The sequence below is a fragment of the Amaranthus tricolor genome, chromosome 14 (genome assembly GCF_026212465.1).
Source record: "Amaranthus tricolor cultivar Red isolate AtriRed21 chromosome 14, ASM2621246v1, whole genome shotgun sequence".
Taxonomy (NCBI): Eukaryota; Viridiplantae; Streptophyta; class Magnoliopsida; order Caryophyllales; family Amaranthaceae; genus Amaranthus; species Amaranthus tricolor.
The window spans coordinates 19,373,137-19,445,225 of record NC_080060.1 but is presented as its reverse complement, the minus strand read 5'-3'; the positions used below and the strand labels follow the sequence as shown (position 1 = coordinate 19,445,225).

Genomic DNA, 72,089 nt, shown 5'->3' with positions numbered 1-72,089 from the left:
ATATCATATGCAAGCTTTCATGTTTTTGTAAATCTATCCTTATATGTTCTTCCTAAGGAATGTGAATAATACTACAATAGATCAAAGGATTTCGATTAAGTTTCACTCATATAAAAAGTACCAAAAAAACATGCTAATCTTTAAGACACACTAAGATTATCAAAATATAGAACTGTGAACAGTTTTAGAGCTTTATAATGTTTATTAAGCCTTTTAAGCCTCCACACGGCCCATAAATATGTGCACCACAAAACTAAAGACGAATATGTTAAAAGCATGAAATTATAATATGACGAAGAAAATAACGACTGAAATATAATTGTTGAGTAATCTTGTTTGATTATTGTAGTTTCTTTCAATAAATTGATTTTATATCATTTTTACTTGGAGATATGAGCGGTTGAAAATATGCATTGACAGCGTAATTTGAGAAGTATTGCAAGCAAAGAGAAACGGAAGATAATAATTGATTTCTGGTTTATCACCAAATTTTGGTGTGTTTTTGTATATTATTTCAGTATATCAAAGATGTGTGATGGTCACAACATTTATACATGAGTTTGTAAAGTAACTGTAAAAAAAAAAACTACCTACTATTTGATGGCTACAATCTTCCACTAACTGCTATACTCCTAAAAACTGCCATATGTAAGTAACCGCAAGCAACCGACTAAGTTTACAGTTTTAACACTCCCCCTCAAGTTGGGTAGTCGGGTCACCAACACCCAACTTGCGTAAGACCTCTTCAAAGAACTGAGTTCCAACCGCTTTCGTAAGAATGTCTGCTAGCTGATCCTCTGATTTTACATGTGGAAGCCTGATTATTTGGGCTTCTAACTTCTCCTTTATGAAATGTCTGTCCACTTCTACATGTTTAGTGCGATCATGCTGAACTGGATTTTCCGAGATGTTGATAGCCGCTTGATTGTCGCAGTATAACTCACAACTCTGTGTAGGGGCGAATCCTAGTTCACTTAATAATTTCCTAAGCCATAGGACCTCGGTGATTCCCTTTGCCACACCTCTGAATTCAGCTTCCGCACTAGACATAGCAACTACCTTTTGCTTCTTACTCCTCCACGTGACTAGATTTCCTCCGACTAAAGTGAAGTAGCCTGATGTTGACTTCCTATCGTCTCTAACTCCTGCCCAATCTGCATCTGTGTATGCCACTAGATCAAGGTGACCATTTTTCTGATAAAGTACTCCCTTACCGGGACACCCCTTGAGGTATCTGAGAATCCTATATACTGCATCCATATGCTGAACCTGAGGCTTGTGCATGAACCGGCTGACTACTCCTACTGCATATGCGATATTTGGCCTTGTGTGAGCTAAGTAGATCAACTTCCCTACCATGCGTTGATACTGCATACGATCAGCTAATTTTCCCCCTTCAATCATCTGTAGTCCATGGTTCAGCATCATTGGTGCCTCGATAGGCTTGCAATCCAACATCCCTGTTTCAGTTAGCAGGTCTAAAACATACTTCCTTTGGGATATGAAAATTCCTTTGTTCGATCTAAGAATTTCAATCCCTAGAAAATACTTTAGCCTGCCTAAATCTTTCATCTCAAATTCTTGAAACAGTTTCCTTCTTAGAATTTCAATTTCATCTTTATCATCCCCGGTAATGATCATGTCATCGACATAAATTATCAGGCACGTCGTTCTGCCTCCTCTTCGTTTAAGGAACAAGGTGTGGTTTGAATTACTTTGCTTGTAGCCAAATTTCTTCATTGCAGAGGTAAATCTACCAAACCACGCTCTAGGGGACTGTTTTAACCCATACAACGCCTTCTTTAATCTGCAACCCTCATTCTTTGAGAATCCTGATGTAAACCCTGGTGGGGCTTCCATGTATACTTCCTCCTGTAGTTCTCCATGTAAAAAGGCATTTTTAACATCAAATTGATGGAGAGGCCAGTTTAGGTTTGCTGCAATGCTGAACAGAACTCGGATTGTATCAAGTTTCGCAACCGGAGAGAAGGTTTCTGAGTAATCAACCCCATACGTCTGAGTGTATCCTTTAGCCAACAATCGAGCTTTATACATTTCAATCGTGCCATCTGACTTGTATTTGCTCGTGAACACCCATCTACATCCGACGGCTTTCTTTTTATCTGGTAAGATGCATTTTTCCCATGTGTCGTTCTTGTTAAGAGAGTTAATTTCTTCTTCCATCGCCTTTCTCCAGTGTGCAGACATTAGAGCTTCTTCGACTGTGGTTGGACTCGTAGTCGTATCTAAAGCTACCTTGAAGGCTAAGGCACTTTGTGACAAATTTCCTGATCCTGATAGCTTCTCAATCGGATATCTCGAACGTTGTGCTTCATACTCAGGATCATATCTTCTTGGAGGGACTCCTCGAGTGGACCGAGACGGTAACATATATGATGTATCATGACCCCTTGCTTAACCTGTATCTGTGGAAATTTTCTCACCTTTCTCAACTATGTCTGTATCAATATCTTCACTCAAAGTATCAACTATCACATTATCCCTGTTAGTGCTTGTTGAAATATCGATATCAGGAGATGTATGACTATCAAGAGCTATATAACTTACCTGATGGTCAGATAGGACTGGTGGTGGTGGAGGAGTGAACAGAATATCTTGGTGAGGTGACTCTGTAGCATTGTTAGGTCACTCTGTAGTATTGTCAACTTGTTCTTTTGGATCAAGGTTGGGCAACCACGGACTAACTAGCCAACTGAGACTGTCGTCGTCATGATAATTCTCCCCCTGACGGCGAAGATGATGATAGTAGAACTCGTGCTCAATGAACTCGCAATCCATGGTGGTGTAAGCTTTTCTGGTCGAAGGATCATAGCACCGGTAACCCTTTTGATTGCGACCATATCCAATAAAAACACATTTCAACGCTCGAGGTTCAAATTTACTGCGTACCTTTGCTGGACAATGAACAAAAACGGTGCATCCAAAAATACGAGGAGGTAGAATATGCGTGGAGGGTATAGGGAAATGGGTTTGGAGGGTGGCAAGAGGTGTATGGTATTGGAGACTCTTAGTGGGAAGTCTATTGGTAAGGTAATTGGCAGTGGCGATGGCTTCCGGCCAAAGATAAGTAGGAACACGAGAGTCAAGCATAGTAGCACGGGTCATCTCAAGGAGTGTACGATTTTTCCGTTCCGCCACGCCATTTTGCTGGGGTGTGTTAGGACAAGATGTTTGATGTATGCGGCCTTTTTGCTTAAAGAAAAGATCCATGTTAGAGTTGATATATTCTCTACCATTATCAGTTCGAAGCATGCGAGGTTGGGTCTGAAATTGGGTACAGATCATATTATAGAACTCAACGAACATATGAAAAACTTCAGATTTTTGTTTAAGAAAATAAACCCAACTCATGCGGGTACAATCATCAATAAAGGTAACAAAGTACGAAAAACCATGTAGTCCTACAACCGGGGCAGGGCCCCACACATCAGAATGAACAAGCATAAAGGGCACATCAACTTTATTCAAACTATTAGAATACGAATGTTTGTGACTCTTTGCAAGGATGCACGTTTCACATTTAAACACAGGTCTCAGCTCTACAAATTAGGAAAAAGTTTTTCTAAATACCCTATAGAAGGATGTCCCAGTCGTCGATGCCACAGTTGTCTTTCCTCTAGTCCGCGAACAAGTGCTGCTTTGCCTTTTTGAGTCTCCTCTTCCAAGTAATACAGTCCATCTCTCTCAACACCACGCGCAATGATGTTTCCTGTCTGAGCATCCTGCACAATACAACACCCGGGTTTCATCAGAACCGTACAGTTAAGATCTCGCGTAAGTTGGCTTACAGACAATAGCTTATGTGACAGGTCAGGTACAAATAAACAATTTTTTAAAGTGAGGTTTTTTGTAAATGAAATAGTTCCGTCTCCTCTCACTTTAATCCCTTCCCCATTCGCGGTTTTAATAATGTCTTTCCTAGGTACGTCATGAGTCAAAAAATCAATCGGGTCAAATGACATTGTATCAGTGGCACCACAATCGAAAATCCAACCCCCTTTAAAATAAGATGAAACATTAAAGGAGGAAGAGAAATTTTGAGTTGGGATGATGGCCACACGTGTACTGTCACGTGACCCTCTCCCCTCTCTCAACCCTAATGCTCCCTTATTTAAAGGGCTTTGAGGAGGCCCTTTCTCCTCACTCTCTTCTTCTAACGCCATTTTTGCGCCGTTGTCTTCTACTGCTCCCTTATTTTTGTGAGATTGGGAGAGCAATTCTTCCTCTTCTTCCTTTTCTAACCCTAAAATGGCGACGTTGTCTCTCCCTTTGGTACCTTGTTCATCTGCTATGCCGGATCTGAAGGAGAGAGAGACCCTTTCGTTGTTGCTTCTGGTACCTTCTTCATCTGGTTTACTGTTGGCTTCTCTGGTACGTTTCCCTTTTTCTTTTTCAGCTTCATCTATGGGTGTATGGCCTTCAGTACTCCACCCCATGGCCACCTGTCCGGTCCGATTTTGCTCCGGAAAACGTGCTGGCTTTCTTTCCCCCCTCCTCTTTGCATCCGGCCACCATTCTGGGTAGCCTACAAGCTTGAAACACTCATTCTTGGTATGTCTTGTGCCTCCACAGTGGGTGCATTTGAGGTGTGTTCTGTCATCTTCACGTCTGTAGCTCCTTCCCTTTGCTGAGAAAACCCCACCGGAGCCCGATGATTCCATATTTGATGAGGGCTCTTTTTTCATGATGCCACGCCTTAATATTTCTCTTCTTATAGTTGCATAAGCCTCCTCCACTGTTGGGAGTGGATCTAAAAGTAGGAGGTCGCGCCTATCTCTGTCGAATGTTTGATGGATTCCTGCCAAGAACTGGTATAATCGATCTTTCTGGATTAATTGGTTGTAAACAATGATGTCATCTGGGTCTTTCATTGGATTGGGTTGCCTCCTGTCGATTTCTTTCCACAACATTATTAGTTTGCTGTAATAAGTTTCAATTGTGTCAGTTCCCTGTTGCATTTTGTTGGCTTTGACTGTAAGGTCGAATATTTGCAGGCCGTCTCTCCCACTATTGTAGAGAGTTTCAATCCCTTGCCACAAAGCTTTGGCTGTTGGGAAATCAAGATACTGATTCACCAAATCAGCATCTACATTCTCTAAGATCAACGAAATAACAATCGAGTCACGTTTGGTCCACTGGCTGTAGGCTGGGTCATCTGTGGAAGGAGGATCGTCTATGATGTGATTGAGACGATCTCGTCCACTGATGGCTAAGTGCATCAGCCTGGACCATTTTGTGTAATTTTGATTCGTTAGTTTCTCAGAGACGTAGAGGGTGTGGGTGTTAGTCACAGTTTCAGGGGTTGGTTGATTGGAGTTTAACTGTTTGAACAGTTGCAACAATTGCCCCATTGTGACCGGTTGATCTGGTGCTATGACCGTTCTTGATTCGTCTGCCATTTTTGGGTTAAAGGTATGTTAATGGTAAATGATGAAGCTGCAAAAACGACCTAGAATCGTTGCTGCTCTGATACCATGATTTCTGGTTTATCACCAAATTTTGGTGTGTTTTTGTATATTATTTCAGTATATCAAAGATGTGTGATGGTCACAACATTTATACATGAGTTTGTAAAGTAACTGTAAAAAAAAAACTACCTACTATTGATGGCTACAATCTTCCACTAACTGCTATACTCCTAAAAACTGCCATATGTAAGTAACCGCAAGTAACCGACTAAGTTTACAGTTTTAACAATAATAATCATGAACATGAACCTTAATCCACAAATCTTCATTGCATTTAGCACTTCATTGACAGACATAAAAAAATGGTTTGTTCAACTTTGAACTGAATATCATCCAGCAGCAACAAACAAGCAACAGTCGCAGACCAACAGCCAAGTAGCAGCAGCAACATGAAACAAAAAATTATTACAGGGAACAGATGCGTGCCACGCCTGGCCACCAAGGTACACACATTCGTGCCCCGCGGGCGTCCATGGTAGTTTCCTTATCTTCATTAAATTTTTATTGTTGGTTTTGTGTTAAATTCTAGGTTATTTTGTAGCAGTTTTTTAAATAATGTCATTCTTTTTGCTTGTAATGTTGTTAATAGTAATTCTAAACTTCAAAAGATTTGTTTTTTTTGGAGGCTATTGGATAATGACAACCTCCTTGAAAGAGTTCCTCATCAAATCTACTGTGCTATGCTGATCTAGTTTTGGCTTTTGTCTTTTCTATAGTGGCTTACCTCTGACAATTAGATGGGTGATGCAAGGGACATTGGTCAGGTTATACTTTTATTTCAAGTCTTATATTAGATCACTAACATGGCTCTAAACATTTCCTATACATTTTTTGTTGAAGTAAATATGATTTTGCACTTGCTTCAAATGAATGAATGGAAAAGGAGAATTGTAATCAAGCAATCTTATGAATTTAAATTTTGCACTTGCATGAGTTTTGAGGAAATAATTGGATCATCTACCTGCATTTTAACTTCGAAAATATTTTCTTGACAATGATGGTTTACAATATAACTGTTACCACAAGATTGTGTAACTGTAAGGAAAAGAAACTAATAACGTCTTAGCCTCTTTCTCGTTGAACTTTGTACTTTCTTAAATAATGACTTCTGTGTGTATATTGATCATCATAATTGGAAGGGAGGATTTTTTCGTCTTACACGACAATAATCCTCTTTTGTTTTCTGACATCCAGCTAAACTACAAGATCAAGATACTGTGCATAAATTTCAGCTGTTTCTCAGCTGGTAGTACATAGTCAATGATGGTATAAACTAATGACCTAATCTGTAGACCTTGGTGATCGTGAACTTTTCCAGTACAACTTAAACCTAAAAGAAAGCGTTCCTACCAAAAGGTTAACTAAGCTCCCTTCAATGCCAAAGAAAAAGGCCATTTTCAGGTATGTTTGTCCTATCATTTCTACTGTTGCGGTTCTCACCCTTCCCCAGTGTTTTGTCCTGTGAATTTAATGTTCACTCATTGATGCAAGATACCAAATGCGCATAGATAGAGAAGCAAGAAAAAGTGTTGGGATAGAGAGATGTAGGATTTCTGATCAGAAACTTGAATAGAAAAGGTGAAGCTCATCACAGGACACACTAAAAACAGCAAGTGTGAAGTAAATTATGAGAAGAAAAGAAAGAAGAAATTGATTAAGGTGTTTAGATATAATATAGTTGAGCAAAAATGATGTAGGATCACCTACATCTAATTCTCATGAGCTAGCTAAGATGAATACAATGATACATCAAACGGAAGACGCTCAAAATTTAAAGTCCAAATGTCAAGCCCTTTAATTTCGTAGTCATGAACTACGTCTTCATTAATTTGAGTCTTTTATTTCATTTCAAATATTTGAGTTCTTTAGAAATGATTAAGTCAGGTTTAGGATCAAATTTAATCATGTCTCATGTTTAAAATTTGAGTTTTAATTTTCTTTTAAGTCTAGTATTTATTTTTGGCTCAAATGGGTTCAAAATTTATAAAACATGTGAAGCAGAATCGAAGCAAAACATTCGGCCATAAAATCAACAAAATGGCTGAAAATCATCTAGGATATATGAAGATTATTGAAGGACATTTGCAAATCAAGTCAAATCAAGCCAATCAATTTATTTCCAAATATCCTCTAGATTTCAAAATATAGCTGTTGGAAACTTGCTTTTGCGTAATATTCAGATTTTCTTGCAAGTTGTAATCTTTGGTAGCTGAATTCTTTAGTATAAATAGGCTACTTGCTCTATTGCAATTCATTCACTTCCATTACATTTTTAATACAAACAACCTTTGAGCATTTCTTGTTATTTCTTTGCAATTTAATTTTAACTTGGAGTAGTTGAAAGTAAGTTGAAGTTCCTTTACTTTTCATTCTTTTGGCTAAAAATTGAATGTGTTGTTAGGAGCCCATAACTTTAATTTCGTGGTGAATTCTGTATCAAAATTAAACCTTTGGTTAAGCCATTTTTAAGTTGTTCAATTAACATATCTTTCTTAATTTTTCTTGTTTCAAACCACAAAAATCACAAAACAATTCCATTACAATAGAAACTAATCAGCCTTATTTATTGAATTTAAAACTTCAAAATACAAACGTGTGTTTATAGTTTGGTTCTTGTTTAATATATAGCGAACCTATATCAATAAAGTAGCAATAAACATGAGTTCTACATACTTAAACCAATCACACACATCAGTATGTATTGAACATGAATTAATATAAACTTAGTTATATGCATTGAACTTGAACTAATATATATAGCAAGCAATATTGCTCAACTTTTGACACTGCACATAGTCGTAAGCTCAATATTGGTTGTGTCCATATATTGTTTGATTCTGAATTTATAATATTGTTGCAAGTTTAAGGGTCTCTCTCAAATTCGATTGAGATATGTTTTGTTGGATGTAATTGATATATCGTGTAATTTTACATCTGGTTTGATGGTTAATTTTTTTTATTTTGGTTCTTTAAATTGGTATTGTTTTGTATTTAGGGTTTTCAGGTTGGATTGATAAATTGATTCATCTATTCTATTTTTTTCCTTTTTCTCTTATCTTTTTTCTTGTTTTTCGTGAAGACAGACAGAGAACCAAAAGCAAAGGAGAAATAGCAGAGGAAGACTTCCAAATACATATCTATTCATATTTTTTCCCTCTTTTCTCATCTGAATTTGTTGATTATTCTGTAAGTTAATGAGCGGGTTTTATAAAAACTTGATTTCATTGTAATTCAGGTAAGAATCGTGAGAAAAAGACTTGAAAGAAAGACATTTGACATGATACAAGAATTGGCAGAGGGTGAAAACAAACTGATTAATTGTGTTTTCCGCCTCTCAACCTAAGATTTACTCATTGTTCAGTTATGAACTAGACTTCAAAAAATTGTGGGAGAACTTTCGAATGTTTTTAAATGTGGGAAGTATTGCGCACACTAGAAATCACAAATGCATCACTCCACTTTTGCGATTCTACTCTTCAAAAATTGTGGAAGACTTGCCATTCAGTAAGTATTGAGCCTATAGATGAGGTTGCCATTCAGATTAGGGATGACAATGGGTATTGGAACCGACCCGGATCCATGGATCCATATCCGTTTTCACGGATCTGGGTCCTAAAAAATTGGACCCGTCGGATGCGGATTCGTTTAAATTTCACGGGTCCGGATCCGGATCTGAAAAAAATACCCAGACCTGGACCCGCGGATATGGAGGACCCGTTTTTTTTATATATATATATATTAAATATATATTAAAATATATATATTTGGATGATCTGCGGCACCACAGCATGCATTATGCACATTCTGTCCATCAAAACCCAGTGCAACTGCATCCCTCAGAACCGAAGACAAAGCATTGTAGTAATCTCCATACACCACTTTACTTCTTGGATACTCCTCTTTTATCTCTTTAATTGCTTCTTGTAGCGCCTTATTATGAACCTTTGCGAACCCATTTAGACCCTTAATGAGTTTTTTTTGGTTTGTAGGATCTTGATGATGTTAGTGTTGAAGAATTTTGACTAATTGGGAAGATTGGATGACTATGAACATGAACGATTGACTTTTATTAATTATATTATGTTATTTTGAATAAAAGATTGTGTATCGGCTATATTTATTTACGTAACAAACAACTTTAATGTGTTTGTTGGATATTTTCAAGAGAATTTTAAGTTGTATAATGTTTTTTTGGGTGATTGATTGTGAAATTATATATATTATTAACATTAGTCTATAAATATCTCTTTATTGCAATCTCAACACATTAGAAAGTACAAAAAAAAAAGCAAAAACAAGTCAAACCCGTTTTGGACCCGGATCCGGTACTGGATCCGCAGTACCCGCGGATCCGGATCTGGGTCTTGCCATCCCTAGCTATGATATTTGATGAACAACAATAAACAAACTAATACAAAGTAAACCACAAAAACAGAGCACAACAATGGAAGAAGCACAACACACAATATAAGAGGTATCTAATGATACCTCCCCCTTAATATAAAGTATCTTATCATTAATATAAACAAGAATACATTAATGACTTACCTTACAAGCTTCAAGAACACACTCTCAAAGCAAAAGATTGAATCTTGATGTCAATCTCCCTCAAATGCCCTAATACAAGTAGAGAAAACTCTCTTAACTAAAATCCTAGTAATCTCTTAGTATTAGGCTCTCTCACTCTCACTCTCACTCTCACTCTCATTATTTCAAAATGATCAATTAAGATATTGAGCTAATTGTATACAACGAGTCAATATTATACAAAAATTGTTATTAATAACGACCTGCTGTGTAAGCTAGTGAATCTAATAGTAATGGTTCTTGTTTTTCAAAGGTTAAACCGCAATTGTGACCAACCGAGTACTTTTGAAGTTTAATGAAATGAAAAAGTTTGAGAGGTAAAAATAAGTAGACATTAATGCGTCATGAAACAAGGGCACATGAACTAATGTCCTGACATTTTATACCCCTTAGGTCTAATCTCTTCATCCTTGAGCAAGCCTGTATTTATAACGTTATAGCCTCAAAACCTGATAAGTCATGCTTCTGTTTTATTATACTAACTACTATATTTTACTATATTATGTAATTTATTATGTTGATTAGATAATTTATTTATTGACTTATACGTAACAAAATATTATACTTTTGATATCATGAGAACGCGCAATTAGACGATTTAAAAAAGATATCACTTGACTATATTATTTTTATAAATTAGCCGTAATATATAAAATAAGCTTAAATAATAAACAATGCCAAAAATACTTGTGTAGCAAGTAATTCAACGCAGCAGAAGTAATATTAGTATCTCAGGTTGTATTTCAGATTTTGATTTTATTGGCTTTGAGTTTTGTCGAATAACTTAACGATTTGATTTGAGTTTGTTCGATCATGTGAGTCAATACTAATCGGTTTTTAGATAATGTCATATTTTGTTTGGGTATATTGGGTCCAATTAATACACAATTTAGGTCAAATCGATTTTAGATAATGGGTCATTTCATTTTTGTTTTCAGATTAATTAAAAGTTGGGTTATTTGTGTTTACTTTAGTTCAATTATATCATGTTCGGATTAAATTTGAATGCGAAAATCTTAGCTTGTTTCTTGTCAATTTGAGTTTAGGTTAACTTTAGGCCAGTGAAACATTATATTAAGTAGAAGTAAAATGCACAATAGAGTGTTATATTTTTTATTTTAGAAATACCTTTATTTTTTATATTTAATTCTCATACACATATTTAATTTTATTTTTTCATTTCATCTATAAATTTCAAATATTTTATTATGTTATTTGTTCCATTTAAAATTCCAACAAAATCTTAAAAATATTCCTGTTGTAAGGAGAGAGTTTTTGTTATAAATTGTGACTTTACTTGGACCATTTCCGAAGGCGAAAAAATTGTCTATCAAATGATCAAAACCAAAAAATAATGATTTTGATTAATAATGGTTTTCAATATTTGGTCATGGGTTAGTTGCTCATCCCAGGGGTTAATAAGTCTCAAACCATGTGAAAAGATGTACCTCAAGAAATTTTCAAATCTCATTTCAATTTATTTAAACTAGAAAACAAACATTATACAAAAATTTATAGTTTTTATCTCTTTTATAATTGAGCATTCATTTTTAAATCAACATCTATAGTTATATTTTTTTAAGTAGTTTTTTCAACCACTAAATTGGGATGTTCTTTCAAAAGATTTTAAAGTTTTTAACTACTACCAACCACTATGGAAAAATGCAAGTCCTATACTCTTACTTTTTTCTCTCAGTTACTCCTTTAATCTATTATTCAGTCTAGTTAAGAGTAGTTGCATTGGGATATGGGCTACCGACACATAAATAGGGTAAATATAGAGGTGTCTAAAGTGCGATCAAGAAATTCGGATATCCGATTTTTTAAATAGTAAAAATCACTATTCTGTTACCGTCCGAAAAAATCAGATATCTAATTTTAAAATTCTTATTTTTTGCTTTTTTTTATATAATTTTATATATTTTTAAACATAAATATTTAAACTCACTTTGTTTTCTTTCTTTAATACAAATCGTTGTGGAAATATGGTTTGATTTTCTAAAATCTAAATCAATTAACAATAAATTAATTATGCAACTTAGCTATAGTTGAGAATGTACATATTAGTAAACTTAACAACCTATAAAAAAAATGTTTATTAAAAAATATTTATTTTTTTAAAAAAAAATTAGAAAACAACATATCTGGTTTTACCAAATCCGGTTTGAAAACCAGATATTCGATCCGAATAATCCGGAACCACATATTTGATCCATATTATCCAACTTTCAAAAAACGGATAATTTAACCGATTTTTGAACCGGATACCGAATATTTTGAATTCGGATCGATATTTTTGAACACTCCTAGTAACTACTACTCCTATAATCCAGCTTTCTACTATGAAACATTGGATCTCCCTATCAATTTGCACTATTTTTTATTTTGTTTTGTCTCATTTACTTTGAAGTTTTTATCTTTTTTGGCAGTGGTTTCACTTTCTTTCTTATAATGTAACTCACATGTAACTTTTAAAAAAACCAACTACTCCAGAAACCTTCAATCTCGCTACCCCACCGCCGGAAACTCGGCTATCCGGTGATCGTCCATCCTTTCGTCGATTCTCCTATGTGGTGAGCGTTTCTTTGTACCTTTTGAGTATGTATTAGTCTAGATTTAAATCTTAGAGTTTTGTGACAACTGTCATTTTGAATTCATACACACAAAATTTGTTAATAATTACTTTTAATTTGATGAACATTAGAGAATTACAGTAAAAGTGTAATTTTCTCTATAGTAACCTTGTGTATTTTTAAAGCTCCTCTTGAATTTTATTGCTGACGTAAAAGAAAAAACTTTATAAACCGTTTTGTCATCATTTTTATCGCTAAACAGCTTTAAGTATAAAAATACTTTGTCACTAATTTTTTTTTATTTTATAGTGGATTAAGTTAGTAATTTTCATTTATTATAAGAAATCACATAATCCAGTACGTGAAGATTGCACCATCATGTGGCACTTTCATCACAACTTGATTATTGCAGTCAATCTTTCATAATAAGCTGGTCTTTGAGCATGTAGAAGCTATTTGTACTTCTTTTCATAATTACACTGCATTAACTACAAGTCTATAACTCTTTCATTTCCTTTAATTACCGACTATCACCTTAATTATTTTGTTCGATTTTAACTCTGAAGTTACTTCATTTTCTTAAACGTTATTTGCAATCAAAATTTAAAGAAGAATAATTCAAAGGAATGTACAATTAGAGATTAGGTGTGATTTATAAATCTAAAAATTCCAAGTAATGGATAGATCTAAAATCCAAAAATATCGATAGTATCAAGTTGACTATCTAAAAAGAACGGTTACTATATCAGGTGAAATTACCATTTTTTAGTTATATAGAAAATATCTAAAATACTATTTCAAATAAGACAAAGATAATGGTCAATAAACAATGGATCTGGCATGACTGACAGCTCACTATTAAACCTAGGTTTGATAACACTCTGATGACCTAAATAGAATAGATAACGACATGAGTTAGGGAATTGGGAAGTTAAATATGAATTAAGATTGTTAGTGCCTTTGCATGCTAAGATAAATTTATTGTTTGTATGTAATCTATATAATGTGTTGTATGAAGTCTCTGACGTGTACTGGTTTATGTTTTTTAGAACATGCAATGATGTTGTCATTTGACAACTAGCAAGTTGATTGCGATGGGATTGGAAGAGTGAGAATTGGACATTTGAACATGTAATTGAGCAATTCGATACTCTGGATTATTGTTATATGTTTAATGAACATTAATTTATTTTTTTATTGTAAGCACTTTTGCCTTTTTAAGACTTCCGCTGAATTATTATTTTTGATGCCAATTATTATTTCTTTGTCACTAGAACGTTGTCGGTCCTAGAATCCCATTTAACTTAAATATCCGACGTGTAATCCGGAATTTATATTTACATGTGAATATCCGGTTCACTTTAACTCGGACTATTACACACTCAAGGAACTTCGCTCGAAGTTGGTCCATTCTTTCTTTAAATTCATTTTCCCCCTCATGTAACTTGTAGACTTCAAGGTCGCATAATCTATGGCTCTTCCTCTCAATGTCCATTTAGGGTTTGGGGTTCCATCGGAGCTTTGCCTTTTTCCATAGTCATCCTGGTCAACAACTACGATTAAACATAACCCTATTCGATACTTTAGACACCCTCATACATCATAGATAAATTAAAACGTTGTATGCTCACTTAATTTCACCTGAAACTGGTTTATATGTTGTTTTCTTTAATCAACCAATGTTCAGAATGCCTGCTGTGATACCAGTTGTAACAGTCTATGCTCACCGACCCGATTTCATACATTAAAAATGTTAGACCAAGACGGTTCGTCGTCTATTACCGAAAATTATGACTTAAAACAAAAGAAAAATTACGTCACTTGTAAGGCGAATTGCATTTTGACGATAAAGAAGTAAAGAAAAGAATTCACAGTCCAAAGTACTATCAACGAAAGAAACAAATAAGCGTTAAAATTATAATGATTTTATTCCAATTCGAGAACCCTTTAAAGAAGGCCTTTAATTAAAATTAAGTTTATAAACCAAGGAAAATGATAGGCTAATGTCAATAGACACCGTACTGGTTGTTAGTTAGATTGGTCAAATTAAAGTGTTGTCCAATATCGATAAATTCTAACCTAAAAAATATATTATATCAGTCGGAAATTTTTTAGTGATAATAGATGATAAGATAGGCCATATAGCAATCACTACATATAATACTTTCACAATCTTATCACCTAGCATTTAAAGGATCTATGTTTATTTCTTTTCTCTTTTAATTTACTGCTTGCAAGGAGTGAGCCTGTTATATAACAGGTAAGAAATCCTTTGCTATTTCATGCATATTCAATTATTGCATTTTCCCTTCTCTAAATACAATAATTTGCCAATATAGAATTTACTCTTTAATTAGTTTTTGTTTTTTCTTTTCTTATTGAAATGAGAAAAACACATCAAAATAAGCATCTATTTTCTCTATTTTTAAATACTTGTTACGTTACACTTATTGATTTCATTTATCGCTTAAACTTGTTTTATATATGGTGGCTAATCTATAAGATAAAACACAATTAAATAAAATTTTATTTAAATCGTCTAATCTTATTTAAATACTTACATAATATTAATTTTTAATAATTTTTAAATTTGTAATGTTTAATATATAAATAATAAATATATCAAATAAAATTAAAAAGAAAAGGTCAAATATAACTAATATAATAGCGGAGTAACACAAGGAGTATATCATTTTCGTTGGTACACTAATCAGTAATCATCATATTATTATAGAAATAATATTAATAAAACCTGTGTTTTCGTGAATTTATCGTCAATATAAATAAAAAGGAAATCTAAGAAAAGTGGGAAAGGGAGCTCAATTAAACACAATCAGTCTTTTATCTTTTCAGTGTGCAACCTGGCAACAACAATGCACTCTTTTACTTCTTCTGCTTCTTCTCTTCGCCACTACCATCTTTAATCCTCTTTTCTTTTTCTTCTGAAATTAAATCCCCAATATATTTTTTTATTCATCATCAATTAGATCTGGCCTCTGGATTTGTTTTTGATTATAGATTGATTCCTTCCGTCAGTCTTCTTTTGCGGTATGAAAGATCCTGATAAGCTGATTTGGGATCAAATGAGAAGCCCAAAGTCTGTTAATGGAGTCGGGTCAAATCATATCACTAAAGGTTTTTTTTCTAAACTTACGCTTTGGTTAATTCTCTCTGTTTCCGTCACTTACGTTGTCTACACTTTTAAACTCGTTTCCCATCCTCAAAATTGCGAATACCCTTCAGATTCTCATATACTTCTTCCTTCTTCATTCCAAACCCAAGAAAAAATGACACTCCCAAAACCCAAACCTATACCCGAATCCGAACATGCATCCGACCCAGGACCCACGAACATATCCCATTTATTATTCGGCATTGGTGGGTCAGCCTCTTTATGGGAAGGAAGGAAAAACTACATAAAGATTTGGTTTAAAAAACCAGAGATGAGAGGCATTGTATGGTTAGACGGTGACGTAAGCAAAGCTGATGATGACGAAGAAGATTCTCTACCTGACGTAAGAATCTCAGAGGATACTTCAAAGTTTAGGTATACGAACAAGCAAGGTCACCGATCGGCGATTAGAATATCGAGAATAGTATCGGAAACATTAAGATTAGGATTAAAAGATGTAAGGTGGTTCGTTTTAGGGGATGACGACACCGTTTTTGTGACAGAGAATTTAGTGAGAGTATTAAATAAGTATGATCATAGAGAGTATTATTATATAGGGAGTAATTCAGAGAGTCATTTGCAGAATATATATTTTTCATATGCAATGGCTTATGGTGGTGGTGGATTTGCAATTAGTTATCCTTTAGCTGTTGCTTTAGAGAAAATGCAAGATAGATGTATTCAAAGGTATCCTGTTCTTTATGGTAGTGATGATAGAATGCAAGCTTGTATGGCTGAACTCGGTGTTCCACTCACTAAAGAACTCGGTTTTCACCAGGTATCAATCCCATTTTAAATTGTTTTTGGTTTAATACTTTAATTAATTTAGTTGGTGATGTGTTGTTCAATTGAATTGATTGTATTCAATTATTATATGCTTGTTTGGTTGAAAATGTTGGGTGATTTGATATTATGCTCATTTAATACCTGATCCTTATTCCGTTACATTGCTATATTTTATTTGTACGCAATTTAATATCTAGTTTTGATCATTTATATATTAAAATAGACTTAGCTAAAAATTATAAAAGTTTGATATTAAGAAAGTATTCGATTAGACGATTCAAATAAAATTTCACTTGAAAATATATATATCTTCTTACAAATTAGCTCGTTATATATAAAATTAATTTAGGAGATGAATAGAATTTCAGAACGGAGGAGAAAGAAATAATAAATTTGTTTTTAGTTGAAGAAAAGGCAATTAAAAGAATTGATTTTGTTTAAAAAGAAAAATTAAAACCCAATTGAAAAACCATTTGACAAATGTGACCCCCATCCTATATTTGGTGCAAAATTGATTTGAGAAATGGTTGGAAATGTATTGGGGAAATTGTAATGATTGGGTAGTAAGTGTGATTTAAAAGATAATTGAGGGTTTAAGCCAATTAGTAGTAGACCAGTAGAAGTAAAAGTTAGTAAAAATCTCTAAAAAGTGTTAATATTTATATGCTTAATTTTGATTAATATGAACCGTGGGGCCCGCATCTTGGGTAAAGTCAGAAGGCTTATTCTGTGCGTGGTAGACACTTCTCATTGATTTTCTTAATAAAAGTTGGACGGCAAAACTGTAGGATTGTGTGATTTTGAATTTCGAGGTGTTTTTAATTGTAATTTGGTGAATGAATACAATTATTGCTGTTGATTATTGTCGGTGTGTAATACTATAAATTGGACTATTTATAGAAATTATTATTAGGACCGTCGGGGAAACTATTAATATAATGCCAAGCTGTAAATGGGAAATAACCGTTGCTTCATGATGTAGAAAAAGGTTGGTCAGCCTACATTGACCTCTTACCTGGGGAACAAAGATGCTTTTGTTTTAGTACTTTTTAGAATAGAATTTTCATTTGAGTTGAATAAAAATGCATGTTAGGTACTTTGAGATTTGTTAATATATTAATGAAAAACCTTTATGAACATAGTTTTAGTTGTTATTTGTTTAATTAGACTTTGCCTTTTGAACCTTCTTAAACCTTTACTACTCGTTTCTCCCTCTGAATTTGCAATCAAAGGGTTTTGACTCAAATGCGATGGAGTAGTTTGCTTCTTTTGAGAATACGATAAAAATTTAAACTGTGTGAATAATATTACAAGAGAAGAAATATATAGATGAGAATTAAGAAAATGATGGGTACAAATACATATAAAAAAATGTAGCAAACGAGGTGAGGGTTCAAAGATAGGAAGTAGCGAACTCAGGGGCCGAAGTGGGTATATCCTCGGTGTTCATTTGATTGAAAGTTGGATTGTTGACTTTCATGTTAATTTATTGGCTCTGATCTGAACTTAATTTCAAAATAACATGTCTTTTGAGATGCAAAGATGAAAGTTTTAGACTTGAGAGTTGTAAACCATTTTTTTTTCATGGCAAGGCTGAAAATACTTTTAACATATATATGAGCAAGATTCTTGTTGGGTCTCATCACGAACAAAGTTACTTAAGGACCAATTTTCATGCAATTTAACCTATTTGTTTAAGTTATTAACCTATATAGAAGTATTAAATTATCTAAGATTATGAGCTCTTATGTGAAGTGATTGATCCTAATTTGATCTTATCTTTACGAATTAGATATTGTGAGATCAATAGAAAAATTTTTAATAGCTGGACTCAAACATTTTGTTTTAAAGGAAAAGATAGAATAAGCAGTAGCCAGGAACATAGGTTTGCTGAAGTTTTTTGGTGTATTTGGAAATTCACTTGTGTGATTATCTGTTTGGATATAAGCTCTTTATCAATTCCTAACTACAAGCTTTTTTGGTGTTTGGGAAAAAAATACAGTATGATGTGTATGGCAACTTGTTTGGACTGTTAGCAGCACACCCCGTAACACCATTCGTCTCCCTGCATCACTTGGATGTGGTAGAGCCCATCTTCCCTAATGTCACTCAGGTTCAAGCCTTGCAACGGTTAACAATCCCAATGAAATTGGATTCTGCTGGGTTGATGCAGCAATCGGTATGCTACAACAAGGCCATGAAATGGACTATCTCAGTATCTTGGGGTTTTGCTGTTCAAATAATACGTGGTGTGTTGTCACCCCGTGAGATGGAAATGCCAACAAGGACATTCTTAAATTGGTACAGGAGAGCGGATTACACAGCTTATGCATTTAATACTCGTCCTGTGGCTCGAAACCCTTGCCAGAAACCCTTTGTTTATTACTTGTCAAAAGCTAGATTCGATAAGAACAGGAATCAGACAGTGAGCGAGTACTTGAGGCATCGCATGCAGCACCCACTGTGCCGATGGAGAATGACCGAGCCATCCACAATCGATAAAGTTATAGTCTACAAGGAACCGGATCCACAATTGTGGACTAGGGTAAGTTCTGCTACTGGTGTACAACATTTCATTTGTAGCCTTAAATTCATCATTACGCAAATTACTGATTGATACTTGCCAGTTTAAAGTGTCATGTGCCATCTGATCTGCATCTCATTTTGAAGTACACATTGGCTAAGTCTTGTGTTCAGATCTAGAAAATGAGCAAAGATTGCATTTCTCATAAATGTTATTCAGATTTGGTAATCACTGCTTACTAATGTCTGATTAGACAATATAGAAATACTTTCGACATGTGCAAGTTGAAGGTCTAAGAGGACATTTTTAATGTTTTGTATTTTGATCCAATGCATTACGATTAGAAAATCAATTAAGTACTTAGTACGGGTCATCTGTGCCCTTAGCTTTCCCATTTTTCTCATTTTGTGCGTCTTTGAATTTGATGTTTTATGAACACTTAACATGCCTATCTATGTCATCTTTAAGCCCAAGACATCTATTTCATATAAAGATAGACACATTGCAATAGCTGCTTATTTGTTGTACTTAGGTGGACATTGATTATAAATCACTTACAATGAATTCGATCAGAGTTTAATAGGATTTCTTTGGAATATTGATGTTTTTGTTAACTTTGTGTTCTTCCGTTAATGTTTTATGAACAGTCACCAAGGAGGAACTGCTGTAGAGTATTGAAGTCGAGGACAAATGGAACGATGCTTATAAACGTTGGCGTATGTAGGGGAGGAGAAGTTATTGAAGTATAAAAACATGTGAACGCACATAAGCATTTTAGTTAGTTGCACTTCTTGTCCTCTTTCAATTATATGTCTTCTTCTTAATTTAGTTTCATTTCGTTACCCACAATCATACACTTGGGTATCGGGTTATAATTTTAAATGTGACAAGTACCTGCTGCTGCTTTGCATATCTATTGAAAATATTAGCCCCACTAGTATTTCATTTATATGGATAATCATATCCTACAATCATTAAATGCTATAAAAAAAAAAATGGAATATTTTACTTACCATTTTATATACTTTTGTCAAGTGTAGCATTTTTATAGATTAAGATGTGATTGTGTGATACTCAAAAGATTTTATTGCATTAATTACGATTTTATAAACTTTGAAATTTATATTTATACGTATTTTCATAATTTATACTAACAAAAGTTTATTTACTAGTATATTTATAATTACAACATTCAACCTAACTTGGAAAACAAATAAAACATTAATGGTTACGAATATAATAACACATGATAAATATTTACATCGGAAGGTTTATATAAGTTGTGATTGATATGAAAATCAACTAAGAGAACTTCGCGAAGACTGTTAGTTAATATACTTGCAATTGAAATCAAGAGGGCACATGTAAAACAGGGACTTTCACCGCGTTGGACTTTATTACAGAGAAAAATAAGATATTCATTTCAATATGTGTTACTGCATTCATGACAAACTAGATAGATTCTCGTATAAAATACGGACATAATAAATATTTATTCATATGAATATATAAATATTAATTTATAAAATTAATTCATTTACAATATAAAACATAATTATTAAATCTTTGTATTTGTTATAATAATATAATTGACAACAGCGAAGAAATAATTTATTCAATTATATAAAACATAAATGTGAAAAAATAGACAAAAATAATTACTATCAATCAATAAAAATTTATCAAATTGATTATCGTCAAGATATATTATATTGATAAATAAATCACCCAAGTAAGTCAATGTTCGTCAATAGTTTTTACTAGATTTTAATTACTACAATTTTTACATGCAATAGCATACTTTGTTTATTATAAAAACTTATTCTTTTCTATGATTCCATCATTGAATGATTTTAGATTTTCCATCAATATATTATATAAATTAATCTAATTTATAGATTTTTATCATGTATGATTTAAGAGAATAATAAAATATAACATAAATTTTAAGCTTAAAATTTATGTATATGAAAATTGTGTATATGAAAATAGAAAATGAAATTATTTTATTTTTTTCTTTTTATATTTGGGTCACTTCTTAATGAAGCAAACTTTACTTTTATTTAAGATAATCTGAGATGAAAAAAATCATAGGTTTATATAAGCAAATATATTTATAGTCTATCAACAAATATTATATTTTCGAATTAATTGTGAATTACTGTCTTAATGTTTTGATGGTTTTGCGAATTACAAGCTCGATGATTTTTTTTTTTTGCGAATTACAGTCTCCAAAGTAGGTTTTTGACCACTATTGAAGCCAGGTGACTGAATCCACATAATTTTAACCGTTGACCACACTTTTTACGTTTAGAAACTTTAGAAAACGTTTTGATTGAAACTTTAGAATAGGTTTTGATTTAAACGTTTTGAGGTGTAAGATACTCAAATTTAAACCAGGCTACTTTTATGCAAGTTTTTAGAAAATGTTTCATCACAAGCAGAAATAATTTTATTAGGAAAAAATTTGTAACAAAACAAGCAAACTTTTTGGCCTACTTTTCAAGTATGAACGTGATCTATACAATCGATTCAGGTTCTCTTTAACAAAACAAGCAAAATGTTTCATCCGGGTTCGCTTTTGCAATGGTCATGGCGATTGGTGGTGCTAATTGGATGAGATGAAGTGGGCTGGTGCTAATTGAATGAGATGAATTTGGGTGTGCGGTTATGTTGGTGGTGATTTGGAATGAATGTGGGGTTGTTAATGGTGATGATAGGTGGCAGCGGCGGCGGCAAATGTTGACAATTGTTGTGATGGTGGAGGGTACGTCGTTAGCAGTAGATGGAGTTTGGGTAAGTGTTGAATAGAAGGGAGGTTAAGGATATAAATTATATTTATTTTGCTTTTTATTTTTGTTTACTTTATCTGCTATTGTAGGTTACCAAGTGATAGGGTATGCCACGAGCAAATTTATAGCAAAGTTGGGATTATTTGAAAATAATCAATAGTTGAAATTATTTCTAGTTAACAGGCGATAGTTAAGATTACTTAGAGCAAATTTTTCAAGATATTAAATAAAAAGATATGGGTGACCATAAGGATGAGAAAATATATGAACCAAATATAAATGGTTCAAAGGGATCATCAAAAGACTGATCAACAAAAGCTAGCCAAAATACTACAACTCAGAATACTGTGTAGACAAGCATAAAACCTGCAAACAAGCATGGCACTGCTAACTGTACTAGGAACATTGTGCAGATAGGAGCACAAACAACTGCAAGGTTGCCGGGGTTGGGGGGTGGGGTGGAAGAAGAAGGCTTAAACTTAGCCACTGTTATACATAGGCCAAGTAACCAGGGTCTTGGGACAGTACTAACACTATTGGAAAAAATCCTATCTGCTGCGTGATATTTGCTGCGGTTTTTTCACAACGCAGCATTAAATGGCATAAAAAACGAGGGGAAAAAATTACATTATATGCTGCGGTTCTTTGAAAACCGCAGCATATAAGGTATTTTTATTTTTTTTTAAAAAAACACGCCTAAGAATGTTGAAGACACTCTCAGGGATCAAAAGTGGAAAAAGGCGATGGAGGAAGAAATATCTGCTCTTGACAAAAATAAAATATGGGAAAAGTGTGAATTGCCCAAAGGGAAGAAGATAGTAGGATGCAAATGGGTATACTCGATCAAATATCTGGCTGACGATACTGTTGAGCGGTATAAAGCCAGACTGGTAACCCAAGGGTACACTCAAACCTATGGAGTAGATTACTCTAAAACTTTCTCTCCAGTGGCCAAAATTGATACCATCCGGGTCTTATACCACTACACCAGCTTGATATGAAGAATTCCTTCTTACATAGGAACATTGAAGCGGTGGTGTATGTAACAGGAGCGGCAATCTCGATACATAATTAACGTTTTATAATAATGTTTAATACAAAAAATATTGCGAAAGTCTCAAAATGCCGAACTGTTAAAAACTTTAAATCATAAAACTAAAACTGTTTAAAACAAAAGTAAAATATTATTACCTCTGATAAGAAATATTGTTTGCTCAAAAAGAAAAAAAATACATCATTATCAAGTCATCAATAAAGATACAAAAAGCAGCTAAGTTCTCGATAATTAGTATATGTTGTGGCTTGGATCGGAACTTGAACTAAATCCTGCAAAATGCTGCCATCCATGATACGGATGACAGCTGATTGAATCGGTCAGCGCTTAACGCCGAGCATAACTTCCTATCCAGCTCAAAATACGGAAATTATACGTTACATTTACAAAATAATAATTTAAGTACGAAATTATACTTAATTGACACCACTGTATACTTTTACCATGTTCTTTTTCTGTTACATACTTTTAAGTCATTAAGATACCATTCTCGATCCTGACAGAAGTACGTTACCGCCACTTATACAATTCGGTAATCTTAACACTTGAGTAAGTTCATTTGGTTAATACTCATAACCGTACAATGCATCATAGCATCAACACTAATCAAGTTTATCACTGATCAACAAGCATATCAATATGACACCTGATATTATGTAAGGATCTGGTTAGGTGAGGACCGTAGTGCTAAACCTTAACTGTGGTGGGAGTCGTCACCCCTCCAATACAATTTATGCTCGAGCTCTACAGAATAGGTAGCTAACCCCCTGTCTTACATCGCATTTTACGTGCCGACCAACACGAGCGCCGAGATTTTACATGCCGGTCCATGGTTCGACATTACCTTACTATCAGGGTCATTCAATTAATGTTTGATCAACTTAGGTGATAACCTCTTTTATTTAATAAAATTTTAAATCATAACGTAGAATTAACCTTTATGTCTTTATACATTCATTAATAAATTTTTACACATTAAATTTTATTTATAACTTTATTTTTAATAGTCTCCAAATTAATATTTTCCACAAGTAGCTACTAAAATCTATTTATCTTTAAATAAGTTCCCAAAATCAACATTTTAAACTTTACAATAAATAAAGCTTTATTCTCTTCATAAAAATCAAATATTCTAATTAAAATTCAAATTAAAACTGCATCATTTGGATAAGTTTCCAAAATTCTACAAATTCACCAAAAATCAATATTTCAAGTTTAGAAAAATAAGTAAACTTTTATAAGGTTTGCAAAAATCAACATTCTAGTTGTAAAACAAATAAAACTTATAATTTCACAAAAATTAATATTTCTGGTTTAAAAAACAAATCAAACTTATAATTTTCATAAAAGGCAATATTTCTAATTATAAATCAAGTAAAACTTGTAATTTCACAAAATCAGTATATCACATATAGTTTGAGCGGCAAGTTTACTTAAAATACTTTTACATCATTTTACATAAATTTTAGTCAAATAGTTAGCAAATAAAATATTTTATACTAAATAGTGATTAAAAGTTAATTTTATTATGAAATCTCATGTATTCAAGAAAAACACTTCAATATTTAATAACTTATAAAAAATTTCTCAAAAATATCTTTTTAAATTGTTATCTTATTATTATCACAAAAATAGTTGTAATAATTTAAAATAGTAAATTATACTCTTTTTTTTTATTATATGATAGTGGTCGAATGGCCTATGAGTGTTTTAGGCCCTTTTCACATAAAAAGAACGACTTAATTTAATTCATCATACTAAATCCTAGATTTAAATAATTAACATAACCACTTACAAAAATAAAAACTTCATGCAATAACATAGAAATTTAATATAACTTTAAGGATAAACTTAAATCTCAAAATAAATTATAATAACAATATTCTTAATATAATCATACTTAGTAAAATACGTTCATAAAATAACTTACTACTATATAAACTAGTTTGAAGGCTAACATAAACATATTAATAAAAATTCTAACATAAAAAAAATAATAACGTTCCTAATGTAACACTTAACTCATAAATATACTAGCACTAGTTTATAACATAAATCATACTTAATATCACTAGAATATAATTTTGCACCCAACTTCCTAAACTTGTTCAAAGATTATTAAATTAACATACTAAAAATACTTTTAGCATACACATACTTAATATAATCTTTATCATAATTTCATTGAACTAACTTCCTACTAAAACATATCAACATATTTCATACTTTTACATATTATAAAGTAAATATAATGTAAAATTCCAAAAACGAGTAGGGTAAGAAGTTATACCATACTAACACAAAGGATTAGTACTAAATACTAACACTAGTGGAAAAAAACGTATTTGCTGCTTATCATTTGCTACGGTTTTTGTATATTCGCAGCAATAAATAGGATATAAAAATTGAAAAAAAAACAATTAATTGCTGCGGTTTTTTTGGCTTGATCACAGCAAATACATAGCACCAACATTAATTGCTGCGGTTAGGCTATGGACCGCAGCAAATAATCCTAAAAATTACCGTTACACAGCAAAATTTTTAAAAAAAAACATTAATTGCTGCGGTTAGCTAGGGCCCGCAGCAAATAACCGTTGTAATATATATACTGTATAGTACACAGCACGCTTCATTCAGTTTACACAGTACACAGCAAATAACCCGCCATTCTTTTTTCACAAAACTCGACTACAACGTATCGTTCTTCATCTTCACAAACGTAAGATTAAGCATCAAGATTTGTGTTCGTTTCTTGTGTTCATCTTCATCTTCTCCATACTTCAAACTTCAAACTTCTACTGTTCTTGTTCATCATCAAACTTCATCATCTTCTCCATTGAAAAAAAACTTCACAAACGTAACGTACAACAGTTTCTTCAAAGTCGTTCTTCATCTTCATTTGCAAACTATCGAAAAACGCTATAGTGTTAACAGTTCTTTATCTTCTTGGTTCATAAACCCACGAAATTTAATACTTGGGTCTTGTTTCATCTTCAAAACCCACGACATTAAGGTATTTTTTTCTCCTTTTAATTTGTTAAGCATTTAAGTTTTGCAAGATATTCATGAAAAAACTCAAAAATTATGGCAACCGTTTGTATACTAATTTTGTTTCTTTGTTTTTTGTTGTAGATAACATAACCCACGCGAAATCAAGGTAATTATATTTATTTTACTAATTTGCAAGTTCATATCTTTATTTTTTAACATGTAATTTAGTAATGTAGTGAATTTTTGTTTGAATTGTTATTTGCAAATCTGGATACTATTTGAGCAAAATTTTACTATTTGTGAATTTCACATTATTCAAGTTTATGTGATTAGTTTGTTAAATATTTGTGTAATTGGTTAAAAATGTGGTTTGTTGTTATAGTTATGTCTTTAACTATTAGAATTAGAATATGATTTTATTTACAATGTAGTGCTTAATATTGAAGTATGAAGTATAGAATTAGAATATGAAGTATGTATATTTAGGGTTAAATAGATTTGGTATAAATAAGAGTATATTTTTTTAGGGTTAAATATGTTTGTTAGAATTAATTATATATGTTTAAAAGTTGTGTATTAATTTTGTTTTGAATCAATTAATCACACTAATTAGGATGACAAAAGATCGTTCTTGAATGTATGGAAGCATTGAATCGTCGGAATTTATTGATGGCGTATTAGAATTTTGTAGTATTGCGGTTGAACATCAAGTTAGGACGGGGGGATTTGGTTTTTATTGCCCATGTGTCAGTTGTGGCAATGTATCAAAGGTAGATAGTGTTGATATCCTTAGGGAGCACATACTTAAACGTAGGTTTAGGCCTCAATATCATGTTTGGGTTTGGCATGATGAGGAGGGAGTTTACAAAGAGAAAAGTGTTGTTGAGGACGTCAATGAGGATGTAGTAGATCATGTTGATGGGTATAAGACAGATGAAGAGAATGTCGATGAGGATGTGGATCGTGTTGATAAGATGATGGAGGGAGTCGAAGATGAGTTAGGAAAACGTCCTCGTGTTTTTGACTTGTTGACAGAGGCTTCTCAAAAGCCTTTGTACCCTGGATGTACAAAGTTCACCAAACTAACAGCAGTGTTGACAATTTTCAACATTAAGTAAAAGTTCAATTGGAGTGACGCTAGTTTCAGAATGTTATTAGAAGCGTTAGGTGAGATGCTTCCTGAGGGAAATGAACTTCCAAAGTCGACATATTATGCCAAAAAGCTCATGTGTCCTTTCGGCTTAGAGTACCAGAAGATTCATGCATGTCCAAATGATTGTGTGTTGTATCGAAATAAAAACGAGAACTTAGAAGAGTGTCCTAGGTGTGGGTTATCGCGCTACAAGCGTAAAGGGGCTCGGGATGCTAATGGGCAACCGACTAAGGTATAGTGGTATCTTCCAATAATACCTAGATTCAAGCGCTTGTTTTCTACAAAGAAAGATGCGTTAAATTTGAGGTGGCATGCAGATAGGGTGAAGAAAGGTCACTTGCTCACACATCCATCTGATTCTCCGGAGTGGAAGAGTATTGATAGGTTGCATAAGACTTTTGGGGATGAGGTTCGTAATTTAAGGCTCGGTCTGTTTACGGATGGAAAGAAACCATTCGGCAATCTTAGTTCTCAACATAGTACTTGGCCGGTACTTTTAGTGATCTATAATTTGCCACCTTGGTTGTGTATGAAGCGTAAGTACATTATGCTTTCGCTTCTTATCTCGGGTCCTAAACAACCTGGCAATGACATTGATGTGTATCTTGCACCTCTCGTTGAGGATTTGAGAAAGATAAGGGATGAAGGCGTTTCAGTGTTTGATGCATATGCTAATGAGGAGTTCACCTTGCGTGCAATGCTTTTATGCACCGTTAATGATTTTCCGGCATATGGCAACTTATCGGGATATAAGAACAAAGGGAAGAAAGCATGCCCAATATGTATCGATGACATGGAATCCACGTGAATTCCTAAGTGCAAACACGTATTCATGCACCATCGAAAGTTCCTTCCACGAGACCACCAATATCGTAAGAAGAAGAAGTTGTTCAACGGGGAGGTTGAGGACCGTGTAGCTCGTAGACCGTTGACCGTTTATGAGGTTTATGAACAGGTTAAGGGAGTTGAGACTATATTTGGTAAAACGGGGCAAGTGCAAGGGGGTGAAGACCGATTATGGAAAAAAGAATCAGTCTTTTGGAAGCTTCCATATTGGAGAGATCTACAGGTTAGGCATTGTCTTGACGTTATGCATATAGAGAAAAATGTATACGATGCCATACTCGGGACTCTCATGAACATTCCGGGTAAGACAAAGGATGTTAGGGTCGTGCGAGATTGGTTTGAATGTAAGGGTCTTCGTTCGGAGTTGTGGGCACATGTTAAGGTGAGTAAGAAAAGAAATAGAGCTGATGAAGTTGGTGGCAGTAAGAAGAAGATGAGTAATGACAAAATTTATTTGCCTCCATCTTGCTACACATTGTCCAAAGCAGAGAAGCGGACATTTTGTGAGTGTTTGTATGGCATTAAGGTTTCGTCTGGGTACTCATCCAACATGAAGAGATTTGTGAGCCTAAGTGTTCTTACCAATTGCAATCCGTGGAATACTGCCAAAACATGTGAGATATGCTATTACCGAGCTATGTTCGTTCTTCAACACAATTTGTAGTAAAGTTCTTAATCCCTTTAAACTTGATGCACTTCAACTCGACGTGATTGTAACTTTATGCAAGTTTGAGATGTATTTTCCACCTTCTTTCTTTGACATAATGGTTCATCTTATTGTCCATCTCGTTCGTGAGATCAAGCTTTTTGGTCCAGTTTTTTTAAGGTGGTGTTATCCTTTTGAAAGACACATGGGTGTTTTACAAAACAAGGTGAGGAATACAGCATAACCCGAGGGGAGTATGATTCAAGGCACTGTGAGCGATGAGATTAGTAACTTTATAACCGAGTATTTGGCCATGGCAAAGCCTATTGGACTTCCCACCTCTAGACATGAAGGAAGGCTTGAGGGAAAAGGAACAATTGGCTCCAAATCGGTCACACCTCCTCAAGAAAGCCTTCTACAAGCACACTAGTATGTGTTGCATCATATTCTGGAAGTTCATCCTTTTTTGAGTGAGCATTTTGATATATTGCGCGCAAAACATCCTTCTAAAGGAGATAGGGCATTGATGCAGTTTCATAACAAGACGTTTATTAATTGCTTTCATAATCGAGTAATATGCGAAGAACTCAAGGGTGTATCCGAAATTGTTAAGTGGTTAGCTTTTGGTTCGCATGATGATGTCAACAAATATGAGGGTTACGATGTCAATGGCTTCACATTTTGGACTCAGAGTCAAGACAAGAAGTCATCGTATCTACAGAATAATGGGGTTTCTATTTTGGCGTCATCTACATTTTACACGAGTGCGAAGGATCAAGCGCCGGTTGATGCTAAATTGGTATACTACGGGCGGGTATATGAAATATGGGAGCTTGACTACTCTACTTTAAATATTGGTCTTTTCAAATGTAAGTGGGTAGATAATAATCGACGATGCATAAAAAATGACGACCCTTTTGGATTCTCTCTTGTAGACTTAGCTCGTTTGCGTGATAGTGAGGAGTCATTCATACTAGACACACAAGCCAAGCAAGTATTCTACATTGTAGACCCGTCTGATAAAAAATGGTCTATTGTTGTACCGGAGAAAAGAAGCATCCTTGGTATAGGTGATGTTGAGGATGAGGAAGAATATGAAGCTTTTGAAGACTCCCCTCCCTTTCTCAATCCAAAATCAGTGGATCAAGATGATGTAGATGATATAGATGTTGGTTATATGCGTGTAGATCACACGGAAGGAATACATTTGAATTAAGTGATTCACAAGGTATGAATTTAAAGCTTTTTAAAGTTTTTTTGGCACTTGGTTTGTTTTGCATGAAACTTTGCACAAAACACTATTTGTTATATATTATTGTGTTTAACGTATTAGAATTGTAAATCATAGTCATATTCTTAATATTACTTAGCTTATGTTCTTATATATTTTTATTCATACTTTTTTAGGTACTGATATACAATGTATCTATTCAGAGACGAAATTGTCCCCGAGATTGAGACCTCGGATAATGAGCATCGTAGTTATGACAGTGAAGAGGACCAAATTGTGAGATACGAGCGTATGGCTGAAGACACTCCACTAATTGACAATGATTTTGAGACTGAAGACGCCCCACCTATGGATGCTCCCACTACCAGTAATTAAAGAAAAGGGCGAGGTCCTACGAAAAACCTCAAAGTCACAGACGCCATGCATTTGGAATACAATGCATTGGGTCAACCCTGCGGAAAATGGCGTAGGCAATATGGAAAACAAGTGGGCCTATGTATCCGCAAGATTTCCATATTGCACGCATGAAACGAGGTTCCAGAGGGTTTGAAGAACTCTCTATGGAATGATAATGTGGTAAGCAACTTTACTATTTTTACTCATTTAGTTTCATTTTAAAATTAATTTAATTGACAGTAATAAATATAAGTTTTTTTTTGTAGAATCTTTTCCACATTGAGAGCGATGAGGACAAGAAGAATGTGTTTCTTTTAGCTGTTGCTGAAAGATTTAGAGATTTCAAATCCAAGCTAATAGCTGGCTGGATTACGAAGAGGCGTGCCCGTACGAGCAAAAAGGTCAAAACGGGAAACGAAGGTGGAGAGCAATCACCTTCGAAGATGCCCTACGAAATGTGGGGTCACATATCGAAGAGGGATTGGGAGGCCTTTGTTGCCAAAAGAACAACTCCCATAGAAGTTGTAAGTATTTCATATTATATTACAGTTTACCAATTTGAATTTACTTCTTTTGATTCAGTCATTAAACTAATACATGACATTCGATTCCTATTGATTAATTAGGAAAAGCGTGGTAAAGTTTCTGATTCTGCAAGCAAAAGGAAGTTTTACCATCGCTTGGGCCAGAAAACGTACGATGAGCTCCGAAAAGAGTGGGTGGATGCGGGTTTATACCCCAATCTAAGTTAATCCACGCCCTCATCTACGACTACCTCCGCATCCGTGAATACTCCTGCTGGAGATCGGGTGTGTGATTGGTATTGCAAGCTGCATTCCCGAGATGCAAGTGGTAAATTTACCATTAATGATCCGGGAACGATGAAGGTTGCTGATGCTGTGGTGAGTTTTGAAATTATTAAGTATATTCTTGATTTGTTTTATATTTTTTGGCTTTGATGTACTTATACTAATTGCTATATATGTCACTTTTTATTTGAACAGATGGGCTAGAAGGAAAAAGAAGCTACGGGGGAGTTCACCCAAAGAGGCAATGTTGACGCATTGGATATGGTCTTAGGGAAAGACCACAGTGGGCGGGTAGTCGGAAAAGGAGGCGTCCGCGTGGGGTTACAGAAGGCATTCGGCAAAGAGTGTGTTGCTACTCAATCCCGAACGGCGTTGCGGGATGAAGTAGCAACCCTCCGAGTGGAGATTACGAAGGACGTTCTCGCCAAGCTGGCCGCCGTGTTGTAGAAGATGGGAGCACCCATTGTTGACTTGGCAAACCTGATTGTTGAGGATCAGGAAAGTCAACATGGGGATCCTAATGCTTTGGTCGAGCCAACACCCGAGCCCATTACCCCCCTAGCACCCTTGTCCATTACTTTCCCTGAAGGGGAAAACCCCACACCGGAGACCATAAACTCCGTTGCTCAAAATCCGGAGCCAACTCCGGAGCCAGTGCTACAGGTACATAGTTTTTAAATATATAAGCACTTATTAATTTAAATTGCAACGCTTTTTAATATTTTATTATGATGCTTATTATACTAAACGACACACTTTTCAGGAGGTGACTCCTTATTCTCATTTTCTGCCTCAGTTAGGTGTTACTAGTGATGGCAACTTAACTGAGGATGCATATGGTGTGGCCTAGCCAACCAAAGAGAGCCAAACAGTGCATTCGATGCCTGTTGCAAGTGGGCACATCAGTATGATCGTGGAAACTATTGCAAAGGGGTTTGAAGATTTCTCACTCCCGGTTCCAATGCCAAAATGAAGCCTTGAGAAACTATTAGACGCCCTAGGTAGTTACGTCACATGACCATATGCTTGGGTCCGATTCACTAACATGGTACGAATAATTTGTACCTTATTTATTTTTATTTTTTTAATTGCATGCTTACACTAATTTAATTATATAAATTGAAATAGCAAAAGAGTCCAAAGGGATCTTGGAGAGAGGTCGGTTCCTCAGCAAAGGTGTCGACTGGGTCAAAGTCGATGTCAAGCACTCCAATTTTGACTGATGAGGAGCTAAAAGATCTCTCTCAAGATTGCAAATGGCTGCACACTTGTGCATCTCGCATAAGTGAGGAGGACCCAATCATTCTGAACCTGTTGAAGGAGCAATACTGTTTTTTTGAGAGCCCGTTTGTAATTATTGGTCCTAGTGACATCGGGCAATTTTTGAGAGGAGAGATGCTGAACGTAGCTCTTTTCCATGTCTTCATGAGGTAATGTTCATTATCTTACAAGTTAGGCATTGTTTTTTAATTGTTTTAATAACCGAATTACTAACAAAATTTTCTTATTCGTGAGTTTAGTGCGGCTTACGAGAAGCTAAATTCTTGCGAACCTCTAATAAAAATTGGATGGTTTTGTCCTGAGACGATTTCGGGTTCTAAATGTGTAAATGTTCCAAATGAAGTCAGAGCATACATTAAGACTGCTTTGACTAATTCCCTTGCATCTAAACACACGTTCATTCTGGCTCCATATGTGAAAGGGTAAGTTTGCGAACCTCTAATTTGTTGATTTTAAATTTGCGTTTGTAGTTTGCATTGGATACTTTTGGTCATATGTCCTTTAACGAACACTGTGCACGTCTTCGACTCATTACAAAAACCTCAAAAGCCACCTCGCAACACAAAATTCAAAGCGTTGTTGAATGCGTACGTAATATTAATTATTTTACAAATTTGATTTAATTAAGTGTTATATATATATATATATATATATATATATATATATATATATATATATATATATATATATATATATATATATATATATATATATATAAATAATATATATATATATATATATATATATATATATATATATATATATATATAAATATATATATATATATATATATATATATATATATATATATATATATATATATATATATATATATATATATGTATATATATATATAATTAGTATTACTTTTCCCATTCGTTTCAACACAATAAAAAAAGTGCGTGGACAAATGGGATTTACATCCAGAGCCACATTTTCAAAATGGACAGCAATAAAGGTACACAAATTCGATTTTATGCGTTTTTAAGCGTTTTTGGCACCTTTGTGCATAAAGTAGCTCAAACTTGGTTTGTTTTGCACGAAACTTGGCACACAACACTATTTGGTATATATTATTGTGTTGAAGTGGTTAGAATTGGAAACATAGTCATATGCTAGAAATTACATGTTAAGTTGCGATTTTATGCGTTTTTAAGCGTTTTTGCCACTTTTGCGCATAAAGTAGCTCAAACTTGGTTTGTTTTGCACGAAACTTGGCACACAACACTATTTCGTATATATTATTGTGTGGAAGTGGTTAGAATTGAAAATAATAGTCATATGCTAGAAATTACGTGTTAAGTTGCGATTTTAAGGGTTCTTAACCGTTTTTGGCACTTTTGCGCATAAAATAGCTCAAACTTGGTTTGTTTTGCACGAAACTTGGCACACAACACTCTTTGGTATATATTATTGTGTTGAAGTGGTTAGAATTGAAAATCATAATCATATGCTAGAAATTACGTGTTAAGTTGCGATTTTATAGGTTTTTATGTGTTTTTGGCACTTTCGCGCGTGAATTTGAGAAATGAAACTGAATTAATCAATGTTGGATACATTCACACGATGCCTAGAGTCTTATTTATAGATTTCTATACTCTAACGGCTAAAAACAACCATGTGCAAAACATTTGCACACTTAAAAACATATCATACAACTAAAATACTCTACAATGCCTTCAAACTAAAACTGGCGACTGGGTGACCTTGGGCTCACTTTTTGAATGACTTCCCATGCTTGGAAATGGACACTTAGAGTCTTGATGGAAAGATCCTTGTATGAAGATTCCATTTCTACCCTTGGTGGTCCCATAGGTCAAGAGATACGATCTGGACATGACTCACAAGGTATGCTGGTCAGAAGATCAATGCTGTTTTGTTTGAACCAGCTGTTGAGTGGGTGACCTTCATCCACTTGTCTAGGGTTCTTCCAATGGTTTTTAATTGTAACCTTGAATCATGGTAGGTAGATCCAAGTGTAAAGATTCCAAATCTACCCTTAGAGTCCCCCAAGGAGTCAAGGCTCATTCTAGCACAAGTCCTCAACTTAGCTGGTCAGTGCGGAAGTAAGCAGTTGTCCTCTGTTCTGTTCCAGACTAGCTGTTGACTGGCTGACCTTCATCATTGATTTCCATGGGTTTTTAATGATGTATAGTAATGTCCTTGGACCAAGGTGCGAAGTCCCAAGTACCAAGATTCCAAATCCACCTTGCATGGCTACTGAATCTTTCTTGGTTGATCTGGAAGAGGGCTGCAAGGTCAGCTGTTTGCGAGTTTCTGTCTGACTTTGTTTTGCTGAAGTTTCTGAATCTTCTTTTTTTATTGTTGAATCTGCTTCATTTCTTAAATATGACTCATTGCCTTGCTTTGCATCCTTGCTTCTTGTACTAGTCATCCTTGAACCATCCCAATATGGTTCAATAGAGCTCTCAACTAACATAACGGCTATATTAACACACACCTAATTAAAACGCACGTGCTATTACATGCAGCTGCTATCTCCTTATATAGAGCTCTCAAATTCGATTTTATGCATTTTTAAGTGTTTTTGGCACTTTTGCGCATAAACTTGATTTGTTTTGCACGAAACTTGGCACACAACACTATTTGGTATATATTATTGTGTTGAAGTGGTTAGAATTGAAAATCGTAGTCATATGCTAGAAATTACGTGTTTAGTTCCGATTTTATGGGTTTTTAAGCGTTTTTGGCACTTTTGCGCATAAAGTAGCTCAAACTTGGTTTGTTTTGCACGAAACTTGGCACACAACACTATTTGGTATATTATTGTGTTGAAGTGGTTAGAATTGAAAATCGTAGTCATATGCTAGAAATTACGTGTTAAGTTTCGATTTTAAGGGTTTTTGAGCGTTTTTGGCACTTTTGCGCATAAAGTAGCTCAAACTTGGTTTGTTTTGCACGAAACTTGGCACACAACACTATTCGGTATATATTATTGTGTTGAAGTGATTAGAATTGAAAATCATAGTCATATGCTAGAAATTACGTGCTAAGTTGCGTTTTGATGCGTTTTTAAGCGTTTTTAGCACTTTTGCGCATAAAGTAGCTCAAACTTGGTTTGTTTTGCACAAAACTTGGCACACAACACTATTTGGTATATATAATTGTGTTGAAGTGGTTAGAATTGAAAATCATAGTCATATGCTAGAAATTACGTGTTAAGTTGTGATTTTATGCGTTTTTAAGCTTTTTTTGGCACTAACATTTATTTTCTCTTAGTACTTTCAAAAACCTTCTGGGTCCGTTGATTGCGGCTACTACGCGCTGAAGTACATAGACGATATTATAAAATCCGTGAAGAAGTTTGGAGTCGAAAATATAGAAGCCATAAGTATTTGTTACGTTCTTAAATTATTATTATTGGTAAAATCTATAAGTTTATATAAATATTTTAATTTTATATTATATTATAGGTTTTATACGACATTCCGAGGGAAACACGCCCTCTGAGAAGTAGAGAGATGCGCGAATTAAAAGACAAGATTACCGCGTATCTTGCTAATTTTTGTAATTAGTATAGATTTTTTAGGACTTTAATTAATGTATATAATATTATATATATGTACGTACATAATATTATATTATTTATACGATCGAGTGAGAGTTTATTATTACAAAGAGATTAATGGTGATTTATTAAGAATTACTCGGATTATTGGATTAATCATTGTTATTATATTGTACATTATTATTGGATTATTATTAGTATAAAACGAAAAAGGAAAAAAAAAACCCAAGTATTTGCTGCGGTCAGCCTCAAAAGCGCAGCAAATAAAGAGGATTATTTGCTGCGGTTATGAGGCTGACCGCAGCAAATAGTCCTCTTTATTTGCTGCGGTTTTGAGGCTGACCGCAGCAAATGATGCTCCTTTTTGCTGCGGTTTTTAACCGCAACTTTTAAAACATGCCATTTACTGCTATCACTATTGCTTGGGGCCAAAACCGCAGCAAATAATGGCCAAAAAACCGCAGCAAATGAGGTTTTTTCCACTAGTGTAATTAGGAAAATAATAATAAATAAGACCCTCCAAGATAGATAATAATGCTCCAAAGATAATTAATCCAAGCTCCGAAATAATGATGATGATTTAAGCTAAATAAAGAGTGTTCTAAGCTCCATGTTCTTGAATTTCTTCAATTAATAAAGGTATTAATGTAGTAAGATTTTAATGAAGTGAAAATATAAGAAAGAATGTTAGAAAGATTTGATGATGGTGGTGTAAGTGATCTCATGACTAAGGAGGGTATTTATAATGGGTTTGGGCAACTTTATAATTCATTAGATTGTATGAAAAAGAACGTTAGGAGTATAGAAGAAGATTAATTTGTGTAAGTGATTTAGAGTGTATAAGTTAATGTGTAAGAGTTAGAGTGTGTAAGTGAATGTGTAAGAGGTTGGAGTGTAGAATAAGGTTAGCTTGTGTAAGGAAATGGTGATAGCTTGTGTAAATGATGAACATCATGGGTTACCAAAGAAGGATTTTTGTTCATCAAATTTTTGTTTTAATATGTACAAGTGAATATACTTTAAAATAATGGGTAAATTTGATCATGAAAATATGTAGTTTATTTAAAATTTTGCTTGAACTATACTTAATGTTAATAATAAAAATACGACTCATTTTTATGTATAAAATAATTAAATCAAAATTATAAGGTTAAAATAATAAGTAGTAATGTTAGTTTAAGGAAGAAAGTTATAACGTAACGTTTTACAAAACCGTGAATATAATAATAAAATTTTACTTTTTATACTATAAAATAATAAAATAATATTTTAGTGCTTATAAAAAGATTTTAAACAAATATTTTAAAGTTTAATATTTGAAAGAAATTATAAAATCGGAAAAGATTTAGGAATTAAAGATGGTTTGAAATGGATAATCAAAGGATTAGAGATTTGAATTGAAAATTCGGAATAATTAATCGGAAGATTAAAGTTAAGAATTTTGAGTCTGTTACAGTGTATATGAAGGCTCCCCCGGGTTTCTCTAGTAACTATAATCGAGGGGAAGGATGCAAGTTGAACAAAGTTCTTTATGGTCTAAAACAGTCTCCAAGGGCATGGTTTAGGAGATTTACTACAGCAATGACAAAATTTGGCTATAACAAAGCAATTCTGACCATACTTTGTTTCTTAAAAGGCAGAATGATAATATCACGTGTTTGATTATCTATGTGGATGATATGATCATAACCAGAGATAATAAGGAGGAACAAAAGATTAGCTGGCACATATTCTGACAAAGGTAGTTACCTCAGAAGCTTTGGAACAAACATTATGCAAGTTAGGTATTAGTGACCCGAAGACCTAACTTGAGGGGGAGTGTAGGAAAGTATATAATTAGGGAATATTATTTATTTAGGGTATATTATTGATTTGTAATTATTTTTGGTACTAATTTTGTTTCTTATAAGTGTCCATTTAATCTTGTATAAATAGGAGTATTATTTCTTTGATTAAGTAATACAAAATCGGTATTTACTGGCCATAACTCTTATTTTCCGCATTATTATTAATTTCTTTATACGAATCAAACAGGATACCACTTAATTATATTTTAACTTATAGATTAAAAATAAAATGTATATTAAGAGTGATAAGTATATAGTAATCCAAAAGTAAATAGGACTAATAGGAAGAATAGAAGGGTGTATATTATTATTTGGGTAAAGCACTGTGTTTTAATAGACATTACTGTTACGTACCATGAAGTACTATTGTAAAAAGGATTTTTTTTAATTTTGTTTTTTAACATGGAGGACCGGAAACTCATCCCGAATGGAAGTTGAAGTTGAAAAAATTTTGATTACTTAATTTTGTTTTTTTTTTAATTGGAGGACAGAAAGTCCAATTCCGAATGAGAGTCGAAGCCGAAGGTGAAAGAAAATTTGATTGCTTTTGGAGTACATAAATGATATTTGACTCATTGTCATCTGAAAAACTGTTAACAGTTTTCAAATTGGATATTCTATTTTGTATAGAAAAATTTTGATTAAAATTTTATATAAGAACTTTTTAGATTTATTTTAATGTATACTTTTATATTACATATTTTTTAAATTTTTTATGATAGATATTAATATGCAAACTTATTGAAAAAATTGTTCAAAAAGTAAACCAAAAAAAAAAAACAAAACAAAGAGAGAAGCTGGATATTTTGGATTACCGAATGGCAGGATTGTAGCGAAATTAATGTTTTAAAAGAGTCGGTGACACGAGTTAGTGTACCGCATTAGAGTGACACGAGGTGTAGCGGTGCATAGAGCTATTCAAATGTGATCCAATCTGAAAATTCGACCCGAAAATGCATTCTTTTAAGGCTTACTGAACCAACATTACCCTAACCGAAGTTGCACCCGAACAGATTGACAATCGAAAATGAGAAACTGAACTCGAATTGCAACTGGTTTTTATAACCGACATTTAACTGTTAACCGAGAATACCCGATCCTAATAGTGACTCAACCGAGTCGTATCCGACCCGTATCATGCTCGTAACCGAACTCGACCCGGCTAAAATCGACTTAACTTGAACCAATTTTAACCAATTTCTATCATAGAAATATCAGCAACTATCATCTTATTCGTTAATCTAATCAAGTGATAGATATTTTCACAAATTAAATTTTAAAATACATGGTTATAATTAGAGTTAATAATCAATGGTCAATGTTTATTAAACTATTTAATTCAAATTTGATGAAAAATGATAGAATTTTAATTTTAATTTACAAGTAAAAGTAACAAAGTAATAATTACTAATGATTTGCATTTTAACTATTGCCCTTAAGTAAAGACAATCTTGTCATGAATGACTAGCAACTTAATGTGACAATGACTCAATCGATAGTAATTAGTAACTCGTAGCCGAACTCTACTAGAAAAAAATATCCGGATTCGATTTGTACTCGATAAAAACGAACCAATTATTAACCGATAACAACCCGAGACTGATTGACACTCGACTCGAACTTCAACCGATACTAAACCGATGCAAACTCGATAGCTCGAATAATTGATTTTCAACCGACCCGATCCGAATGTGACCCGCCATAACACGCATTTGAAAAATAACTGATATGAAATTCAATCGAACCGAATGACACCCATTCGAAACCAATCCGATCACCTGAATGAACACCTCTAACGGTGCAGCGTGTGGTTCTGCTGACACATGCGGTCATTCATACTGGGACCCTCGTGAAAGATTTCACACTTTTCCATATTAAGAGAATCTTTAATTAGGGGTGTAAATTCGGTTACTCGGTCGGGTTATATCGGGTTCGGGTATTCTCGAGTTCGGGTTTTCAGGTAATATGCCACTTTGAATCGGGTCGGTTTAGGTAGGGGTTTAATCGAGTACGGGCCTATGTCGGTTTCGGTTTCGGAACAGGTCAATTCTAATTCGGATTTATATCGGATTAGATTAATGCAGTTCGGATCTAAATCGGTTATACTGCAGGTTGAATCGAGTTCGGCTAAACAACGAGTTAGGTCATTTTTCAATTTAGGTTAACGTCGAATCGGGTTATCTTGGGTTCGGGTTGACTTCGAATCGATTATATCATTTTTATAGTTGTGCATTTGGTTCTTCTTCGGATATGGGTCGGTTAAAATAAAGATGACTAAACTTGATTTAGCCAAATCAAATTTATTTTACCTAAACTAAATTGACTCAGCGATTTCAAACTTATTTTAAAATAACTATACTTAATGCCATAGAATTAAACTATTTTTAGATGAGTAAATTTTGATTCAACTGAATCAAATTTAGCTTATGTGATTCAACTAAATCAAACATCTATTTTAGCTAAATTAAACTTTATTCAACTAAATCACACTTATTTTTACCAAAAATAAACTTAATTCAGTTATATCAAAGTTATGTTTGGATAATAAATACTTGATGTTGATAAATTAAACTATTTTTTAGATGAATAAAACTTGAAGCAGCTAAATCAAACTTAATTTTAGCTAAAAAAATTTTATTCATTTGAATCGAACATTTATTTTTTCTAAACTGAACTTGATTAAGCTAATTAACAAGCTTACACAATATAAATTAGCAATTCTGTTACTTTATGATCTCAATAATTTTGATTTTATATATTCTCTTTTATTTATAAATATCCCCCTATTTAAATTCACTATGCTTTTATTATTAGTCTTTGTGTTAAAAGCTAATAAAACTAAATGTCTAAAAGTCTGGAACAAATTCTACAATAATAATAATAATAATAATAATAAGAGTAACACAATTGTCAGAAATAAAATAAAATAAAATAAGTAGGACAAATTAAAATAAAAAGTATTGTAAGATAAAAAAAATAAAAGACAAATTACATGGCAAAACCGTTACCGTCCACTTTTCATTCTCATTATTCCTGACCTTCATGCCTAAAAACCACCACTAAAATACTCTACTACTCTAATGGTTTTGGATGATTAGATTTCTCTTTCAAAAATATTCACAAAGCATCAAATATTCGAGTACACTAAATCACATTGTAGGTTTAATTTCAGGTATGGGTTATGGGTCCTTTCAGGTGGGATTATGTTGAGTAGCTATCGGGTTAAAGATGGGTTCGAGTTATAACAAGTTGGGTGTAAATCGAGTTCGGTTAACTATATTGTCGGGTTAATCTCGGGTGTGGGTTGTTCTCGAGTCGGGTGCCGGTTGATTATGAGTCTATAATAATCGATACATATCGAGTTACAGGTCAACATCAGGTCAGTTTCGATTGGTTCTAGGTCACCGCACCTTGGGTTAACCAACGAGTCGAATACAGGTCGGTTTCGAACGGCATTGCAAGTCGGATCTATTTTTACGGCCCTACTTTTAATTTTTAATGGCACAAAGTAATTTGTTTTTTTTTTGAAAATTTTCAATAAATAGTCCATTCATACCTTAATTTATATTTTGGTTGATTAATGATAATTTCATTTAGTTTTGGGAAATTCTACAATAACACGTTTTAGATTTTCCACACTATAATTTTTTCTGACTTTTTATTCATATGGTGAACCCATAATTTGGTAAATTGATGCACCACCGTAAGCTCTATTTTTTATTTTTTTTTTAAAAAAAACATAGAAGGTCAATTATGTTTATGTAAATTACCAATTAAATGACATTGTTAACATCTTACACCTCAAAATACTGCAACAAACTTACCCTATACTCCATTGTTAATTTGTTACCTCTACCAAGCTTACTTAACTAACCCTAAAATTCATTTTCTCATTAATTTCGTTTCTCCTATCATTGCAAAGCTGGTCATCTTCGACATGAACCAGGGACGAAGCCAAGATTTTAGATTAGGGGGACCAAATAGTCGATATATTAGTAAATTATTTACAAGTGTTATTTAATATGGAATTCTGGATAGCCAACCGCCTAGAACCCTCAGAAATAAGAGGCCTCAAATATTAAATGACACCACAACAAATTAACTTTTCGCGATATAGAATAACATGACATTAAAAAGCGTCACTTATTTACATTTTTAGTGTAATAATTATTAGTTTTATTTTAAGTTCCACTATGAAATGATTTAATAACACTTCATTTTGCCTTTAGTGACATATGAAACTGTCATTATAATTTGTACTGACATTTATGAGAAATGTCATTAGAACCTATGTCGCAAAAGTCATTTTTTATTATGCAATAAATATCACTAAATCCATTATATACACAAAATAGAAATTTAAAGTAGTGATATTTAAATTAAATGTCACTAAATATATCCCACTAAAAGTATATTATATTATATATTGTGGTGCAATTCACGCCCAGTCAAGAGCAACACTTTTAAAATAATTCGTTTGTAAACCTTTTTATATTTAAAGTAATAAAACGTTCTGAAATATTTTTTATTGAATTACTTTTTTTTAAGTGAAAAAAAAAATTATCTTTGAATATAATAAATGATCTCATTTTAAAAGACAACAGAAAAATAAATAAGGCCTCAAAAAATCTTTGCTTCGCTCCTATTATTTATTATATAAAAAAATTAATTTAATTATGAAAAATTTAAAATTATAGACTTAAATGAACTTGCAGCATAGTAAAATTATATTCAAGAATTAGAGTTGAAGCTTCTCCATAATTATATCTTTTGAAAATAAACAAGTGTTTTAACTCTATTATTCGTCTTTTAAGTCTCTCAAAAAAATACTATTAAAATTAAGATAGCACAAATATGAATACACACATAAAAAAAGATGAATGTAAAATTATGAAATATATAGAGTAATGACATTATAATATAAATGTATTAGTTTGTTAAAAAATAATAGTTTGAATTAGGATTCGATTCCTTAATTCCTTATGCTGCAAATGTCTTACTACAATCATTGGGCTATAGTAATTTTTGTTATATTTTTACACTATTAAAACTATAAATCATATATTAGTAATGGGGCCAAAAGTAAAAATACAAAGGGTTGCATTTTCGGCATGGGGGCCAGGCCTCCGCCGGCCCCCCATGTAGCTTCGCCCATGTCAACATCAATTTGTAAAAGCAGTGAATGCAGTTGCTTAAATGCTAACAATTGTTATTGTGTTCCATATAAGTTTACAGAGCTAAGAATTTTTGATCTCATTAGCAATCCAAGATGGTTGTCCTATAAATATAGGATTTGCAATTTTTTTGAATGAGTCTTAAAGACTAATTGAGGGAAGGGTGCTTTTTTTTTTCTTTTTGAAAATCACCTACATCTTATATTAAATCGAGCTCAACCAAGGTTCGAAGACCATGAGGAAAAGAATCCATACAAATTTTATCCTAATTAGGAATCGTATCCCAACTACCTATCAAATAGGCTACAGTGTTCCCGCTGCTACGGATAAAAATACATGAAAAATAACTAAAATAAGAACTCAAAGCAAATAAGTAGTTATATAGAACATGGATAGGGGTGCAACCCTTCTTTAAGATCACATAATTGATAACATTGCAGGCATCACCTTCCAATTGCACTTTCTCATAACCTAAAACCAAGGCCATCTCCTGACCAAAACAAACAGCCATCACTATCGACTCTTCCACTCCCCGATTCGTCCTAGTACATCGTGTACCTGTAGCCAATACAGCCCTAGCCTCATCCCGTATCAAAAATTCTAAACTAAGCTTAAACTCAAGCCCCAAATAAGCATCAAAATTTACCTTATTCCAGCCACATTCATGCACCTTCCACTGACCATCTTTTATAATAGAAGGTGGTCGAACCTCGACCACCGTTGAGTATATAGTTGATAATCAGGAATGATCTTAACAAAGAAAGCCGATAATTGCACAATATTACACTGTTGGTTTTCCATCACCTTCTTGTTTCGACAAACCAAGACGCCCATAAAGAAGCATAACTTGAACAAATCATATCATGATTAGTGTTTGCATGAATCCAAACAAACTAGTTCACAATAGAAACACGAGGACCATTGTGTATAATGTTAGCAACTGGGTGAGATTGCCATAGAAGTTGAGCATCATGGCAATCTAAAAGAGCATGACACAAAGTCTCAGAAAGAACATTACATCTTTATCATAATGGGGAATGAGACATATGTCTATAAAATCGTAAAGCATTGACCGTAATAAAATTATTACAGGTATGCCATAAGAAATGCTTAAGCTTTGGAGGGCCATTTATTTTCCAAACATGTTTCCACATCTTATCCGAACCATCCTCACCACTGCTAACTTTCTTCTGCTTCGCCCCCAAAACTCCAAGACAGTAACCCGACCGGACCGAGTATGAACCAATCCTAGTATAACTCCAAAATAACCTATCAACACCTCCATACGTTTAAAAGGAAATAGAGAGAATAGCTTGAACAAAGTTTTGATCAAAATTTTTGCACACCCTATCAATGTCCAATATCATAGTGTCGTGGTTTATAAGACATCCCACCTTAAATTCTATAGCATCTTCATGTAAGAGAATCAGACTAATAAAAACTCTATTTTTCTTAATCTATTTATGAGCCCTAACCTTAATAGCCTCACCATTTCCCACCTGCCAACCATGACCCTCCAAGAGAAGGGATTTAGCACCCCACATGCTACGCCATGTAAAGCTCGAATTTTACCCTTTTCTAGCTTCAAGCACATCATTAGATTAGCGGCCAAAAGTGATTTGCTTTGTTATAGAGGAACCACATTTGTTTAGCGAACAAGGTTTAATTAAAGCACTTGAGATTCCTAAACCCAATACCACCCTTGCATTTAGGGAGGCATAAATTGTCCCAACAATGCCAATGAGTCTTATGTTTACCATTTGAAGAACCCCACCAAAATTGAGTCATCATTGAATGAATATGATCCAGAATACCATCCAGAAGCCTAAAAATACTCATCATATATGTGGGGATGGCCTGAAAATAACCTTCAAGATCACTTCCTTACCAGCTCTCGAAAGAAGTTTCTCTTTCCAACCTTAAACTTTCTTTCAGATCCTTTCTTTCAAACATGAGAATATGGTCTTTGCTAATAAGCGTTTGTAATCCCCAATATCTCGAGTATCTATCCTTCTCTTGAATACCCAATACCCTTGTTATTTCACTAGTGAAAAAAACCTTATATGCCACGCAACATATGTTGCGGTTTTATAAAAGCGCAGCATAAAAGTAATACAAAAATTGAGCAAAAAAAAGGTATATATTGCAGTTCACAGAGAACCGCAGTATATAATGTATTATATGTTGCGGTTCTCTGTGAACTTCAGCATATACCCTATGTTGTTTTTTTGAAAAAAATCCGCCTTAATACAGCAACATCAAAAACCCACGAAAATGCTAATGTTTTTTCAAAACCCATGAAAATTGCTGCTCTTCATCTTCTTCAACCTTCTTGTTCAACCCATGAAAGTTTGTTGCTCTTTTTGTTCTTCTTCAACCTTCTTGTTTTTTTCAAAAGGAGACTACATGATGCAGTTCACCTAGAACCACAGCATATAGTCTCTTATATGCTGCGGTTTTGAACTGCAACATTTAACTTTCTCTTATCAGCTGCTAACACAAAAATTGTGGGTCAAATCAAAGCATATGATGGGCAAAAAACCGCAGCAAAGGAGGTTTTTTCCATTAGTGTTTGTTGCCTAATTGTATGAGGCACCCCTTTGCTAAAGGAAATCTCTGTTTTTTCATAATTGCATGAGGCACCAAAATTGAGTCATCATGCTTTGCACATATCAAGCTTAAGACCAAAAGAGTTTTACTTCCTATTTTTTCTTTGATTTATCAAGTGGAAAACCTCAAAAGCAAAAAGAGCATTATCCGTAAATAACCATCCAGAAATGAAAGCACTTTGATTGACCGAAACAATGTCACCTAAACAAACCTCCAAATGATTTGCAACTGTTTTGGAAATAATCTTGTAGATGACATTACAGTATCTAATCGACCTATAATCTGCCAATGATTATGGAACATTACATTTAGGAATTATGGATATACAAGTTTTGTTAATGACTTTTAGATCAACTAATCTTTTCCCCCATTTCTTTACAACACATATAACATCCTCCCCTAGAACATCGCAAAACTTCTGAATAAAGATAGGCTAAAAACTATCCATACGTGGCACTTTAGTAGGGTGCATTTGAAAAATTAACAAGTTGAATCTCTATACCTGTTGGTTTCTTCTCTAAGATTACATTCATCTCCTCCGTCACAACAGCACCAAGCCCCTTAAGAGCCTCCTCAATACCCGACAGAGAGCTAGTAGAAAAGACGCTTTCATAAAATGGACAAATAAGACGCTCCAAATCAGCCTTACTAGTTCTCCAAATACCATGCTCATCATATAACCCCTTAATGATATTCCAATGCTTTGTCGAACTAACCTTAAGGTGGAAATATTTGGAGCTTTTGTCACCATACCTCAACTTATTAGTCCTCACTCTCATAAACCAATACAACTCCTCCAAATGATGAAGCTCATTCAACTCATCTGCTAACGCTTCACAGTTAGCTATCATTGTAGCATTCGCGAGACACCTTTGCGCCATGAAAAGCTTTTTCTCAAAATGTTTTATTATTTTTTCAAGAACAGAAAAAGTGAAATCTGTCCAAGAAGAAAGAGAACTAGTACAAGTTCAATCCAAACCTCAATGTCTGCTCCTAAAAAATCATTCTAAGCATCAGACACCAACTTTTTACAATACTTATTCGACAACCAGAGAGACTTGAATCGAATAGCTTCTTATCATAATCATCTTGCGTCTTAAGTCTGTGTATAACAAAATAAGGGCATGCCTCAACTCCAAATTGAGCAGACAACAAACCGGTACAAACGCTCCTTAATCATAGTTGAAGGGTGATTGCCTCAACTCCAAGTAGACATACTACCTTTGTAACCTAAGTCCATTAACCCACAATCATCCAAACAAGTGCGAAAAGCTTCCATATCTCTTCACACCGAATCGCACCTCCCTCTTTTTCATTGACACTTAAAATTTCATTAAAATCACCAAAGGCCCTTAGTTTCCCTCCTAATCACCCTTAAAAAATTCCAGGTTTGAAAAGATTAGGCCTATCAGCCCACCCATACAACCCACAAGTGAACCAAGAACCCGTATCCGTTCTATCATTCTTATTCTCAAGACAAACTTGATGGAAAGAGAAGGCGACCAAGTTTACCTCCAAATCATGCCAAGTATCAACTAAACCTTCATTAAAATCACATCTATTACGCACAACTTAAAGCTTATTCTTCCATAACGGACTCTCTGATAAAACTAACTGAGTTCTTTCTCTCCAACACCAAGTATGGAGGGCATTCCATGTTAAAAGGTTATTAAGCCCTTGACAGTTCCAACTAAAGATTTTCATAGATGTTTGCGATGTTAATCATCTCCAACGTCCGCTACTTTATCAAGTTGAGTAAGAACATCAACACGATTAACACAAGATCGCTTCATAGACAAATCACCTTCCTCCATCTCAACATCAGTGTCCTAAAGTTTACTCTTCCCTAACCCCCTTGCTGAACCTCACACAGAGATGCATTATCCTCACCACAAGAATTACCAACCCCCTTTCTCTCAGCCTTAACGCCTCCTAATTTTTTATTGTACATAATCTTCCTTATAGTATCATTCTTGTGAATTCCCACGTGAAAAAAAACTAGGCTCCTTTTCAGTAATCACCTCCTTCACAACACCCTTTTCACTACCAAGAGTCCTATCAAAACACCTCGAGTGCAACTTACCATACACTAGCTTGTTCCGTTCCACCCCATCATCTCCAAAATCACAACAAGAAACTATAGGAATTTAGATGCATGTAGCAGAATTGCAAGAAACTATTCCTTAACATCTAAATAGACACATGCATATAATATGAATTATCAAATATAGAAGAATATCATACCCTTGATGCGTGAATTTCACAAACATAATCAAGTATAAAATTTACCAAAAAGAGATAAAGGAACGTTAAATGTCATTGCTCTAATGTTGGTCCACAAGCATCGAACGGATACCACGCATGCTAGTGCGGAATAAGAAAACCCCTTTTTCTCATTACATTTTAGGTGGATAATAAGAGTGTGTAGAGAATACTAGAAAAGAGAATGCTTATGGAAAAGATGAACAAAGTGCATCTATTTATATACCATGTATCATCTCTTCATATACTCATTACATGTATTGATGTAGATAAATAATGTTTATATTAATTCCTAATTAAAGCACACAATTAAACCACTAGTAACTCTCTACTTTTCAAGTAACACTTATGATTATTAAGTACATGTTTTAATTCACAATTAAACATATAATCAATCTATGTATAACTCCTCATACAAAGTATCCAATGAGCATCTTATGTTCTTGGTGTAAATATATATCCGATCGATTATTTATATGTGTGACCTCATAGGACCTAATTATACTAGTAGTAAACTAATCATATTTAGATATAGATCATAGTTGGTTTCTAGCAAAACACTATGACCATCTAAAATAATTGAATGTATTTTATCTCCATAATTCGTCCTATTCATATATAGTAATTACACTTGGACAAAGGACAATAATCTCCTTCAATCTCCCATTTGTCCTTGAACAAGTGTGTAACCTTAAATTCCTTAAGTCACTTAATGTTAAAATTTGATAGCATAATGACGACTCACGTCATCTATACTAATGTTAAAATTTATTTCTTGAAATTTGAGTTTTAATTGTCGAAACAAACGATTAACTCTTTAATTTATTTGAGCACAACCATGCATTTTCAACTTTAACTCTTCAAGAGGCCAATGACACCAATATTAATAATAAGGGGACTTATCCAGTCTTGTATAACCAGAACTCCTACTTAACTTTTACCAAACTTGAACATTTCCTTTATAACTTCCTTTTACGGCACGATGTTTGAGAATGTTAAGAGAATACTAATCATTATATGAGAATAGTGTCATACTCATGTCAAAGAAATCCACTAAATATAACAATGAAATACTCCAAAAATTTTAAAGAACATCAAGTAAGTCGGTCTAATATGTATCTCTATACATACCTATGTAAATGACTAGACATCTATATATCTCTATAGCCCATGAAACTGCACTATGAATCAAATTTGCAACTAGTGATCAAACCACTAGGACAAAGGATGCTAAACTCTAACTCTCAATTTAGAAAGGTTATATAAAAGGTTGGTCACTGAGAACTAAACTAATGAAGAGAATCAAAATGTAATCAAAACAATCAATAAACTAATCGGCGATTGTGGTCACCCCAATAGTCACATGAATGACCCATAATCGCCCTTTGTCTCCCTAGGAGTGGAAAGACAAGATTCGTATCGAATGCCATCAACCGACAAATGTGATTCTCAACATGACCTCTAATCATCAAACACGATTTCTAATTTCTAGGGTTTCACTAATCGAAACCCATAAAAGAACTACTCTCTCATATTAAAACTAATTAAGGAAAAAGAAATAAATGAAATCGTAAATGAAAGCATGAATAAACTAGAATCAAATCAACAAGAAACAATAAATAAAGCAATAAGGAAAGCAATAGCTATTCTATCGAAGAAATAAAAGAGTAAGAACAATAACAAGTGCAATGACTAAGAAATGAAAGCAATAAAAAAAACAATAAAGAACTTGAAAGCAATAAAGAGAAAGAAACTTACATAAAATGAAGTTCGCGAATTTAAAATTTGAATGTAAATGTTGATGACAATAAAGAAAGCTTAAATGAAAGAAAATAAAGAAAGCAATAAAACTAATCTAGGGTACAGGTATGTCGCTAAAATAGTAATCTTCAATACTGATATTATAGTATTCAATTATGTGCATATAGAATACTGATATTATACTATTCAATTATGTCGATACAAACGAGCGATTCAAATGATCGATACAGGTATGGAGCGATTCAAATAATCAATTCAAATGTGTTGTAATCTCTATATACATTTGGAATGCTTATTTTTAAATTGATAATGAAAGCTTATATGTTTAAAATTGAGTTAGATCTTAAAACATCAATTGTTAATTTATATGTAAAAATTTTACTATCAACATATTCAATTTGGTTTATATGATGTATAATATCTATATACAATTTGATACTTAATTTTAAACAACAATTGAAACTTATAAGATCAAAATTGAGTTAGATCATAAAACATCAATTATCAATTTATAATTCTCAATTGTATTGTTAACATGTTCAATTTGAACTACATCCTATATAATATCTTTCGGATATTTCATGATATACCACTGAGTTTCTTCGAAATTCACCATATACCACACGAAATTTTCTAATTCACGATATACCATTGAGTTTACATCCGTTAGCACAGGATACCATTAATGACAACTGTCGTCAGTGTGCCGTTTGTGGTAAATTACCAGTATGCCCTTACGCATTCAACAGGCGCCGTTTGCGGTAAATTACTCCCGCTTATACTTCCACTTTAACATATCTCCCCTTCCCTTCCTTTCTCTACATATCTCTCTGTTCCCGCTTAAGATCTACTCCAATCACCATTGTAATTACAGGTAAAACCTCTCTAAATCTTTATCCTCTCTTTGAAATTTTGCTGCTATATTCATTTCTTTATGTGATTTCAATCTTGTGCATTTTACCTAGATTGAAAATTTTGTATCTCATGATTATTTGAAATCCGAGACTTTTAATTTTTGGTTAGTTGATTTGTATTTTGGGTTTTTGGGGATTGACTCTTAAAGAGTTCAAAGTTATTGAATCTTGAAGGAAGGGTACAATTGGGTTCTTAGATTTGTAACTTTGATTTAATTTTATGGTGTAAAAAATGTAAGTTTGTGATTAAAAATTTAATTCTTTTTAATTGTTGATAAAGATCACGTCTTTTCCCGACACTTGTGTAATTGCATGTGAAGTAGTAGTGCAAGTGCTCAATTCCATTTCTGCTTGTTAAAGATTTGATCTTTCATCTTATTTTTTATTGCATTAATAATTATAATAGATCTAACTTAATTTGGTTAGTGCAAATCTAGTATAATTCTATAAAGAGAGTAGCATGTGTTACTGTACATTCCTACATAATTTGCATGAGTGTTTTGTTTGGGGAGTAGGGGAACTCTTAATTGTTCTTAGTGATTCAAGGCCTGTTGGACAATTCAAGGATCTTGGTGATTCAACTTTACCTCGAAAAAGCTGGTTGCTTTTATTACAGGTGTGCCAGCAAGGATACGTGTTCGTGATGAGGTTGTTACCATGGCTGAGGTTAATATCTTGTGTGTTCATAAAAGCTCAGGTCAAAGAGGCTTGCACCTGTCACGATTAAGGAGGTGACTAGAAGGGTTCATCTGGAAAATATATGGCAGGCTGCTTACACTGCCGGTATTGTCATTCCAACACCTATAACAAGCTGTCAATATTGGCATAGGTCTCTTAATCCTAAGAAGTTGATTGATGTTGGATTTTCAAGGCTTGGCCCGAGAATGACTATGAGTCGTACTATTAAGCTCTATAAGTTACCCGATTCTACGGTTACACCAGGTTTTAGGAAGATGGAACTGCGTGATGTTCCAGCAGTTACTCGACTTCTGAGGGGTTATTTAAAGCAGTTTGTTGTGGCACCCGACTTTGATGAAAAAGATGTTGAGCATTGGCTTCTACCTAAAGACAACGTAGTTGATGGCTATGTTGTTGAAAGTCCTCTGACCCATGAGATCACGGATTTTGTCAGCTTTTACACTCTCCCTTCTACTATCCTTGGCAATGCAAATTATTCTACTCTGAAGGCTGCCTATTCTTACTACAATGTGGCTACAAAAACCCCATTGATTCAGCTCATGAATGATGCTCTCATTATAGCAAAGACCAAGGACTACGATGTTTTTAATGCCCTGGATGTCATGGAGAATGACACATTCCTGAAGGAGCTCAAATTTGGGCCCGGAGATGGAAAGCTTCATTATTATCTCTTCCTAATTGATACTCTATTGGATTCTGTTTTCCAAATTTTGCTCTCTTATAGAAATTGCGTCGACTTGTTAACTCCTGCAGTTAATAGGTATCAGCTATGCATTCATTTGCTTAAGCTAGATTTGCACTTTGGTTGCTGATGAGTGACAGAGTTTTCTCTTGTTTGATTGTTAGAGTTTTCTATAAAGAGAGTAGCATGTGTTACTGTACATTCTATAAAAATTTTGCACTATGTTTATCATAATTCCAACGGGTATATTTTTAAGAAAAATGGTATTTGATGAAAATAAAAAAAGTAATTGGTATATGGTGAATTATTAATTTACCACAAACGGCACACTAACGGCAGTTGTCATTAATGATATTCTGTGCTAACGTACATAAACTCAATGGTATATCGTGAATTAGAAAATTTCGTGTGGTATATGGTGAATTTCGAAGAAACTCAGTGGTATATCATGAAATATCCGAATATCTTTATATACTTTGAATGCATATACTTATACTAAGATAGAATTTTCAATTGTTTAATTATATTGTTCAATTTGTACTTTATATTGTTCAATCCACGTAATAATTTTAAAATTTTCAAATGCAACGTGTGAAATCGAATGCTTGCAATCGAATTGTTTGATTGAAAAAAGAGAGTTTGACATCATAGGTTCATTAGAGGGTATGCGGGTAACTAGTTGGGGAGAACTTGAGTTATAGTATCATCATAATACTAGAGCAACGGGGTTTAGTGTTTGAAAGTCCATTGTAAGGAAAACAGATGGCGTAGTATATGTGTAACCGCCTCGAATTATGAAGGCAAACACTAATTGGAATTTAGTATTAATCAAGCGGAAGCTTACTTTTGCCAACACAATTAAGGGGTTACTTAAAGGTTAAACTAATATTCAAGTATAATTCTTGAACCAAACCAAAGCAATATAACGGAAGTCTTTACTGTCCAAAATATAGGAAAATTACAACCAAATCGAAATAAGTCCAAAATTCAAATTACATCCTTAAAATAGTCTAAATCTAAACTAATAATCTCTCAAATAAAATAAAGAGATCTAAACAAAAGGGGAGTCATACTCCAACTCGGGTTCAACTTCCGCTCGCATATCCATTCTCCGTCGAGGTGCCATAGGGGTTTACTCTAAAAACAAAACCATTGGAAAAACATACAAAGCATAGTATCAGCAAAAAGGCTGAGTATAAACACACTGGTGTCCGTCAAACAAGTTATTAAAATCTTTCTTTTTTTTTTTATTTGAGTAAATTCATTTTGAAATATGCTTTTTCATTTGATAAATCATATTATGATTCAAATGAAGTTCAATGGCTCTATAGTAATTTAAAATTCTCATTTTTCATTATAAATCATAAGATCTCAATGGATCCAAATCAATTTCAAACTCATATCATAAGTTTACATGGGTACTCTGTGAGTCATCCTGTGACTCGTTTGGTAGTCGGTCTACCGTCCGCGACATGTCCGGCAAGTGTAACACAATGGTATTGTGAACAATACGCGCTCAGCATTGGTGAGCCGTTTAATCATGCACACAACATTTGCTGTGGCATATGTACCCGCCATTTAGGCTAAAACATTTTTTTTGTACATAATATATATCTTGTAATTTTAATAGCATTTGAAAGTCAAAAATATTAACTTTCTCCATATGATAAACATCTTTTATTTGCACATAGCAAAACATACTTTATTTGCAACTTAGCAAAATCAAATCATAATATTTCCCACATGGGTAAAACATGCTTAGCATAATCATATCATTAAACATAACCTTTGTATTATATTGGGGCATCACTAGCATGTATGGAAATTCATAGTAACAAAAAGTGATTAAAGATCAATACGATTTTTTTTAAGGAAACCACTAAAATGTTTTGTTCCAATCCTTCTTAAAGTAAATATAACTTAAAAGGGTTTTGAAATTCATTCAAAACAACTAGAATATGATTCATAAGTCTATAAAATCATTAATACAGAAGATTTCATAAAACACTATTTTCTTAAATACGAGATAGTTTTGCCGGTAATAAAATCGATAATTGATTTACAAAGTACATATTAATTCTCCAACAAGGCCCAAATTAATCAAGTCATTATAATACCTTATTTAAAATGAATTTAAGTTTGTCCCATCAAGTTATAATGGGTTATGCGTATTTATAACGATCTTACAATTATTTTCGACAATTTGGGTATTTACTGTTATTTAAATGGTCTCTTAAATCCGTAAAATTTATAAACCGTCTCATTTAAAATTAATTTATACTATGAGGCAGTAGGTTATTAATATAATTATAATTTTTTTATATATGTTTATTTTTACCCAAATTTAATTAACAATATTACACTTTCTAATAAATAAACATTTTCTATTATTTTGATAAATTAGTAAATAATTAATAATTTATTTTTATAAAATTATACCAAAGTTCCAGAAGTCATATAATATGTTTATTAGGCCATTTGAACTTATAAAACTCATGTATGATGTTTTATTATTTTGTATAGACATTTTATCGATAAATAGTATAAAATAGGTTTAAAATTATTTGAGTCCGAATAAAATATTATAAAAACTTATATGATATTCCAGAAGCTATTTTAAGGGGTATAAAATTTTAAATAACCATTAAAAATCATGTGGAATATTTTTAATAATTAATATCGTTATTTTACCGATAAATCGAATAAAATTTATTTAAGTCCATATATGGTCACGAAAATCCATATAAATTTTTGAACATGTATTTACTGCTTATATAAGTGCCTCATAAAATTTTCATGTCCAAAAGACGTCATTTAGTATTTATTTTGTATTTTACCGTTTTCAAACTTACCGATTATTAATAACCGAGTAAAAATTATTAAGGTCCTTAAATGTCAACGAAACCTTCCCAAACTCTTACCAATTTTACCTACTGTCCATATGAGTATGTGATAAAAATTTCAAGTCCATATGTCATTGTTTGGTAATTATTTTATATTTTACCATTTTACAATTTACCGTTAAACAATTTAACGATTATTCAAAAATTTAAAAAAAAAATTCCAAACTAAATATATTCTGGCCAAATCTTGTTGGAGACATTATAATATATTTTTATTAATTATTTTTGATGATGAAGAGTTCATCTAATACCATGTTTTATAATAAGAGTATTTAACACCTTAAAATCCATTAAAATATCAATTTAACGAATAATCTCAAAAAAAAAATATCCAAGAAATTTTCTTAACATATAGCTACTGAAAATTTCTTTTAAAATGAATTTCAAATATTTTCAAATTCATATAATCATTTCCATCACAATAACTTTCACAAAGTAGTGTTAAACATGCCTTTAAACATACAATAATTTATAAAATCAACATGCATGATGCCCACAATAATAATACATGTAATAAATTATTTCATACTCAAATTTATCATTTTGACATCATCTTTCAAGATTTAAGAACTTCTCTTTGGGAATTTTTTTTTTTTTTTTTTTTTTTTAAAAAAAAGTTTATACACAAACTTTCCCAACTTGTTCTTAAATCCTTTAAAAATCACCCCATGTGACATACCTCGACTCCAAGCCTATATAATTATTCCGTAAGCTCCTACGCGTTCTTAGAAGCGGTTCTAACTTCGGGTCCTTGCCCTTCAAGTCTCAACTCCAACTCTTCAACTAAACATATTGCATTCATCCAAAAATCAATAATAAATTTGGATTTCTAACATGCACTTAACTTTTCCTAGTTAGAGTTGTTAGACTAATACTTGTGATGATTTTAACATATTTGGAGTATACTTATTATGTTGAGCAACATACTTAGTTAAGTCCCATAATTTACTTGAATCCTTTAAGTAACAAAATTTATACGTTTGTGGAAAAACATCTTCTTACTTTCTATTGTGGCCGATTTTTATAGATTTACAAGTGATGATTTTCTTAGTTTAGAGATAAAATACTCATTTTATAATGATCTTAGTTTATAGAAAGATTCATGTAAAAAAAAATGAAAAAAATGTTTTACATGAACAAGTTTTAACAAAACTAGTGGAATAAAGAAATGAGTATAACTTACTCTATACTTGGTGGATTTCTTCAAGTTTGGTGTCTATGGAAAGCTCTTAAGATGAAGATTATTTTTATGGGAGATTTGAGTTTATAAACATAAATTTTCAGAAGTTTTAGATGGGTTTTTGAAGAAGATTTGATGAGAAAAGAAGGTGTTTTAGTTATTGAAAGTTTAGAGGATTCTAGTGTTTGTTCATGGATGAACTTGGGAGCAATGTGTTGGGATTTATGGCTGAATAACAATTCAGAAAATTGAGTGCTTTTGCTTCAAATATTTGCCTCTTGCATGCTTGTAATGATGCACAAGCTTTGGGTAGAACAAAAGGGGTTTTGGGTAGTGTGATTGGCTTGAGTGTGTAAGTGAACAAGGAGCTACTAAGGGGATTTGGGACAGCTATATTAGCTGCTGTTTGGGGCTGATTTGGAGTGTTTTTTGTCCTCAATTTGGTCTATTATGGTATAAGAAAGGTTTATCTAAGATAGTTTAAAGTTTGAGTAAAAATTGTTGTACATGTAACAAGTTATGTAACTTGTATTTCATGTTTAAAAATCACTTGTATATGTGAGAAATATTTAATTTACTCCCATCATGGTTATATAATATGCTTGGATAATAATTAAATTTTTTTTTTGAACTGTTATGGGTAGTTGCTCAACTTTAAGTTTTACCTCCAAAGTTTACGTTAATTGTTACGATTCATAATTATGTTACGAATTAACAAGTTTCTTATCATCGTAGAGATTTTTCAAATTACTACCATCACTAATTAAATTATAATTAGTAACGAACAAATATATAAGAAAAAAAATTAGGCGCTAAAAACGACTAATGAAATCTTCTAACAATACGACTGTTTCAGTCTTCCCTTCTTACAAGAGTTTCGTCCTCGAAACTAACTCAAACTAATAGTTATAAATACATCACTCAAATAAGTAAGGGTATCTAATTAACATGTCGTCCTCTTTTTCCCAAGTAGCACTGTCGGCATCCTGTCCACTCCATAGCACTTTCACAAGTGGAATCGTGCGGCTACGGAGTTTTCTAACCTCTCGACCGAGGATCCTCAGGGGCTTTTCCTCATACTGCAAGCTTTCAACAAGCTGAATTGGCTCATACTGGAGAACATGTGATGGATCAAACACATACCGGCGCAATTGCGACACATGGAATACATTGTGAACCTTAGCTAATTGTGGGGGTAATGCTAACTCATAAGCTACCTCTCCAACTCTACGTAAAATCTCATAGGGTCCAATGTACCGAGGATCAAGCTTCCCCTGCATTCCGAACCTCTTGATTCCCTTTGTTGGCGAGACTTTAAGGAACACCTTCTCACCGACTTGGAACTCAAGTTTCCTCCTCCTACGGTCTGCGTAGGATTTCTGTCGATCTTGGGCAGCCTTCATCCGGTCTCTAATGATTCTGACTTGTTCAGCGGTCTCTCTGATCATCTCTGGTCCAACTAGCACACCAGACCTCCCGGTATCCCAATAAAGTGGTGTCCTACACCTTTGGCCATACAAGGCCTCATACGGAGCCATACCAATACTACTCTGGTAGCTATTGTTGTAGGAGAATCTATTAATGGTAAAATATCCTCCCACGAACACTGAAAATCAAGGGCACATGCCCGAAGCATATCCTCTAGAGTCTGGATGGTCCTCTCCGTCTGCCCATCTGTAGCTGGGTGAAAAGCGGTGCTGTAATTAAGGGTCGTGCCGAATGCCCTTTGTAGCTCATTCCAAAATCGAGCCACAAATTTTGGATCTCGATCTGAAACTATTGTCATCGGTATACCATGTAGTCTAAGTACTTCTTTCACATAAGAATCAGCTAATTGTTTTGCTTTCCAAGTTACTTTAGCAGGAATAAATCTGGCAGTCTTAGTGAGTCGATCAACAATCACCCAAATAGAATCATTTCCTCTTCTCGAACGGGGCAATCCAACAACAAAGTCCATACTCACTGATTCCCACTTCCACTTAGGCACGGGAAGTGGTTGCAACTCCCCCGGAGAGCGCTGGTGGTCAATCTTGACTTGCTGACATACTAGACATCGAGCTATGAAATCCTCGACATCCTTCTTCATGTTCATCCACCAAAAGTATTGTTTTAAATCTGCTAGCATCTTATCCCGTCCTGGGTGGACAGAATACATAGTCGAATGTGCCTCCTTGAGTATTTTCTCTATCAATTCAGGATCTCGAGGCACGCATAACCTTCCCTCTAGATGAATACTCCCATCTTTAGCAATTCTGAAGTCTTTAACTGCACCCTTTTCAATACCAATCTTCAACTCTGACAAGAAGTCATCATACTGTTGTAGCTCACGGATCTCCTCATGTAGGCTCGGTATTGTACTCATAGAATTGAGAACGCTGTCGTATGATCCCTTCTTAACCACAATCAATTCTAGCTCCTTCATCTCCACATAAATCTCGTAGGGCACTGAAATTAGTCCATTAATGACCATTCTCGGTTTTCGGCTTAAGGCATCTGCTACACGGTTTGCCTTTCCGGGATGATACTCCAAAGTGAGGTCATAATCTTTCATCAATTCTAGCCACCTTCTCTGCCTCATGTTAAGCTCCTTCTGTGTAAACAGATAAGTCAAACTCTTGTGATCGGTGTAGATCTTGCAAGTAGTGCCGTAGAGATAATGCCTCCAAATTTTTAAGGCAAATATGACTCCAGCTAATTCTAAATCGTGCACTGGATAGTTCTTCTCATTTGGCCTCAATTGTCTCGATGCGTAGGCAATCACTTTCCCCTCTTGCATGAGTACACAACCCAAGCCCTCTAAAGATGCGTCACTGTATACCGTGAACTCTTTCCTATCCTCGGGCAATACAAGCACTGGAGCCGTTGCCAACCTCTTCTTTAATTCTAGGAAAGCATCTTCGCACTTTTGTGACCACACAAACTTGGTATTCTTTCGAACTAAACTGGTGATCGGTAGTGCGATCTTAGAAAACCCATCAATATATCTTCGGTAATAACCTGCCAAACCCATAAAGCTTCTTACCTCAGTTACACTAGTCGGTGCTGGCCAATCAATGATAGTCCTTATCTTCTCGGGGTCCAATGTTATGCCATCTTTTGAGATTACATGACCTAGGAAGACAACTCGATCCAACCAGATTCACTCTTGCTCAACTTCCCATAAAAGCTTCTTTCCCTCAATCGTGTTAATACCAATCTTAAGTGCTCCTCATGATCTTTCTCTGTCTTAGAGTACACCAAGATATCATCAATGAAAACCACTACAAATTTATCAAGATAGTCGTGGAATGTTCGATTCATCAAGTCCATGAATGCTGCAGGGGCATTGGTTAACCCAAACGGCATCACTCTAAACTCATAGTGCCCATACCTGGTGCGAAAAGCAGTTTTAGGAATGTCTTCCTCCGCTATCCTCAACTGATGGTAACCAGATCTCAAGTCAATTTTAGAGAAAACTCCGGCTCCTTTCAACTGGTCAAATAAATCATCAATTCTAGGAAGTGGGTACTTGTTCTTGATGGTGATTTTGTTCAGCTCCCGGTAGTCAATGCATAGCCTCAAAGACCCATCTTTCTTCTTCACAAACAACACTGGAGCTCCCCATGGTGATACACTTGGTCTGATAAACCCTTTATCTTGTAACTCCTCGAGTTGGGTTTTTAGTTCAGCCAACTCAAGTGGTGCCATTCTATATGGTGCCTTTGAAATCGGGCTTGACCCTGGAACTAGGTCAATGTGAAAATCAATCTCTCTCTTTGGAGGTAACCCAGGTAGATCATCAGGGAATACATCAGAAAATTCTCGCAATATCAAGATCTGGCTTAAGTCGACCTCCTTGTATGTTGACTCGCTCATGTGGTAGACTTGGGCTTCCCCACCTCTCTTTGGAAAGGTTGTAAGTCTCTCAATCATCTCTGGCTCGATATTAGGTATGGTCCCATCACTAAAAGCTACTTGATCCCCTGGATTGTTCCCAACCTTTACAATCCTCTCATAGCACTCAATCACTGCCCTGTGTTTACCTAGCCAGTCCATTCCTAGAATGATATCAAACCCTCCTAAGTCAAATACAATCAGGTCTACATGGAACTCCTTACCCTGGATTACTAATGGGCAATCAATCAACTTTGTATTACATGATACCGTTGATCCATCGGGTAAGTCAACTCTATGCATTATAGGGCATACATTAACAGAACAGTCCAAGGATCTCACAAATGACTTAGAAACATAAGAATTGTCGGCCCCAGAATCAAATAAGACACGGGCGGACTTACCAAGCAATAACAGTAATCCGGAAATGACTTTACCTTCTGTCTTAGGACTCAAAGTGCTAGGTTCCTCTGCTGTAGTAATGGCAAAGAATTTTCCTCCTCCCAGGCGCTGGTTTCCTTGGCCTCCAGAAGATGAGGCTTTATTGCCTCCTTTATATTCAAGGCGAAGTTGAGAGTTATTGTTACGCTGGTTCCCTTGATTTCCTGAGTATCGTGCTCCACCATTCCCGGGGTTTCCCCGGTTCTTGCCCCAACAATCTCGAGCCAAATGACCTGGTTTTCCACAATTCAGACACACAGCCTTACCTTCACAGTTGACTCCCTTAGAGTGCCATTTCTTGCATCTATCACACAGTTGACTTTTTAGCGGGTTGGAGTTTTGTGGGTTTCTGTTGCTGTTGAAGCGGTTTTGGTTTTGAAAGTTTGTAAGGTTTTGGTTTTGATTCCCCTTGAAGTTTCCCTCAGCTCTGGGCTTCTTGCTCTGACCTCCCTGGTCTCCTCCAGATCTCTTTTTCCTCACATCTTCCTCTCTCTTGCAGACCATTTCTTTCTCCACAGCATGTTCATACATAGCTTGAAAAGACTCATATTGACCCATCAACTTTTGGTAGCTAAAGTTGAGACCATTGTAGAAGCGATCCATCTTTTTCTTTTCATCAAGCACATAATCTGGGGCAAATCGAGCCAACTCCAAGAACTTGTTAGCATATTCGGTAACGCTAAGAGAATGCTGCCTCAGGTAAAGAAATTCTGATTCTTTTTGTCTCTGTAGAGCTGCTGGGTAAAACCTCTCCCTTAGTTTCTTCAAGAAATCTTCCCATCTCCAACTGGTGGGTTGTGTTGCTCCACCAGCAGATGTGGAGGCAGCTAAGACACCTTTTAGGGCTCTCCACCAAAGCTCTGCAGGTCCCACTAGATAGAATGCTGCAAGTTTAACCTTAAGATTTTCTGGACAATTTCCCACCTCAAGAATTTTCTCGGTTTCATTGATCCAATCTTCAAGGACAACTGGATCTGTAGCACCATTGTAGGTCTTAGGCCTGTGGGTAAAACTTAGTCTCGTCATCCACACTGGCATGTTGGTTGGCTATGAACTGGACTAATTGAGCATTGGTCTCTTGGATGACTCTGAGTTGCTCGGTTAGGAGATTCAATTGGGCTTGAGGATCCATTCTTTCCCCAATTTCCTCTAGGTTCCTGCCAAGAGGTAATAACTAATTAATAATTATGCCTTTAAGACAAATAGATATGCACTTGCATAACACACTTTCTTAACTTTATTGATTTAATGGCTTAATAACTTCATCAATTTCCATCCCATTGGATCACTTGTTTAGCAGTTTCAACACTTTTATTGATGATTCCTCAACTTAATTTACCATCATGCTTAGGCAACTTAGCCACATAATTGGATCATCACTTCTTACGAAAAACCTTTAAGACTTCTAGTTTACTAATAGTACTTAGTTAATAATCTGATTTAAGTTAGATGTACTACTTAAATCCTTTCTTTACCAATAATCCCTAAATTTTAAGCTCATTTCTTAATTACTTCCATTAGTTAGCTTCAACTTCTTTAAGTTAAACTGGTTCTCTAATTTTCCTGATATTTTAGACAAGCTTCCAAAGCCTTGGCTCTGATACCAACTGTAACCGCCTCGAATTATGAAGGCAAACACTAATTGGAATTTAGTATTAATCAAGCGGAAGCTTACTTTTGCCAACACAATTAAGGGGTTACTTAAAGGTTAAACTAATATTCAAGTATAATTCTTGAACCAAACCAAAGCAATATAACGGAAGTCTTAACTGTCCAAAATATAGGAAAATTACAACCAAATCGAAATAAGTCCAAAATTCAAATTACATCCTTAAAATAGTCTAAATCTAAACTAATAATCTCTCAAATAAAATAAAGAGATCTAAACAAAAGGGGAGTCATACTCCAACTCGGGTTCAACTTCCGCTCGCATATCCATTCTCCGTCGAGGTGCCATAGGGGTTTACTCTAAAAACAAAACCATTGGAAAAACATACAAAGCATAGTATCAGCAAAAAGGCTGAGTATAAACACACTGGTGTCCGTCAAACAAGTTATTAAAATCTTTCTTTTTTTTTTTATTTGAGTAAATTCATTTTGAAATATGCTTTTTCATTTGATAAATCATATTATGATTCAAATGAAGTTCAATGGCTCTATAGTAATTTAAAATTCTCATTTTTCATTATAAATCATAAGATCTCAATGGATCCAAATCAATTTCAAACTCATATCATAAGTTTACATGGGTACTCTGTGAGTCATCCTGTGACTCGTTTGGTAGTCGGTCTACCGTCCGCGACATGTCCGGCAAGTGTAACACAATGGTATTGTGAACAATACGCGCTCAGCATTGGTGAGCCGTTTAATCATGCACACAACATTTGCTGTGGCATATGTACCCGCCATTTAGGCTAAAACATTTTTTTTGTACATAATATATATCTTGTAATTTTAATAGCATTTGAAAGTCAAAAATATTAACTTTCTCCATATGATAAACATCTTTTATTTGCACATAGCAAAACATACTTTATTTGCAACTTAGCAAAATCAAATCATAATATTTCCCACATGGGTAAAACATGCTTAGCATAATCATATCATTAAACATAACCTTTGTATTATATTGGGGCATCACTAGCATGTATGGAAATTCATAGTAACAAAAAGTGATTAAAGATCAATACGATTTTTTTTAAGGAAACCACTAAAATGTTTTGTTCCAATCCTTCTTAAAGTAAATATAACTTAAAAGGGTTTTGAAATTCATTCAAAACAACTAGAATATGATTCATAAGTCTATAAAATCATTAATACAGAAGATTTCATAAAACACTATTTTCTTAAATACGAGATAGTTTTGCCGGTAATAAAATCGATAATTGATTTACAAAGTACATATTAATTCTCCAACAAGGCCCAAATTAATCAAGTCATTATAATACCTTATTTAAAATGAATTTAAGTTTGTCCCATCAAGTTATAATGGGTTATGCGTATTTATAACGATCTTACAATTATTTTCGACAATTTGGGTATTTACTGTTATTTAAATGGTCTCTTAAATCCGTAAAATTTATAAACCGTCTCATTTAAAATTAATTTATACTATGAGGCAGTAGGTTATTAATATAATTATAATTTTTTTATATATGTTTATTTTTACCCAAATTTAATTAACAATATTACACTTTCTAATAAATAAACATTTTCTATTATTTTGATAAATTAGTAAATAATTAATAATTTATTTTTATAAAATTATACCAAAGTTCCAGAAGTCATATAATATGTTTATTAGGCCATTTGAACTTATAAAACTCATGTATGATGTTTTATTATTTTGTATAGACATTTTATCGATAAATAGTATAAAATAGGTTTAAAATTATTTGAGTCCGAATAAAATATTATAAAAACTTATATGATATTCCAGAAGCTATTTTAAGGGGTATAAAATTTTAAATAACCATTAAAAATCATGTGGAATATTTTTAATAATTAATATCGTTATTTTACCGATAAATCGAATAAAATTTATTTAAGTCCATATATGGTCACGAAAATCCATATAAATTTTTGAACATGTATTTACTGCTTATATAAGTGCCTCATAAAATTTTCATGTCCAAAAGACGTCATTTAGTATTTATTTTGTATTTTACCGTTTTCAAACTTACCGATTATTAATAACCGAGTAAAAGTTATTAAGGTCCTTAAATGTCAACGAAACCTTCCCAAACTCTTACCAATTTTACCTACTGTCCATATGAGTATGTGATAAAAATTTCAAGTCCATATGTCATTGTTTGGTAATTATTTTATATTTTACCATTTTACAATTTACCGTTAAACAATTTAACGATTATTCAAAAATTTAAAAAAAAAATTCCAAACTAAATATATTCTGGCCAAATCTTGTTGGAGACATTATAATATATTTTTATTAATTATTTTTGATGATGAAGAGTTCATCTAATACCATGTTTTATAATAAGAGTATTTAACACCTTAAAATCCATTAAAATATCAATTTAACGAATAATCTCAAAAAAAAAATATCCAAGAAATTTTCTTAACATATAGCTACTGAAAATTTCTTTTAAAATGAATTTCAAATATTTTCAAATTCATATAATCATTTCCATCACAATAACTTTCACAAAGTAGTGTTAAACATGCCTTTAAACATACAATAATTTATAAAATCAACATGCATGATGCCCACAATAATAATACATGTAATAAATTATTTCATACTCAAATTTATCATTTTGACATCATCTTTCAAGATTTAAGAACTTCTCTTTGGGAATTTTTTTTTTTTTTTTTTTTTTTTAAAAAAAAAGTTTATACACAAACTTTCCCAACTTGTTCTTAAATCCTTTAAAAATCACCCCATGTGACATACCTCGACTCCAAGCCTATATAATTATTCCGTAAGCTCCTACGCGTTCTTAGAAGCGGTTCTAACTTCGGGTCCTTGCCCTTCAAGTCTCAACTCCAACTCTTCAACTAAACATATTGCATTCATCCAAAAATCAATAATAAATTTGGATTTCTAACATGCACTTAACTTTTCCTAGTTAGAGTTGTTAGACTAATACTTGTGATGATTTTAACATATTTGGAGTATACTTATTATGTTGAGCAACATACTTAGTTAAGTCCCATAATTTACTTGAATCCTTTAAGTAACAAAATTTATATGTTTGTGGAAAAACATCTTCTTACTTTCTATTGTGGCCGATTTTTATAGATTTACAAGTGATGATTTTCTTAGTTTAGAGATAAAATACTCATTTTATAATGATCTTAGTTTATAGAAAGATTCATGTAAAAAAAAATGAAAAAAATGTTTTACATGAACAAGTTTTAACAAAACTAGTGGAATAAAGAAATGAGTATAACTTACTCTATACTTGGTGGATTTCTTCAAGTTTGGTGTCTATGGAAAGCTCTTAAGATGAAGATTATTTTTATGGGAGATTTGAGTTTATAAACATAAATTTTCAGAAGTTTTAGATGGGTTTTTGAAGAAGATTTGATGAGAAAAGAAGGTGTTTTAGTTATTGAAAGTTTAGAGGATTCTAGTGTTTGTTCATGGATGAACTTGGGAGCAATGTGTTGGGATTTATGGCTGAATAACAATTCAGAAAATTGAGTGCTTTTGCTTCAAATATTTGCCTCTTGCATGCTTGTAATGATGCACAAGCTTTGGGTAGAACAAAAGGGGTTTTGGGTAGTGTGATTGGCTTGAGTGTGTAAGTGAACAAGGAGCTACTAAGGGGATTTGGGACAGCTATATTAGCTGCTGTTTGGGGCTGATTTGGAGTGTTTTTTGTCCTCAATTTGGTCTATTATGGTATAAGAAAGGTTTATCTAAGATAGTTTAAAGTTTGAGTAAAAATTGTTGTACATGTAACAAGTTATGTAACTTGTATTTCATGTTTAAAAATCACTTGTATATGTGAGAAATATTTAATTTACTCCCATCATGGTTATATAATATGCTTGGATAATAATTAAATTTTTTTTTTGAACTGTTATGGGTAGTTGCTCAACTTTAAGTTTTACCTCCAAAGTTTACGTTAATTGTTACGATTCATAATTATGTTACGAATTAACAAGTTTCTTATCATCGTAGAGATTTTTCAAATTACTACCATCACTAATTAAATTATAATTAGTAACGAACAAATATATAAGAAAAAAAATTAGGCGCTAAAAACGACTAATGAAATCTTCTAACAATACGACTGTTTCAATATGAAAGGTACTTTTTTTGTTCTAAACAAGAATCTAAAAGGATGCAAATCAAAGAAATTGAACTAAAAACTTACACTAAAAAGCTAGTTCCAATTAAAAGATGTGGTAATGATGCACACGTAAGGATTAAACTAGATATATTCAGTGATGACGTCTTTGTAAAACAACTTGTCGTTCACATAATCATAAGTTAACGAGATGGAATGACAATACTTGCAAACATATGAGAGGACTATATCTTTAAATGAGACAATGGAAACAATTAAATGATTTGAAGATGTACATGTAAGGCCTACTACAGCGTATAGGTATTTGACAAAACATGCCGGTGGAGCTAAGTGTGCAGGTCATACTTTTAGAGATCATCTAAACTATGTCAACAGATTAGGAATGAAGGAAATTAAGGGTGGGGATGCTCAAACTGTCATCAGACAATTGATAAACTGGGCACAAAAAGACAATGGATTCTTTTGGAATATGAAGCTTGATGACGATGCAAAACATGTGGCACTATTTTTGTGCAATTCTTTAATGAAAGATTTCAAAATTTATAAAGATGTTGTCATTTTGATACAACATATTGTACAAACAAATAGAACTTGATATGTGCACCGATAGTTGGAATGAATAACCATTGAAACACTATGATGTTTGGCTATGCATTGATAGCAGATGAGAAAGTTGATTCATTTTGTTTGGGTGCTTGAGCAGTTTAAAGAGGCAATGGAAGGAAAAAGTCTTGTATAAATTTTCACAAATCAAGATGCATTAATTGCAAAAGAAATTGAAGAGGTATTTTTATAGATTAATTATGGTCTTATACTATACAATTCAATCATAATAACAATCAATTAAGTCATTGATTACTGAATGCAGATGAATGTCAATACTCATATTAATACTTTTAATTTATCTTTTAAATCTTATAATTTCAAAATCATTTGCAGGTTTTTCCATTCTCAAAGCACAGGCTACGTTTAGGCACATATTGAAAAATGCAGTTTCACACCATGGAGCATTAAAGTCAGATGCAGACTTCAAAGATTCTTTTAATAGGTGTTTAATGAGGTAAAACAATCTAAGGGAATTCCAAGAATGTTGGAAAAACATAGTTGATAAATTCAAAGTAAAAGGAATGAGGATTACTACAAATGGTTTGATAGACTTATTTAGAATTTAAGGGACAAACAGTGCACTGCATTGAGTAAAGATTTCTTTTCAACTGGAATATTATCTTCACAATGAAGTGATTCCACAAATAATGCAATTGGATTTGAAGCAACAAAGAACACAAGTCTATATCAATTATTCATTATATTCAAAAAAATTATTGAAAGATGGAGAGAAAGAGAGTTCCATTTGTAAATCGGATAAACAAAAAATTTTCTTTTGACTTAAAAAGTCACCCTACAAGTTCAAAAATCAACATTTTAAAAACCAATTACATCACTTTTTACCAAAGAAGGTAATTTATTCATATAAAAAAGGCGGAAAAGTATATCAAAACCAATATCAATTATAAACTTATGTCCAACAATTACACGAGATATTAATCAATTTAACTTACCATGTTTATCTTCTTAACTTCAAAATTGGCCCCATTCAAATTTATGTGGTTTTCCCATGCATCAATAACCCCAATCTGTAAATGATTTTCTTTGACATCATCCTTATTCTCAGCCATCAACATTCCCAAAACATGCTATTACATCAAAACCCATGACCAACTAACTACTATTTATGATAAAAAAATATAACAAAACTAGTATAAAACCCTATGCAATGCACGAAATTCTTAGTATGAAGATATATATAAATATAATTTTCAAAAACATGTAATAATATAAATATACTATATACTACATATGAAGTAATAAATAATAATTGTTAAAATAGGGTGATATGACATTTTTATATGTGTTGCAAAATTAAATTCTTTGTAGATGAGTAAAACAAATAACAGGTTGATTAATTTTATTTGCCATTTAAGCCAATATTAACCAATAAAATTCTTTCATCTAGCGTGGCTTCAAAAGAATGACACGTGTGATTTTTCAATCTTTTTATTAAATTGTATGATGATTAGTTGAAATAATTACCATAACTAAATCACTCTAAATCTTAATAAACTATTCAATGTCATCTAAATATTTCCTTATTTTGTTATCAAATTTCTCCAGCAGTAATTTATTAAAAGATGTATGATTAATATTTTATTCCATAATTTTATAATTTAAATTTGTTAATATCGCCTAAATGATTCTTAACAAATTGTTTCTATTCTCTTAATCTATTTATATATTAGAATGTTTGATTACTTGAAATAGTTTCTATAACTAAATCAGTAAATCTAACATGTTAAATATTGATTGATTGTCAAATCTTTGATAGATGTAAAATAGTCATCAATTTAATTCCGTCAGCTTAAATACTCCAATAGAAAAATTATACATTGCAAGTGCTCTAGAAATTTGACACTTGGCTTTTCATAGCATTTTTAATAGATGTTATGATGATATGATATGATTATAATGATTCAAATTACTCTAACAATTTATTAAAAGATTTATGATTAATATTTTGTTTCCTAATTTATAATTTTACATTTGTTAATATCACCTAAATGATTCTTAATGTATTGTTTCCATTCTCATAGTTATTATAGATTAGATTATTTGTTAGTTGAAATAATTTCCATAACTAAATCAGTAAATTTAATTGATGTAAACTGGTCAGCTATTTAATTCAGTTAGTTAAAATACTTCAATAGAAAAATTACACATGGCAAGTGCTCTAAAAATTTAACACTTGACTTTTCACAGCTTTTTTTAATAGATGTTATGATGCTAATTATAAAAGGATAAAAAAAAAACTTTTAAGTGCTGGAATATGAATAAAAATGCTTTCAATTATTTATCTGGGATAACTACATCTTGATTTATTTTTCTATTATATTTAATTACACCGTCCAACAATAAAAAATGACCGAAGAAATATTTTCATTATTCTTCAAACTAAAAGCTTCATCATGAGATAAAGCATAAAAATCTCCTTAATCAAATATATCTTTACTAGAACACAAAAAAGAAGCAATTGAACTTAAGAAAATGAGAAACAACATAGAAATACATATCCTCTAATTATAAAACATTTGGAAAGTCTTAATACTGTTCATCGTGAACAATGAAAATACTGTTTGCCAACCTTTTTCAGTTCTCTTCTCCTGACTTCCTCCTTTCCCATTCCATTCCTTACCTTCAACCCTAATTTTCCCCTTTTTTTCTTCAGTTTCTCATTGAAAAAAAGCCAAACCAAGATTGGGGGCGGATTTAATGCTACTCAATGCTGTCAATTGATAGCCTATGGTCTTGGGAGAGTTGGTAGTTTTCCTTGTCTTTCAGCTCAAGGCCTGAGATCCCATTATTTTCTTTCGATGCTTACTATTTTGCCTCCTTCGACCCCTTATATCCCTCTGTCTTCACTTTTGACTCTCCCTCTGTGTATGTTTTCAAATTCTTTAGTTGTTTACTTATGCAATTTATTTGTTGGTTTTGGTTACCTATTTTATGATTTGAATTGTTTGTGTAATTGGTGTTGTTTGTTTTTTGTTTTGAAAAGACCTTGGTGTTGTTTGCTTAGATTACTAAGATATTAGTAACTTAAAAGTGGACTCAAGATCACAATTTGTATCTTATTTGAATTTTGCTAAAAATTGAAAAATAGATAGAAAGAGTATAAGTTAATACCAATAGAAGAAGAAGATTCACGAACTTGTTGAATAAGAATGAAGATGCCATAACATTTAATTCCTTTCACCACCAGGGAAATGGAAAAATGAGAATATGATTTCTTCTTTGTTGATGATCAATGCTGAGGCCCAAGTTATCAAGCTCAAGATCAAGAGAATTCTAGAATAATAAAAAATGAAAATATTTTGGAATAATAATAGAAAATCTCAACTCTAGAATGTGCTCTAAAAATATGTAAGTATAAATATCTTAAATCTAGAATTTTCTTAGAAAATATCTTGTAGCTAGATAGCTCCATTGGAGTAGTATAAATAGGTGGTCATTGCATGAGTGTAGGTACTAAGCAAGAGAGCAAGTAAGGGTTCCAAGTAGTGTCCTCTTCTAAAGTGTTGTGGTGATAGGTTAGAGGGTAGAAAATTATAAGTAGTAGAAATGTAAGAGTTGTAAAAATATTTGAGAGTATAATAAAATTTAGTTCAAATATAGTGCCTTTACTCAACAATATGATATCAGAGCCGGATCGGGGTAATTCTTTCAAGTCGACGATCGGAGACTAGTCGCAGGTTGGCAAGTATAGTTGGGCGATCACTAGTTAGAAGGGTGCCTGCTGACATTCTGCCAGAAAATCGGTCAGAAATTGTCCGAAGTTGCGAAGACGAAGGACTAAAGACTTGTGAGAAGGCTTGTTTCACAAAGTCGCTATGGATTTAGCAGGTATGACTGGTGGTCTTGAGAAGTTAAATTACAACAACTATACATATTGGAGCACCTGCATAGAGTCCTACCTTCAAGGTCAGGATCTATGGGAGGTGGTAGGCGGATGCAATACGATTCTGCCGGAACCCAAAATAGTAACTGTTGACTCTGACAAGGAAAGCACGGTAGTTGAAAATGAAGCCTTTAGAAGGTGGAATATTAAAGCCGATAAGGCAATGTATGTACTCAAAACAACAATTGATAAAGAGTTGGTTGAGTACATACGAAAAGCAGAAACCCCGAAGGTTGCTTGGGACACCCTAGCAACGTTGTTCTCGAAAAAGAATGACGCTCGACTCCAAATGTTGGAAAGTGAGCTAATGACAATCTCACAAGGGGACTTGACAATAAATCAATACTTTAAGAAAGTTAAGTCTCTTTGTAGCGAGATTGCCGAACTTGACCCTGAAGAAAAGATTAGCGAGCAATGCATAAGGAGGATAATCGCCCATGGCCTAAGACACGAGTTTAATGGGTTCATGGCAGCCATCCGAGGGTGGTTGACTCAGCCGACGTTGCTAGAGTTGGAGAACATGCTCGCTAATCAGGAGGCTTTGACGAGGCAAATCACTGGAGTCTCGCCTAGGAAGGAAGAAGAGGCTCTATTCGGAGGCCAGAAGAAAGATCGACACAATAACATGTCAAAGCCGAACGTCAAAGGCAAACCTGGTCAACAATGGAAGCCCAACCAGGGGAGGAAAGCTTCAGGGGGAGCTCAAACTCAATCTCAGAAGATGACGATCAAAAAGATCGTTGCTACAACTGCGGTAAGAAGGGACACTATGCACGAGATTGCTGGTACAAGAGAAAGAAAGGCCGCGGAAATGTCGCAACCTTGAAGAGCCAGGAACAGACGACTCAAGAAAGCAGCGACAATGAAAAAACATGGGATGCTGAAGCAGCAGTCGCAATAGCATCTTCACAAGTGGAGGAGAACGAAGAAGTTGTTCTCGCGGTGGTACCCAAGGAGGAGAAAATCAACTACAGGAGTGACTGGATAATTGATTCTGGTTGCTCAAATTATATGACACGGGACGTACAAAAATTAGAAGACTTGGAGAAGTACAAAGGAAATCAAGTCATCGCAACAGCCAACAACTCCAAACTGCCCATCCGCTACGTCGGTAAGACAAAAGTCATTCCTGGACCAAATTATACACCAGTCCAACTAAAGGATGTTTTTCACGTCCCCGGACCAAATTCTGGTTGCTACGTCTTGTTTGGACCACAAGAAGTAAGGGTACAGGAACGCCAATAATGGAGGGACGAAAATCGCAGTCAATTTACGTAATGTCAGCAGAATCCGCTTACGTAGATATGACTCGGAGGAATGAGACTGTCGACCTCTGGCACGCACGATTGGGGCATGTGAGCTATCACAAGCTCAAAATGATGGTCGAGAAGTCGATGGTTGCCAGTATATCCGAAGTTAAAGTTCGTACTGACACGATCTGTGCCGGATGTCAATACGGTAAGGCTCACCAACTTCCTTATCAACCTTCAAAGTTTCGAGCCAAGGAACTGGTGCACTCAGATGTCTTTGGTCCCGTAAGACAAGCATCCATAAACGGGTCCAAGTACATGGTGACCTTCATCGACGACTTCTC

The 72,089-nt window shown here is 33.6% G+C and overlaps 3 protein-coding genes and 1 pseudogene across 3 annotated transcripts; 3 read left to right on the top strand and 1 right to left on the bottom strand.

Annotated features, from left to right (window-relative positions):
• Positions 1-3,560: 3,560 nt before the first annotated feature.
• Positions 3,561-5,372, bottom strand: LOC130799403 (uncharacterized). The gene has a single exon (XM_057662499.1). It carries the CDS (start codon positions 5,370-5,372, stop codon positions 3,561-3,563), a length of 1,812 nt encoding a protein of 603 aa, XP_057518482.1.
• A 10,071-nt stretch (positions 5,373-15,443) lies between these two features.
• LOC130799494 (uncharacterized) lies at positions 15,444-20,080 on the top strand. Its single transcript, XM_057662603.1, has 3 exons — positions 15,444-16,599; positions 18,610-19,152; positions 19,779-20,080. The coding sequence occupies exons 1-3, from the start codon at positions 15,700-15,702 to the stop codon at positions 19,878-19,880; spliced, it is 1,545 nt and encodes a 514-aa protein (XP_057518586.1). The 5' UTR covers positions 15,444-15,699; the 3' UTR covers positions 19,881-20,080.
• Positions 20,081-49,574: 29,494 nt separating this feature from the next.
• Positions 49,575-51,938, top strand: LOC130799402 (glycylpeptide N-tetradecanoyltransferase 1-like; annotated as a pseudogene).
• Positions 51,939-70,442: 18,504 nt separating this feature from the next.
• Positions 70,443-71,740, top strand: LOC130799401 (uncharacterized). The gene is made up of 2 exons (XM_057662498.1): positions 70,443-71,249; positions 71,324-71,740. The coding sequence occupies exons 1-2, from the start codon at positions 70,443-70,445 to the stop codon at positions 71,738-71,740; spliced, it is 1,224 nt and encodes a 407-aa protein (XP_057518481.1).
• Positions 71,741-72,089: the final 349 nt, after the last annotated feature.

Excerpts from the sequence above, each read along its gene's own strand:
- LOC130799401 (XM_057662498.1), top strand. The coding sequence starts at position 70,443 with ATGACTGGTGGTCTTGAGAAGTTAAATTACAACAACTATACATATTGG. Across the intron at positions 71,250-71,323 it reads AGATCGTTGCTACAACTGCG|AGCCAGGAACAGACGACTCA; the intron begins GTAAGAAGGGAC and ends GCAACCTTGAAG.
- LOC130799403 (XM_057662499.1), bottom strand. The coding sequence starts at position 5,372 with ATGGGGCAATTGTTGCAACTGTTCAAACAGTTAAACTCCAATCAACCA.
- LOC130799494 (XM_057662603.1), top strand. The coding sequence starts at position 15,700 with ATGAAAGATCCTGATAAGCTGATTTGGGATCAAATGAGAAGCCCAAAG. Across the intron at positions 16,600-18,609 it reads AAGAACTCGGTTTTCACCAG|TATGATGTGTATGGCAACTT; the intron begins GTATCAATCCCA and ends AAAAAAATACAG. Across the intron at positions 19,153-19,778 it reads ATCCACAATTGTGGACTAGG|TCACCAAGGAGGAACTGCTG; the intron begins GTAAGTTCTGCT and ends TTTTATGAACAG.